At 34.4% G+C, this 72,089-nt stretch overlaps 1 protein-coding gene across 1 annotated transcript; it reads left to right on the top strand.

Moving 5' to 3' along the window:
- The first annotated feature begins 50,099 nt into the window (after positions 1 to 50,099).
- Positions 50,100 to 56,903, top strand: LOC146994019 (uncharacterized). The gene has a single exon (XM_085826733.1). It carries the CDS (start codon positions 53,485 to 53,487, stop codon positions 54,481 to 54,483), a length of 999 nt encoding a protein of 332 aa, XP_085682859.1. The 5' UTR covers positions 50,100 to 53,484; the 3' UTR covers positions 54,484 to 56,903.
- Positions 56,904 to 72,089: the final 15,186 nt, after the last annotated feature.

Raw genomic sequence — 72,089 nt, 5'->3', positions numbered from 1 at the left:
AAATTACGCAAATTTCAGGGTAGACGCACCTCACCGAATTATGCGAATGATGTGAAATGTGCAGCTCTCCAACGCACGTTGAAAAAGATATAAGGGAAGGAACCTGCAGAATGTTCAACTTTAGTGCCGTTATTTCTGCTAGGGAAATCATCGTACAAAATCTGTTCTTATCTTAGAGGACGCGTCTAATAGCAGGAAATGCCAGGCCGTCAACGGAGGCAGTTACAGCAGAATTTAAGAGGGGCATGGTGATCGGACTGAGAAAGGCAGGTTGGTCCATACGGCAAATCTCAGCTGACATACACCTTGATGCGTCCACAGTACCAGCTGTGGCAACGATGGTTGGAACAAGGAAATGTGCCAAGTTCGACGGGTGCCGGTGCAGCCAGAATGACGTCAGCACGTATGGACCGACGCATTCGACGACAGGAGGTGGTGCACTCGCAAGTCACTTCTACCTCCATTCTGCAGCATGTTCAAGACAACCTGCATGCTCCAATATCGACCAGAGCTATTTGCCGTCGATTGGTGGCTAGTGGCCTGCATTTGTGGCGTCCGCTAAGAAACTGCAATTGACCCCACATCATACACTCCAACGTCTGCAATGGTGCCGTGCTCGAGCGATGTGGACAACGGAATGGCACAAAGGTCGTGTTCTCAGGATGAGACAAGCTTCTGTTTCTCCAATGATAGTCTCCGCGTACGAGTGTGGCGTCGATGTGGAGACAGGTTCAATCCCGGCAGCAATTGTGGAACGCTCCACTGCGCGACATCATGGTTTGGGGGCAACTGCTTACGATTCCAGGTCACCTCTAGTTCGTATTCAAGGCACTATGACGGCCCAATGATACATGGATCATGTGCTGCGGCTGCTGACACTTCTGTACCTTCGGGGAGTGGCCAATGCCCTCTGTCAGCAGTACAACGCTCGACCACACACTGCTCGCATGAGCCAACGTATTCTGGAAGGTATCTTTTTGTTAGTCAAATTGCGCTTTGCGACGCTGCCAACGGGCTCACAGGCCACAGAACAACCCTCTTTTCGACCTGTGTTATTGAAGTAAATCCACTTTTCATCACAAGTGACGATCCGGTCCAGAATTTTGTCCTTGCGTTGATATTCGAGCAGATTAGTGCAGGCCCGAACACGTATATCCTTATCTTTTTTAGACAGTTCATGTGGCACCCAGCGATTGAACTTATACGTCAAGTTCATGCGACGTATAGCGCGGTTAATGGATATGAGACTAACGTCTAACTCCTTAGCAAGCTCTCGATGAGTTCTATACTGATTTTCTTCTACAAGTTCTCGCAAGCGGGCCTCATCAACGTCAGTAGGCCTGCCAGAGCGCTCTGCTTTTGAGCCCAGTCCTTCTTTTTGAACTTTCGGTTCCAAACCTTCACAGTGTCATATGTTACGACATTAGTACCTAAAGCTGTAGCACATGATTTGGTGACATTTTGTAGCTGATTTTTTGAAACAGAATTGGAAGTAAATGATGGTTCTAATATGGTAGCGTGATAGTTCTATTTCAGACACCTTGTACTTAATAGTAACGATAATTTTTTACAAATTTCACAACGCAGTGTATAAGCTAGTTCTCCTGCCTTATTAGCATGCATTCGCAGTTTAGTGGTCAGCACGCTGAACGTATTCCATAGGTCCGTGGTTCGATTACCGGCGAAGGTGTTGCTCATTTTTAACTTCTCTTGCTCCCAAAACATACCTAATATCTCTACAGTGGCGCCCGAACTAAAAGGGTGGTTGATGATGATTCTCCACACCCAGGATTTGGCGATTGGGTCCCCTAAAACCCCAGACGCCCTTTAAAAGGGAGAGTATATAAAGAATTTCTCCTGCCTTCGTAGTGTAGTGGTCAGCACACTCGGCGAGTATTCTAGAGGTCTGTAGTTTGATTCCCGGCCAAGGTGCTTGCTAATTTCTCCCTTGTTCTGCTTTCAAAAAATACCTAATATCTCTATGAGTGTTCTAAAACAAATCTCTTTTTTTCAAATGCCAAAAACCATTTGACAAAATATGATTAAACACGCCAGCGTATTATGTTTGCGAAGACGATATTTGCGGTGGTGGGAAAGTTTCGTTAAAACCCAATATATATGTATGTTATTATGATTCCCCTAAAAAAGTCGGGATCTGTCCATGGAATCAGCAATAATTCTTCTGCTTTACTCTACTATTTAGTTTTTATTTACACTGCTGTACCTTTATTTATAATCTGGTAGCTCATATTCAAATCTAAAAATGCTTTCTTAATTGCCAATTATTACCACAATAGCCCACTTTTGCATTCTAAATTTCATTTCGAATTTCCCAGGAGAAAATTTCCTTTATTTTGCTTTGTTATTCTCCCTCCTTTCAGCATGCCTTCGTGATGTAACGGTTAGCACACTCGTTTCGTATTCGAAAGGACGATGTTCGAGTCCTGACGAGGGTATTTCTCATTTCCCATATCCTCTTGCTCGAAAATAACCTAATGACTCTACAGTGGCCCCGACCTAAAAGATGGTGGATGATGATTCTTCGATCAGGATTTGGCGATTGGGTTCCCTAAGGTATTTTCCCCCCTCCTTTCTGCATGCTTTCGTGGTGTAATGGTAGTACACTCGGTGCGTATTCGAGAGGTCTAGGTTCGAGTCCCGGCGAAGGCATTGCTAATTTTTCACATCTCCCATATCAAAGAAATCCTGACAATCTACAACTGAATTGAATTATTTATATAAATATAAAAAAGAGGGATTGTCATTGATTAGAATGAAGACATAAAATTATTTCTGAAAACATTTTTTAGAAATTTGTTATTTAGCTTTAAATATAAGTAACCTAATCTGAAGAGAAGGTGAAAATGTAATAAATTGATAAAAGAACTAATTTTGTAGGGGGAGAATTCTCGTAGTAGAAATGAAAGAAGTAATATACGTTTTAATCTTACAACAACAACAAACAAAAAAACAAACAAACAAAAAAAAAAAAAAAAAAAAAAACTGAGATATGTCAATTTAACGAGTTATCTTTTGACTTTCATTTTCTAATCAGTGAAAAATTAACATTAATAAAATTTAAGCTATCCAAATGAAGAAGCTTATAATTTAGCATTTAAATACCTAAATGATATACAAATAAAAATTTCATCACAACTTTCTAGCTTTAAAAACCAGTTATTTGAACAGTAAGACTGCTTTAAACCTTTTGAAGATAATTCTCTAATTACAGCCTAGTTCAATCATAATGAAATTTGAAGCTGAAATAAGGCTAATATTCCCAGTTACTGTTGCTGATGGTAAGAGAAGCTTCTATAATCTTAAAATAATAAAAAATTATGAAACATCTTCATCTATTCTCTGTATAGAATATGAATTAAGCTATCAAATTCCTTCTGGAAAAAATATTGATGATTTTGTTCTATATAGGTAAGGAGAATTAAATTATATACAGTCAAAAGTCTTTAATCCAGACTCGTCGGGACTTCGGCGATTCCGGATTATCGATTTTTCCAGATTATAGATCATCAGTTTAAATCTGGTAAGATGGCATGCAGAAGTTATAAAATTAAAAATATGAAACCGTAATTTATGAAATAAAGAACAATTATGATCTAAAGGATATCAAAATTTACAAAAAAAAAAAAAAAAAGCTTAATATTTATTTGGTTTTTTTTTTATTAAACATTTCTTTCAATGTAAGTTGTTTAAGTTGCTTTGTTTTATGTGATAATACTTTCTCTTTAATTCTATAAACAGACATAATTTCTTCTTCAGTTACAAAGTTCCGCTGGTTAAGTCCTATAATTGCTGTGTCGAGAATACCGACTAATTTGTCAATCGAAATTTTTTCGTTTTCAATAACCTCTGTGTCACATTCTTCACTATCGGAAGCGAATTATAATGAAGAGGAATTTGATTTAAATCATATCAAAGACGGAGTACATCGAGATAAAATACTACATTTAGTAAGGAATTATAAGCCAAATAAAATAAAAACATCTGCCCTGAAGATAAGGATAGTGCTGACAGATCAACTTCAAATTCATTGCGCTGCGCGGCGGCGTTAAAGATAAACAAAGTTTACATAAACAAACGTTAAAGTTTAGGTAAACAAAGGATATGTCTTTATCCATTTTTTGCAGCAATTCCACTTTTTGTTTAATGGACTTCGAAACATACTTTCGCTTTGTAGATCTTTTACATATTAGTAAATATATATCAGAAATTGTATTTGACATAATCGGAAGTTCAAGCTTACTTTTATAAAATTGCTCTAACAGTCTGCAAAAAATAATAAGCCGGATCCAATTCGAAGATTAAGGACAGTACCTGAATTAGATAATTTCAACTTAGCTTATACCGTCCGTTATACATTAAACGCGCTTGCGTAAACGTATTATGCGCATGCGCACACGCATATTCGCAGCCGTAAAGGTCTTACGCGCATGCGTCAAAACGACACATGCGCAGAAAGTTTGTAGATTTGAGGTCCGGATTATAGGTCATTCCGGATTACGGGTGTCCGAATTAACGACTTTTGACTGTATATAAAATTACATAATTAGTACAACATTTTTTACATTGCTATCTGTTCTGTTTCTTTGATATTTGCTATTTTTTAAACATTTCTCAGTTTATAAATATGGATCATTAATTGTAACATAATTTTTCTGAATATATAAAGCTATGATTGAACATATTATAAGTGTTAGAATGTTGTGATTTGAAATATTTATCTTCAATGAATATGAAAGCGTATAAATATCATTAATTTCAATAAACATAGGGGTATGCCTCTGCTTAAGGCAAAAAAATATCTACGTAATGCTCTACTTAGTTAGAGTCAGCATTGCAATATATGTTTTAAAAATTCCTCAGTGTAACCTCAAAAATATGTATTGATATTTATAATTATAAAAACACATAATTTCTAGACCTTTCACCAGAAAACGTTGAGGCATTATTTCCAATTCAATCAGTTCTTATGATTCAGAGAACGTAAAGAGATAATACAAAAATCAGCTCTGTGCTTCAAATCCCTAATGCATTATTTATGGAACTCCTAAAAATATTCTTTTCATGTGGTATCTATTGTCATGACTTTGAGCACACATGTTTGGGACAAGAATATTTGCATCTGATAAATGTTTGTTAATATAAATATTCAGTTTAAATTGAATTTTCAGAATATATTTTCATATGTGAAATTTTCAGAAATTTTTATACATTGAACATACCTTCATCCACATTAAGAAACCTTATAATGTATTTTGCTTATATCATTTAATGACTATTATCTAAAAATATGTCGCATTACTTAGCATTCCTGACTGCATAACTTTTCTTCTGTTTTATCTTCTCAGAAACAAAATAAATCATTATATTTTAATGCTTTTCTGCATAAATTATTTTCTTTTATTTAGTCCCAGAAATAAAAAAAACCAACTTACTTTAATGTTTTTTTCTGAAATAATTTAAAGTAGTCTTTTAGATATTTTCAGTAACAATTTGGATATAAAAGTTCAGCTGAACTTTGGGAAGTGGCCATTACATGTTTTGCTATGCTTTTGTACACTAAAGCCTACTTTTAATAATTTTATTGCATCGAATCTACTGTCTCTCATTTTAGATTACAAGTGAATCATTTCTTATGGGATTCACGATTAGGCCTTTTCAACACTAGATTTTTTTTCCACTTGTTGTAATCTCAACTATTTCTAAATGTTAGGTTAGGTTATTTACTTATGGCAAAGCCTTGAGGGCTATCTGCCTAAGGGGAGGGATGCCTTTGTGGAGGACTTTCTAAGGGAAACTGGCTAATGTACACGTTACACATGGGTAAAACCACGAAAACGGCCATGCAGCCAACCCATTTGCGGGATTCGAACCTTGGACCGAACTACCAGTGTTCAGCGACTTTACCGCTCGGGCGCTGGTGGGCCCCTATTTCTAAATAATGTCATCTGGTGTGACCGCACAGATTCTAGTGCCAGCTCTCATGAGGTTTCAGGTGGTTTTTAGATGTCTTTTATTTCCTTTCAGAGGCAGATGTAAATGCTCCAAGTCCTTATATGCATCATAAGAGAGTGATTTTTTATTACTGAAAAACAGCTAAAACAGAAGCAAAATGCATGGCCTTTTTCTTCACTATGATTAATTAATTATGATCTCCATTGTTCAAGTCCCTGATGCAATGATTTGGTGAATATTTTCTAAAATAAAATAATTATCCCCTTTCTCTAGCAGATCTTTCAGTTCTTTAGCATCACTTACAGAAGGATTCTATCTTATCACATCAATGTTGAAGTACATTACTCAATTTCTTTTATGAAGAGAAAAATGCTAAAGCAATGCAATTATTGCTCTCATTATTACTAATGTCAAAATTACTAGGATAACACGTCCTGATTTTGGTGGGACAGTCCTGCTTTTTGGAGGACTATCCCGTGCCCCACAGATTTTTAAAAATGTCCCGCTTTTTTAGAAAACATCTGCATTTCTTATTTTAAATGTACTGTTAAAATATATTACCTATTATTTATTAATTATTATAGTAAATATAAAGAAATAAAAATACATAAATAAAAAAAACACATAAAATGTATGCAGAGTACACTAAAATAGGCGATGTAACGAGTTAGATTTACTCGGTGGTGTTCGATCATTGTCGTTACGTCTCGTCAAGGAATATCTATTGTTAATGGAGGAACAGCTAGCATTAGCTCAAGGGCTATTTGCTTTCCACACTATAAACCACAATCAAAGTTTCAGATCAATTGATTGTACATCGTAAATGATCAAAACATTGTACGACAAAAAATTTGCAGAAGCAACGACAAAAACTGAAGCAATTATTTGTAATGTTTTTTCACTATATTCGTTTTCACAATTGCAGAAACAATTAGATTTTAAATGCACATTTATATCCATATATTATGATGCTTCCAACCACAAAAATTTAAAATTATTTTCCACAATTGTTAAACTTTTTGATCTAGAAACAGAAATTAAAATTAGAATATTAGATTTTATTTCACTGCCGGGTGAAACTTCAGAAATAATTTTTGATTCAATAAGTACTATTTTAAAAAGTAATAATTTAAACTATAAAATCATTGCCTATTGTGAGGATAACACTAATGCAAATTTTGGTGGAAAAGCTAGAAGAAGCATCAATAACGTTTTTACGAACTTAACGAACATTTGAACCACAAAATTATTAGAGTAGCTTGTTGGAAAGAAGGAATAGAAGACACTCAGATGTATCCCCAGGGGTGTTCTCTATCAAAATTTGGATGGCTGCAGCATTAGCGCAGTGGAATTATACCTGTATGACCAACAGTTTAATTCGCATATTCCACCACATGATGAAATGATGCTTGGTACTGAATTTGGAAAGAAATGAAGGACAGAAGATATGCTTCTAGTTCCATATAATATTAGTCTAACACTGACATACAGTGTGTTCATTTTAAAGCAGGTAAGAAACAAAATCATTATTTCAGTCTTGTATCTCTATTATTACAGTTGTTTTAAAGGGAGAATCAAGTAATAGAAAATAAAATAAAAAATAGAAATGCAAAACTCAAATAATGATTTTTTTAAATGATCTGTCTTATAATAAATGCACTGTGTTATGAATAACACAACATATTGCATTACACTTTACTCATATCTCATCACAAGCAACTTCAGTCCCGTCTTCCCTAGGATATTATGTACAGCTGTTTCTTTGTAATATACATGTCAACAACCTTATATTTATGTTAGAAGATAGGGATGTAAATGTATTGATGTATGCTGAAAATTTGGTGACATGGTCTTCCATCCTCAAAAAAGGTACACAGAAATAGTTAATTAAATGATGTCATGAAGACTTGAGTACTTGGTGCCAATTAAATAATATGCAAAGAAACAGAAAAGCCTGCCTGTATAACTTTTGTATTGTGTCACAAGCCTTTTGACTTGGAGTTTTATATAAAAATATCCATGTACCTCAATACTAAACTTTTAACTAAATGGGAATTGTCTTAAATAGAAATTTGTCTTGGAATTAATGGATTGGAGGAATTATCATTGAAATAATTGTTTCTAAACTTTTAACTACATGGTAATTGTCTTAAATAGGAATTGGTCTTGGAATTAATGGGTGGAGGAACTAACGTTAAGGATAAATAATTTTTTCAATGTAATTAAACAACAGGAGTAAGGTGGGGATATGCAACTTCCACTTTATTTACAACTTACAAACCTACTTACTGTTATGAAATATTCCAGCACTCAATTAATAACTGCCTTTGAGGATTTGAAGAACAAATTGGAACAAATGCAAAATCAGATTCTTCGCCTTGACTGGCATTGAAAAAAACAACCCTAAGAGTTACTTTTATACTGAACTGGACAACTGTGCATGTCTCATGAGATACAAATTTCCAACTCAAGTTTCAACAACATTCTTAGACATTCATAGATGTCTCAGATAAACTTTGAGCCACGAAGCTTAAAATTCAGCAGGGTTTTGTTTAATTTACATTGAGGAAAAAACAAGGATTTTGATGATTTACTAGACTGGTGCCCTTGTGAAGATACAATAGTTGTGTTTTGATTAGCAGTGGAATATCATTGCTGGCCTGTCCACATGAGTAAGACTGGAATTTTTAATAGTCTTGATTATGTCTGCCATTCTGGCTTTATGGATAGTGATCACTTCCTTCTTTGTCCTGCTCTAACAAAGAATTCTCTACTTAAACATAATTGGGAAGCTCGCAATAACATGAGACTTTTTTCACACTATTTTAAACTTTAGTAATTTAAATTTAGCATTTTAAACTTTAGTAATTTAAATTTAGCATTTTAAACTTTAGTAATTTAAATTCTGACTTGGCTATTGAATTCTAATTTTATGCTTATATGCTATATTTTAATATTGTTTTATCACCTAAGGACAAATTTTCAAAGGTTTTTCTTTTTAAGTATATAGTTTACAAAATTTAACTCATAATATCCTAAAATATGATTTCAACTAACAAGCAATAAATAACATTTTGATGACTTGAGTATCAAGTATAATAACTGAAATTCAAATACAGTCAAAAGTCGTTAATTTGGACACCCATAATCCAGAATGATCTATAATCCAAACCTCAAAGCTAAAAATTTTCTGCGCATGCGCCGCGTTGACACATGCGCATAGGCGTTTATGCGTGCGCGTAAGACCTTTTACCACTGTGCATATGCGTGTGCGCAAGCACAGAATTCATTTTTGCGTGCACGTTTTATGTATAACGGACGACATAATCTAAAATTATCTAATTATCTATTTCAGTTAATGTTGATGATTGCGTTGTTCCTTAATCTTTGAATTGGATCCGGATTATTATTTTTTGCAGACTGTAAGAGCAATTTTATAAAAGTAAACTTGAACTTTCGATTATGTCAAATAGAATTTCCGATTCTGGAGCTCCCAAAGGATCGTACAAAACGAAAGTATGTTTCGATGTTCATCAAACAAAAAGTGGAATTGCTGCAAAAAATGGATAAAGGCATGTCCTTTGTTTCTCCAGCCATTCCGAAATCCGTTTATCAATTTCACGCTGCTCTGCTGGGAAGGGGAACGTCGCGGCACGCAATGAACTGGTAGTTGATCTCTTAGCTCTATCCTTATCTTCAGGGGAGATATTTTTATTCTATTTATGTCCATCAAACAAAAACTGAAATTGCTGCAAAAAATGGATAAAGACATGAAGAATGTGACAGAGAGGTTAGTGAAAACGAGAAAATTTCGATTGACAAGTTAGTCGGTATTCTTGACACAACAATTAACGGGACTTGAACAGCGGAACTTTGTAACTGAACAAGAAATTGTGTCTGTTTATAGAATTAAAGAGAAAGTATTATCACATAAAACGAAGCAACTTAAAACAACTTACATTGAAAGAAATGTTTAATAAAGTAAACAAATAAATATAAAGCTTTTTTTTGTAAATTTTGATACCCTTTAGATTATAATTGTTCTTTATTTCATAAATTAAGGTTTCATATTTTTAATTTTAGAATTCCTGCATGCCATCTTTTGAGATTTAAACTGATGATCTATAATCCGGAAAAATCGATAATCCGGAATCGCCGAAGTCCCGACAAGTCCGGATTAACGACTTTTGACTGTATTTCTTATTCGTAACATATTTTACTTGTATTCACTATCAAACATGCCAAACTTGAATAACACTGAATCTTGAAGGATCTTAATATCCAGTACTGTAAGCCTGAATACAGATGATACTGTAAGCAGCTTCTGTTTTATTACTCGATAAATACAAAGTTCTAAGATTAAAAACGAGGAAAAAAAAAAAAAAAAAAAAGGAAGATTAAAAACCTAGGAATTGAAATACCACAACATATAAGGTAGAGTTAAATAAGCACGTAACTTTAGTACTACTACTTTAATACATTTTATTACCTGTTACAACAAGTTTGATTGTTATGGCATTTGGATTTACAAAGTAGATCAGCTGATTTGCACAAACAGATGTTCGTAATACACTTTTTTTAACAGCTGCATTTTCTAAGTCCTTGTCCCCCAACTAAAGAAATTTTTTTTTTTTTTTTTTTTTTTTTTTTTTTTTACTATTTCACATACACTTACTTCTTCTATACCAACTTCTTCAATGTTCAAAAAATTTTTCTTTACAAAAAATAAACTGCTTTCCTGTTTACAACGATTTTAATTTACCGAACTTACTATCAAAAACATAAAAACTCATAATCTTAAATATCTCTAATAACGGTTATTATTGATTTTGGATCCATTTTTGATCTATCAATATCAGGTACTTTTATTTTAACATTTTTCCAAAAGTATTTGTCCAAATGTAGGTTTCGGAAAGTTTTTAGTAGACACAGTCTTCATCTTCTTTGCCTGCTTGTGAAGTCCTTCCTTAACTGTCTCTCGAAACACTTTCACATTTTGAGTTTTCTTGATAATTGCACCCGTTGTGTCAGAGCATATATCTGGTTCTTTCATTTCAGTTCAAACTTTAGTATCTGCTTCCATTGTTATGTCTGATTATTTTTCATATGAATTATTATTATCTTGCAATTCTAAATCAACTGTTGATTCGAGATTAGTTTTCCCGTTTTCTGTATTAACCACACATTCATTAGTAATACATACTTATAACTTTTTTCTAAATCCTGTTCAGTGGTCATGTTACTAATCAAATTATGTGGCAAAACTGAGTTAGCAAGTCCTAGCTTCATAAGACAACTTTGCAGGACATCACAGGATAGCTTCATTAAGATGAATATTTGAATCCCTCCTGATATGCTTTGTTTTTTTTATTTTTGAACAAATTTTAATCCTTCTGACCAATTTCCTAACTTATTTGTTTCCAACATGTTCTCAACATCTTAGTTCGACGACAGAACTTTGTGACTGACTGTGTCTCGGTTTTCAGTGAGCTATTTTTATATCACTCCACATTTCACATAAACTGTTTATGATTTGATTTGGTTGCAAAATTCCCTCCTATTATCAGAATGAAGAATGCTCAGAGCTTCAAAAGCTATGAAAATATCCAGAAAGTGATATGCTACTTCAACAATTCTTTTACTGTGTAAACTTCGGAGTAGGACAAATTATGTAAGATGATCTTGATGCACTTAAATGAATTTCATATCATGATCAGTATTGGACTGCATATCTATTAGGTTGACTTGGCATCGAGAATTCATTTCACTATGCACAACTGATTTTATTACAATCCCATCTTTCACAGTTTTTTGTTTCTTCTGACATGGTTCGCATAGTCTTAAATATGTGAAAATAGGTTCTACTGTTACATTCTTGTACTTACGATTCAGTTCTTTAATCATGCAAGTTCTTTCACCATGGCCAATTGCAATATGAGTGCTGTGTTGAAGACTTCATCAGTTGTAACATAATATCGGATTTTTGCAAATAGTGATATTATAAGTTTGTCCTTTCCTCCAATTAGAATACGACAGCGTTTCAACCTTCTGTAATGAACTGTTTCTTTCTCCATCACATATTTCTCACTTGATAAATAAAAGCAGTTATCAGGCTTATTTTTTACAAATTCAGACAAAATGTCATAATCTTTTTCTGCATAACATCACTCATTTCCCATCAGCAAAATAAAAAAAGCAAAGTATGTAAAAATGGAAACAAACTTCAGGGAAAGTGCAGAATCACCCCTGCTTAGCGCATTTCTCAAAATTGCCAACTTGAAAATAACAAGTCTAAGAATTGCACAAACTCAGTGTCCATGTACACAACGACCTATTTTTGCTTAAAATAACATCAGAGAATTACACAAACTTGGCACTACGCACTCCCTTGACTTTGTCCATGTGAACATCGATAAGAGGGCGATTCTGCACTTGCGCCCAAACTTCTTCTTTTTTAGATCGTAGCTGCTTACACTTGTTTAAATTATGTCCAAGTTAGACTGCGAATGGTGCAAATAAGGAGAGGCAGGAACAGAAAAGTGTCATGACGGAATTTGTGTGCGGAGGCTTATTCAAGGTTGATTTAAATCCCTTGTTTCAGGATTTTACCAGAAGGCATTGGTAACTCCTCGGTTTTACCTCAAAGGCTGAAGTGGAATCATATTAAAGCATACTTCGAGCTTTTAACAAGCTACTTTGGTAAAAGCTAGGTTTTACTGGTAAAAGCTAGGTTTTACTGGTAAAACCTAGGATTTACCAGACTTTAGGATCTTACAGTAACATATCTCCATTCATACTGCGTATAATATTTTACTCGTAAAATATATACGATTTTCTTATATTCTTATATATATATTGATTCAAATAATGAATAAAACTTAAATGCAATAATGAAAAACAAGTGCGAATGATTTTTTAAAAAGTACGTAGCTTTTTCATAATATTTATTAAATTATAAAATGAACAAATATAATTTTTTCACAATTTTTATTTATTAAATTATAAAATGAACAAATATCATTATTTCACAATTCACAAAATTACACATATATACAATAGTTAATATATATTATTAGTAATCTTCCTTTTACTTACTGTTTATTCCTAACCTACTTTTTTTTTTTCTTTATTACAGATACTTTAATAATCCCATTAAAATATTCTCGTGCTTTCATGAAAAGCAGTATTCAGCAGAATTACTAGATTTTATTTTAAATGATTTTATTTTAAATTAGATTTTATTTTAAATGATGTTATGATCATCAGTTATGTTATGATCATGTTATCAAAAACAGCAGTAATATTAAAGAATATGAAGATTTAAAAATTATTAGAACACTGCTCGTATTTTGTTATACTTCTAACTCGGAAAAAAAAATCTTCCGCATTCTACAATTCTGAAGTTTTAGTTACATGCTCCATTACATAACGCATTTGTAATCTATGTTTGTTTTATTTGGTTATTAATGCAGTTATATGTAATCGTGTCGAAACATTTATCAATACGTAATGGATGTAGTTACCAAATAATTTTTTGCCATCGGTGTTTGTTTACATCATGATATTAAGGATTTTCTATAAACTAAACTTCTCGAAATTCACATAAAAAAGTGGAAAACAGCCAATTATAGTAACCCAGACAAATAGTTTGTGACGTATTGTTGCCACCAGTCACGTGAGACCCGCTAACTTCCGTAAACCGTCAGCGTTTGTAGTCGCATAATTGTAACGGACTTTATCTGCATTGAGGTAAGAAAGCAGACGATTCACGCTTCTTTCAAGTTCAAGATTCACGTTGTATTTTCTGAGCTTTGTTATTTCAAGAGATTATTTAGTGCTGCCTTTTTTTAATCCGGATATTTTGTGGATAAGTTAAGAATATTTTAAATTTCAGCCCTTTTTAATACAATTACAGATAAAAAAACACACTCATGATTTTACTGCTTGCAACGTTGAAAAACGTAAACACGTTGCATTGACGGTAATGCAAAAAGTGCAAATTCTGCAAAAGATGGAGACAGGTGCATTTTATAGCAGAATCGTATGGAATTGCGATACGATTGTGTATGATATATGAAGAAATAAAGAAAAACTGTTGAAACTTTACAGCAACAGTGATTCTAACACTGGAATCCTTGCATGAGAAAATCTTTGTATGAGGCAAAATCGGCAAACGTCGATGCTGTGTATATATAATACAATGAATAATATAATCAATTTATATATGTAATAATAATTTAATGCATATAATAAGTTATTATTATAATGTATATCATAATTTAATTAAATGTATCTAATAGGCCTTATTTATTTTGCACTTTTAGTCTGAATATTATGATTTATCTTTTCTGTTCTGAAATCCGCAAAGTCCTAAAATTCACACTACCGTTGGTCCCAAGCTTTGCGGATTTCTGGATTTCTACTGTACTTTCTCTTTTATCTACACAGACATAATTTCTTCTTGAATCAAACACAGTTTTCGCCGTCGATTAATGTATCGATGATTGAAGCACTGCCACTGCAGTCAGAAACTTCTTCTATGGCCACTTTTTCACTTTTTTTACAAATCCATAAATTGGAAAATTTCACCCTTCGTTTGCGATATCCATAAACCTTAAAATTTTCAAAATCATTTTCACTAAAAAATATTGTGGCTGGCTATAAATTATGCCAAGTATTTTTAAATGTTTCTGAATACACATCCTTTCAGGACCTTGCGATGCTCCATCCAGTAGATTTTTTGCTGAAATATTTCGCATATTCTTGAATAGTCTTGCCATTATTCAAGAAATTAACCATGGGTTTAAAAATGCTTCTTTATACTTGCATTTCAGCTAACACATTATATCCATGTCTTTAAGCTGAATAATCGACGTACAATTTGGGGGATAGATTAATACTAAACCTTTAAGTGGAATATGAGCTGAGTAGTTGTCTACAATCAGGACAGTTTTTGCGTCATCAGGTAAACCAACTAAATTCAAATTTTGCCAAGCTACGGGTATGAAATGATTTTCAAAACAATCATTCATTAATGTGGATAAGGTTCGGAGAACAGCCTTGGTTGTGCTAACTTGGTTTCTTTAAAGATATGGGCGACATTTCATTATGCCAACGGAAGTAAATATCATGTGAGGAATAGGCGCTAGGGAGAAAAGGAAAATATATGGGGAAAAGTGGGATTAAGATGTGTTAATATTTGTATGGTATCTGATTGCTAATTTGGCTCTTATATTGATAGCTAAATTAGCATTAAAAGTCGAGTAATGTGCGTTTATTGAAAAAGAGCAGGGTAATTACTTTGATCTGATTTCATATATTTAATATATCACATTCTTGCTCATATGATCTACATATGTATCAGATAGCTAGCTACTTCTGACACTTATTTCTGGATGTGTATTATTTTACAACTTTATCTGCTTTGAAAACCCAAATATTGAAACATTATGCTTGCGAAATATTACTTCAGATATTCTCGTATAACTAATTATACTATAATCTCATATTATTCAGTTCTCATATAACTACAATTGAAATATGCTTTTTTTATTCACTTTAAAAATGCAGTATTTGATAGCCTTCGACATAGTAGCCATTTTAGAATTAGTTCTGTAATGTTATATAATGTTTATTAAATTGCCTTATGCATTATTTTGTCTAAATATTCATTTTCTTAAAGAGTATGTAATCAATGTAGAGAATGCGAGTTCAATATATTTTAAAGACAGAGATAATAAACAAAAAATAAAAGGAAGACTACACATGTGTGGCGTTCCGACAGATACTTCAACTTCTATTCATGAGATGGCGCCACGTGTAAATTCCAGTTCTTAATCGGAGCAGCAAAGCGACGTCATTACTCACTCAGACTTTTCGTCAGACAACTGTACGTGACGGTAGCATGAACTGTGTTCCGAGCTCTGCGTTGATCTCTGCAATGTAATTTAAATTGTAATTTAGTACTTAATATATTCTTTTGTTATAGGAGATTGTCAACTCTTATTTTCTTTAATTATATCATGCATTAAGCACACGACCACCAAAAGTGGTGACCTTTTGACTGAGCACGCTACTGACAATGGATTTTCAACGACCTACCTCAGCCCAAAACCATCTCTGAACTGAAGCGTTTTCTAGCAATGTTAAATTTCTACCGACGCTTTCTGCCAAATTCCGCAAAAACACAAGCCTGCCTACATGAGTTTCTGAAGAATAGCAAAAAAAAAAAGATGAACGAGCTGTCCCTTGGACTGAATCTGCATCTGCAGCATTCGTGCAATGCAAACACGATCTGGCAAATGCAGCCACGCTTTCTTATCACTCACCTAGTGATCAGCTCTTTATAATGGTAGATGCATCTGACACGGGCATAGGAGCAGTGCTTCAAGCCCATACCACTAAAGGACTTTCCCCAATGGCATTCTTCTCCAGAAAACTTACTACTGCAGAAAGGAAATACAGCACATATGACAGGGAGCTACTTGCTGTGTACTGTGCTATTAAATACTTCCGGCACAACTTGGAACGACACGACTTCATCATTTTCACCGATCATCGACCATTAACCTTCGCTTTTAGAAAAAAACTCTGACTCATGTTCTCCTCGTCAGCTTCGACATCTGGATTTCATCGCCCAGTTTAGTACAGATATCAGATATGTCTCTGGTACTGATAATTGTGTCGCTGGTGCCTTGTCTCGGGTAAACAATATCAACATCACTACCCCAGATTTCTCTGAATTTGCAAAAGCTCAATTGCATGATGAGGAACTCAAGAACCTAATCTCAAATCCACAAACCTCCCTTCAGTTACAACCGCTGCACATTGATCCAACGCTTAAAATTTACTGTGACATAGAGAACAATAGAATACGTCCCTATATTCCTGTCAATTTTAGACGTGAAGTGTTTAATGCCTTGCACAATTTGGCACATCCTGGAATCCGTGCCACCAAAAAGCTGATCGCAGACAGATTTGTCTGGCCAGCAATGAATCAAGACATCACAGAATGGACTCGTTCATGTATTAGATGTCAACGAATAAAGTATCCCGTCACACTCACAGCCCCATTCAACAATTTAACCTTCCAGCAAGACGCTTTGATCATGTGCACTTAGACTTGGTTGGCCCATTGCCTCCTTCAAATGGTTACACTTACCTCCTCACTTGTATTGATCGGTACACAAGATGGCCTGAAGCCATTCCATAATAGAAGCCATGCCATAATTTGAAAAAAAAAAATTCAATACACAAGAGCAGAAATAGTTATTATTAATTAATGTTTTCAAAAATTTATGCAAATATTAAATTTTGAGTTCCATGTTTCATTTTTGTTTACAATTAAAATTTGATTACATAACTGTTTTCTTTTTCCTCCCTCCCTAGAAGCTTTGCTAGGGGCTGCAAGAATATAACAATTTTTTAGAACTGCTAGACATGGAAAGGTTTGGGAACCTGTGTCATAGAAGATGATATTGTGAAGTTCAGTTTTGAACTAATAAAGAATACTGTATATGTACATATAAAAAAATCTAATATATATGTGAATATGTTTCAAACCTGTTTCTGAGTATATATCATATATATATATATATATATATACATAATACACTTAAAAAAGGGAAGAAAACTAATGATTTCATTTAATAAACTAAATATAGTTACATGCAGGATTAGTGTTTGAGCCCAGTACTGACATATGTATATATAGGAGTGAAATCATTAAGCACCTGGGAAACAAAATAATTTTGCTCTTTACAACATTCAATCTTTTTCATACATCTAAAGCATTCTTAATTATATTGCTGTCGTAAAATCTGGTCTAAATATTTGTGAAATGTAAGTTAGACAGTACATTGCTTATAACAGTTGTCCATCAGAACCTCTGTTTTTGCAATTATTGGTTGTATGCATATATTACAGTTTTAAAAAAAAGATTTAAATAAACATGTAACTTCAAGTTGCGTAAGTCAGGTATAACTTTACTTGATATAGCATTAAGACCAGGAAATAAGATAGATGCTTTTAAACATGGACTGTTTATTCTATGACATTCTAAAGGAGATGAAAAGGAGATTGTCATTTGCTGGAAAAGCAAGTCTGTTTTACTATCAATAAGTGTGCTGTTAAATTATTCCGAGTCTTTACATGCGGAAAGATCTTGAAAAACCATAATAGTGCAACTTTATTCCTGTTGCTTGTTGTGGGGTTTATGCTGCAGGAGTATTGGTAACTATTTCTTAGATTCGATACATAAAACCCGAAAAGACAGATTCCTGCGGTTTATACCATTTGTTTCCTTTCTACCATCCACATCAGAGCACTTTTGAACTGCCAGATTTCAAGTGTCCTTAATGTGCTTAAGCATAACAATAAAAAATAGATTGTTTGAAATTCGAATCTTGGCCCAAGTGAGTCGGTTCTTCTGAACCATATTGATTAAGTTGCTGCATAGCAATGAATTATCTAGCATTAATATTTCAGAAAGCAGAAACAGTTCATTGTTTCTGGAAACAAGAAGGGCATGCATGTTCACAAAATAAGCGAAATGTAATCACAGAAAAATGGAATGAAGTTCATTCACTATGACATAAATCAACAGTGCTATGTAGTAAATCAATGAAAAATGAACAATTAAAAAAAGACTGGAAAATATTAGATAGACTATATTGCTTAAAATGACTGACTCGTAAAATTTCTGGGCTGGAGTAAACATTTCATGAAATTTAGTGTTAGGACAATTAATGTGCAATTTGAGAATACAGTCATTGTGCGGGAGGGTGCAGAAAGAACGTCTATGCATACAACGTCGAATACATAATCTTTGTTTGATCAGTTGACTTATGCGAAAACCGGTTCTTTGGAGAAGTCAAACGAGAAACAGTGATTCAAACGGAATGTTTTCAGTTCAGTATCAAAATATCTCGGTAGCTAGGCGGGACGCAGTTTTCAACGAAACATGTTTTGGCTAGGAACACTTCAATAGTAACTGTTGGCCATTAAAATAGCATTACCATGAAGAAAAGCAAATACAAAAAAGATATTTATTGCACTTAAACAGTATAGCATGAAGATAAAATGATTGAACTTGTAAGCGATTTTGGGGTTTACGGAGGTGCAAAATTAGTAGAAACAGCTACCAACCCTGGCTGCTAAAACGAACGGCTCTTACCCGGTTACACATAAGGTCGAACTGGGATTGGATGACAGAAATGGGCAGCTCGCTCAATGCTGCTTCATATCTATGCCACACTTCATCATCATTAGCTGGAGAGGGGTGGCTGGGCAGTCTTTCATCAACCTATGACCAGATCAAGGAAGTTAATTTACGGAGTGCGCTAGGCTAGGCCTTTAACTCCACATCATCAGAGATAGAATAATTACATCAAAAGAGGGGTTCATCTAATAAGGGAAGATTTTGAAGCCTAATTATAAAAATAAAAGCTTTTCAGATAATGCCTTCCGCATGAGAAAAAAGGAAAACTCTTAGAAATTCTTTAAATTAAATTTTGTGTTTAAAAAGGGCCAGGAATAAATTTTGAGAGAGGAGTCAGCATTCAAAAAGTTTTGAAAAGAATAAAAAGGTGCAATACATTTCCTTGATTCTTGATATCAACAGCAAAATAAAATCCTTAGGACAAGCAATCCGGAGAGTTGGGCAAAAAGGGCTGGGGGCGAAACCCGTTGGGCGGGTTCTAGTAGCAGTTCAGTGTGATACACTGAAGGAGGAGAAGAAAATTATTGGTCGCTATTTAGTGCGACGTTAAAAGGTCCCCTTAGGGGGTCGAAAGCAACCCGTTTAGCGGGTGGAGAAGAAGCTTTTAAGAAGCTATTGAGAAATTAAGTGCAGTCGCGTGCGGCTGCGGAGATAGGTTGTCCCTTGTTAAAGAAACGTTAGAAGGCTCTTCTTAAAGAGTTAAAGAACAGGATTCCTCCGGTCAATGCCCTTACGCATTGTTAACGCGGGGGCGGTTGGGGTTTAGGAACGAGAGGTAAGCATCCACTTGGGCATCTGTATTCCAATACCGACGCCGTTTAAAAGGTAGTTGGTTGTAAGATTGCTCTGCGTCGCTTTTTAGAAGAGGCAACCGCAGGATCATATACCGGCAGGGTATGTAATACTGGATTTCCAACAAGATGGATGTTTTTGAAAAATCTTTCCGAAAGTCGCTGTATAAAGCGATTATTGGGCATAATTTTGAGGTCGTTATGAATGTCATCGTTCCTTATGAACCATGGAGAGTTTAATATCTGCCGTAAAAATTTTGATTGAAAAATTTGGACGTGTTTACGGTTAGTCAGAGCAGCTGAGCCCCAGATGGGACTCGCGTAAGTGAGAATAGGCCTTATGATAGATTTATAAAGCAAGATCTTGTTATCAAGTGACAGGTCGCTATTTTTAGCGAAAAAGGGGCGCAGGTTGGCTTTGACAGCTTCCGCATGTTTCCAATGGGTGACAGATCTGGAGATCGTGTTGGCCAGGGAATACCCTGTGTATCGAGGAAGGTCAGAACACGACGTGCGACATGTGGTTTTGCGTTAGCTTGTTGGAAGATAGCGTTTGGCAGGCCTGGAAGATAAGGCACAAGAAATAGTGGTGGTGTATTTAATTATGGCAACGCACACTAGGACTATCTGCCTAAGGGGAGGGATGCCTTCGTGGAGGACTTTTTAACCACAAGAAATGGACGTAAGATGCCAGAAATGTACCGATCTGCCTTCAAATTACCGTTGATCCGAACTAGGGATGTGCGTGTCTTGCACCCAGAGGCTGCCCAATTCATCACACCACGTGCAGGGTTCCTATCGAATGCAAGCAGGCGACGTTCAGTCTCCTCGCAGGCTCCAGACACGTATACACACGCATCAGAATATCACACGCTGAACAGGGACTCGTCTGAAAAGACGACATTGTGACATTCTTTTATCCAGCTTGGTCGTTTGGTGCACCACAATCACCGTCTCTCTCTATGCTGCATTTTCAAGGGAAGCCAAAATAGCGGTCGTCGTGCTGATAGTTCACTCTACTGCAGGGCTTAATTTCTGAAATTAGAAGTGCCGGAGCCTTATGGAAGACTGCCATCAAAGAGCAATAAGAGTAAATAAATAAATAAAATGACTATTAAACTCATTAATAATTTTAAAATTAAGTAGTTAATTATTATCAAATTAATTAAGAGCTATTTAATTAATGTTTATAGATTTATTAGATTAATAATTATTATATAATTAATTATAATTTAATTAATAATTATTAGATAATTAATTAATTATTATTGATTGAAATAATTATAACTAACTTAAATGTAAAGCGACAAATTAAAATGTCATAAGCGATTTTTATTATAATTTTATTGCTAAAAATAAAATTTTCAAGTTAAGATTTCTACGGAAATTGTTATTCAGTTACATAAAAGAATTGCCGCAGCCTTCTTATTTAGGGCTTCGATGCATATCGGCTAGAATTGTAATTTATCTTAAAAATTGAGAAGTACCGGAGCTGAGCTCCGGTGCAATTTAAACACTGCTCTGTTGAATCGTCGACTCACCGTACGAGTGGATACTGGGCGTACTGGAAACATACCCATTTCCTGACTAATGGTTCGTTATGTGTTTGTGCGCTTTTTTCAAGGCTAACCTCACAATATGTCTGTCCTCTCGGGCGGTAGTCAGGAGACGGCGTTGAGCTCCTGCATGCCGTTCAGTATGACCCTCAGAAACCCATTGATTATACACTGACTACCAAGAAGTATTTGGACACCTGTGATAGAAAAGAAAAACTAACTATTCAAAATCAATAGTTGGTAGAGCCTCCACGAGAGGTAATTACAGCGTGGACCCTCCGGACATACTTTCCACAAGTCTTTGTATGACAGCTAGTGGTATTTTCTTCCACTCGGCTTGGAGAAGACATAGAAGTTCCTTCACCGATTTTGCACGGGTAGTGCACCCCTGAATTCGGTGATGCAACTCGTCCCAGAGGTTCTCGATAGGGTTCAGGTCTGGACTCTGGGCAGGCCAGTCCATTCGATGAACTCCATTGGCACCATACCAAGCCTTGGTTAACTTCGAAACATGACAACTGGCATTGTTGTCCTGAAAGTAACAGGGGTCCAACCCGTAAAACTGCCACAAAGTAGGAAGCACATTTTCATCCAAAATAGTGCAGTAGGTATCGGAGTTGAGCTTACCATGAATGGGGAACAAGGGTCCCAGCCCATACCAGGAGAAACACCCCCAGACCGTAATTCCACCTCCGCCGAACTTGACTGTTGGCATAATGAATTCTGGCAGGAGACGTTCTCCAGATAGACGCCAGACTTAGACCCTGCCATCCGAACGGTAAAGGGTGAACCTTGATTCGTCACTCCAAAGAACCGGTTTCCACTTATCTACGGTCCAATTTCGATGTGTTGCACCACATTAACCGAGCAGCGCGGTTGGACTTTGTGATCAAAGGCTTATGGGCAGCAGCACGACCATGAAATGTGCTTCCTTACGTATGGTATTCATTGAAACAATACTCCCGGAGGCCTGTTGAAATTCCTTGCGGATGAGGGCCATCGGTTGGTTGCGGTTCTTCCGAATTTCTCTGGGCAGCACTCGTCGGTCTCTATCTCTCAGTTTTGTTGGTCTGCCGATTCGGGGAACATTCCGACAATCACCGCTCACCTTCCATTTCTTAATCACATAGGCCACTGTTGATTTTGGGTACTTCAGATCGCTAGATATATCCCTTAAGGATCGGCCACATTTGTGATACCCGATAATTGTACCTTTCTCGAAATCAGAGAGCTCCGAACTGCGAGGCATCTTGCATGCGACTAAAGCCGATGCTGTTTCCTACACGATATATACCGGCGGAGTCCGTGACGTACCTTAGGACAGCATATATCGTCATGCATAGGTGTCCAAATACTTATTGGTAGTCAGTGTATATTCGCATGACAGTGATTGCATGTGGACCAGTGCGACGGGCGATATCACGGAACTATAATCCACACTCTCTATGGGATTCAAAATTCAAAATTTTGAGTTAGTTGAACTTCTTGCAAAGGGTACTATTTTTTTCCTATTTATCCTAAATTCATAGAAGTTGTTCTAACTTCTCAGAAGATTCTAATCGATTGAAACTTGGAATGTTAACAAGTTTGTAGAAGTCTTCGATAAAAAGTGAACTTCCCATATTCGTCCTGACAAGCAACTTAAATATTGTAACACGAATAGAAGCCTGTATCTCAAAAATCCTCCACAAAAGCATCCCTTCCCTTAGCAGATGTCCCTTACACACTTTAAGTTAAATGAAACATAATCTACCTTGGTATGTAATTTAAGTTTTTCGAAGGCAATGTTTTATCAATATTCAAATTTTTTAAACATACCAGCAATATTTTTAATAAATATTTAGAGATATCATGTATCATACAGCATTATTTATTATGAAATAACACAATTCTTGGTTTAAGGATACTAGCATATGAAAACACTGCAGGTTGTTTTCCTTGATCAATGCTATATCTTTTGTTGTTACCTCTAAATTTTAATAGTAAATTATTAGTGCTATGTAACTCTTGGTCATCTTGGCATTAATTAAATAACACTGTTTCCTTTGCTTGTTCCTAATACTTATATAATGTGCCATATATGCTTCAGAAAAAAATTTAAACTGTTGTCAAACTGAAATGAGAAGCAATGATATAAGAAGCATGATTGCCAGTGCCTTACTTAGCTTAAATGGGGACCGGGCCAAAATCTTTTTTGGGGCCCCCCCTATGCTTCACTACTTCAGTAATAAACAAGCGAGCGTTTTAGAGATATTTAAATTTTTATAATAATAAATATTCTATTCAATTTGGAGGCCCTTCTTTGATGTGGGGGTCTGGGTCAACTGCCTCGTATGCCCCTGCTTTAGTCAAGCTCTGCTGATTGCATAACCTACAAAGTACATTTTTGAGGACTATATTTCCCACCTATTTGAGTCTCTACTGTCATAGTTTGCTTTCTTCCTTTAAATTGGTATTATACTGCTAGCTGCTAAACTTGCTATACCTTGACGGCGGGATGCAACAAATGTCAAATTTGCCTGAAGTACTAGATGGTGGGATGTGTAAATAGTTAATGATCAGAATTCTACCGCATGCCCACAAAGCAGGTAAGAATAACATCTGCATTGTGTATAAATGTAAAGCCACACCGGGATTTTCATTTAGAAATCGCACTGAACATAGGTCGTTTGAGTATTACACCTACGAATATATCATAAGCAAGTCATATTACGCCTACGTATTATGAACGAAAATTTCCTACCAGCACCTGTCAGAATTCGACTGCTCCCGGATTGGAGAGTTTATTGGCCCACTAGCGCCCAGAGGACTGCCATATCGTCTCGGCTTTTGCGCGATTGTACAATCACTTCACGTGCCCTGAGTCAGGAATTTGGCTCCTCATGTTCAGAACGACAAGTGTCTACACAGACCGCGTCATGACGTCTGAAGCACCACGGACTATTAGGACTGCGACCGTTATTGCGGTTTTTATTGATGACGCAGCAGAGACAGGCGTATGTACCAGTAGATTGACGAACGACGATATTGCACACAAGAATGCCACCACATCCTCTTTTTGGAGGTTCTGCGTCAGCCATCATGATGGACGTATCCATATGTGCAGGTGTAGCAATTTTAGCGTCCAAAAGCAGAGTACTTCAACCATCAGCTGTGTGCATTTAGAAAAATTATATCATTATCATGAAACATGCAAGAGCAATGACAATACAGAAATGAAAATATCATGGAAGCCTATGAGTCTATGCTTAGTCACCATGCATTAGTCACCATTGGTCTCAAATTGATTGAAGATAATACTTCGGAACACAAATTGCACTTTTTTGCAAAACATCAAAGCACCATGAAGGAAGGGGTTGTTTTTGATGAAATTGAATATGTGTATAACTCCTACACAGATAATAAACTGATTAAAAGGTCAAGGTACCTGTTCACGGCTCAAAATCAACCATTGAGTGTTCAAATTAGTAGTTGGTGGAACCGCCTCCGGCGTCAATGCATGCTTGAATTCGTCAATGCAAGGAGTGGTAGAGGTTCCTAATGTAATCCTGCGACACATTCTGCCAGGCATTCTTCAGTTATCGCTCCAGATCTGCGATATTTTGTTGTGCCCGAATCTGGCGGCCTACCATGCCATAAAGATTTAAAAAGTTCCGACTAGGCAATAAGCCATACAGTATTGAATGCTGTGACGTCAAAGGGAGTCTAAAAACTATTTAGCGATCACTCACCCCGAGTCAGACCTTGGTAGTATCATTACGAATACCTACCGCGCCTGAGCGCGCACTGAACAGAACGGTGCTTCTAGTCCTGTGAAGGCCGCTAATTTTCCCCATATTCCACTCCCAACGTATGCCCAGAATAAGTGAGCAGCTAGGGCAGGTCAGGCCTGATTAACCGCATAGACCAGCCAACTCATGCATACCTCCTCTTCCCTAGTCGACGAAGGACCCACGGAGAGGTACTGATAAACATGACCCAAGAGCACTAAAACTGAACTCCTGACTGTTGAAAAAAGACAACTGATAAAAAGACAACTATTCACTGCCGAGAATGAAATTATGCTCTGGGAAATATTTCTCTGCAGTACAGTGTTTTCATTGATAAGTCTGAAAACAGTTATTTGCACTACAGCTTACCACAATATCGCTGCCGATCAGATTCACTAAGGACCAGGGTCGGAGCCTGTGCAGCCGTACCGAGCGGTAAAACTTAGGGAAGACAAATTTTTTAGAATTTAGGGAGGCACTGCGTGGCAGAAGTTAAGACAGCAAAGATTACACCGTGCGGCAAAGAACTTACCATTGGCCCTGCATACACTCTTTTATAGATGCTATTTCACCAGATGCTAATGTTAACTTTCAAGAGAACGATAGTCAGCTTGCGTAATTGATCTCATATTGGCTGAAGAGCATATTGCGGAGCACAAATAGTTTTCAACTCAATTCTTTGGTTTCAATCCTATCAGCACTTGAGAAACAAAAGTGAAACATAACTTCCAAACTTCCTGACAAGAGTTTTTAATTGTTTCTGCGCGTTGATAAATGGTTGTAACTGTCGTCCTAACAGGGCTCATGCATAAAACTTTTGGGGAAAATCCGAAGATCTGGTAAGCAAAAGGGAGGTTATAATATTAAACAGACATTCCTTGGAGACGTTGGCCACATGCAGCTGGCTATTATCTTGCCCAAGGATGATCGCTGACGAATGTCATAGTTTTGGCAATACAGATGTTGGCAGGATCTTGTCCATAAATCATTGGGCCCTTAAAGTGCTGCGAAAGATCAGTAAAAATTTGGTTATTATACACTTAATGGCTGCCTAGATAATAATACTAGCATAACAGACGTATGGTTGTTTTACGTTGACAAAGGATAGACAGCTCAGTGGGACTTCTATGCTGAATTAAGGTAAGCCAATCTTCTTCCACATATGTATCCCAAGCTAACGAAAATCATAATTCATCGCAGAACATGATCCAATTCTAACCCGATACATTCGAAAATTATCAGCCTCAACGCCTCAATAAACGTTGCTCTCAATGCCAACTCCCCGGGGATCGACGTCGTAAAATCGAGAAGCTACTGTCTAAGATCTATATATGCTATAATCAGTCTTTACAGTCTTCTGTTATGCTATAATCAGTCTTTACAGGACTAGAACCTCCGTTGATTCAGAGGATGTTTCAGGCTCTGCAGGGACAATATGGCACTGTCTTGTCTGCCTCTTGACTATAGGTCGCAACATGATTAGATATGAGGCGTTTTCATTGGGTCATTGGCTGCATTCGGTCCTCTGCTGGACTTAGTAGATGAAACACCACATCAAATATAATCGTTGCAACCGGAGGGGTACCCAGTTTTAAAGCTGACTTCGTACTTTTATTGACAGAGTACGAAGTATATTTATCTTTCGTCCAATGCCATATATACACTGGTGTGCAAAAGCAACAATGTAAATTTTAATCAGATATCCATGAAATTGTAGAAAAGAGGTTCTTGCGTTCAGTACAATGAATACGCGATTCAGTAGAAAGGTCATGCGTATGCAAATGCAAGAAAAAACGTCACAGGCTACGTGAGCGTACATAAAAAGCTTACGGTCGGCGCGCTCAACTCGTGATTACCATAAAAGGAAGGATGGAGAATCAATTAAAGACATTCGTTGCAAGTGCAAGGAGTTCTTTCGTGAAATAATGGCTAGAAGAAATGATCTGTATGACACGTGGAAGAATGATCTAAAATCTGGAGTAGGGGCGAAGTGCGACCAGTATAGCTGAACAGTTCGGAATCAACAAAACTGGCGTTTCGCGCGTTTAGAAAGCCTACCATACCATAGGTACAGCTATTAGAAAGGTTGGTGGTGGCCGTCCCAGGAAAACAACTTCAGCAAATAATCGATATATAGTCCTGCAGACGAAAAGAGTCCGAAACCAGACAGTAAGCGCCACAGCTCAACAACTGTGAACAGCAACGGGCGACAATTGTCGTGGTTTACTGTGTCCAAACACCTTCACAAAGGTGGCCTATACGCCTGCCGTCCTGAACGCTGCATCCCTTTGAAAGTTGGCCATCGGCGTCACCATTTACAGTGGTGCAAGGAGCGCAAAAACTGGGCATCTCATCAATGGAGTCGTATCCTCCTTACGGATGAGAATCGTTTCAGTGCCACAAGCGATTCTCAACACGAATTGGTTTGGACAGAGGTCGGGACACGGTTTAATCTCAGTAACATTTCGCAAAGAGACCGTGACGGTGTCCTGAAAATCTCGTCTGGAGAGGCATTGTGCTGAACGGGCGGACGGAGCTCCACGTTTTCGACAGAAGTTCTGTAACCGGAGATCGCTATCGTCAGGAGGTGATCCTTCCCTATGTGCGTCTGTTCCGAGGTGCCATTGGAGCAGACTTTGTTTTTATGGATGATAATGCACGGTCACACCGGACTCTTGCTGTTCAGAAGGACTGAAAAGTGAAGAAATCACTCTAATGGATTGGCCAACGTGCTCCCTTGATTTAAACCCCATAGAACATGTGTGGGATGCTTTGTGGAGACGCTTGTGACACGATTACATCCTCCGGGGAACCCCCAGCAACTGAAGCAGATGCTGATTGAGGAATCGGCACTCTTACCTCAAGATCTGTTGGACAATCTGGTGCTGGGTATGGAGAGACCGTTCGAAGCAACCATTGCAGTAAGGGGAGGGCATATCCCATACTAAGGAACACCTGCTTGTTGTTCTTCCTCTTGTACAGACAATCATGTGTAACGATACTACGAGTTCAATAAAGCCTGTTTTTGTTTGATTCCATACTGTATGCATTGTATTCATTTTTAGAGCAATTACGCTTTCGTCATCGTTTAAATACAAAATGCTGTCTTTTAATTCTGAATTTTATGTCTATCAGATGATTTTTCGTGGAGTTATGCCAAAAGGAACCCCTGTTGCTTAAGTTTTGCACACTAGTGTGTAAAGCCCGGAAGAGACTGCGGGAGTTACGTCAGCTTGAATGGTCTCCTGGTGATCTGACGATTTTTCCTGAAAATTAATCCAGGGCAGGAGTTCTTCTCCAGTCTTCTGTTCTGCTCTTAATGCCTAGGAATTATGGATATTGCAACAGACGCCGAAAATTAAAACCACCTTTCCTAGTAACACTTTTTTTAAACTACAGGTCTACAGAATGTAGGTGAGTGATGCTGAATGGTAGAAACTTTCAACTAATTTGCAGTAACTCTTGCTATCCCACGATCTTTCCCAGAAACTGCCATTGTAGCTATGTCCTTTTGGTTATTCTGAATGCCTTATTGTAATGCTCAGTAACAATATACTTCTAACTGTATTACACTCTTGTCAGAATTCTGATTCTCAGGTCAGACGATTCATCAGTAAGATCAGTCCGTTCCCATAAAAGTGGTAATGCAGTCACTGTCGAATTTATTCATTTGGATTATCATTTATTGAGTATTCGGATACATTCTCATTAGCTAATGCAAACAACACTGTGAAATAGGTATTCAAAGTTATAGAACGTTGACACGTTTGTTGTGTAGCAAATTTTTATATAATTAAATGAATCACAGAAATCAAAGTTTTAATGTGTAAATATTCAAAATTTTAGCTACAAAACAAGTTTGGATATATTAATTTATTTGGCTGTTATTATGTACTGCAATCAATTTGGGTTATTTGGTTTTACGCGAACAGCGTCTTCAAACTTGTACACTCAGACAATGGATATAGGTGGATTTTTACGTAATAAACTCAGTTTTTCATGATAAAAATTATGTTAAACTCTTTGTATTTAATATCAATAGTTGCCGAAAAATTAGCTCCTTAGTTTGAGACTATTTTCTTAATCCCAGCCTTCATCAATTTTTAGTTATAGCCTTTTAATTATTGAAACTTCCTAAGTTTTTTCTTCTAACAAAAAAGGGGGGAAGAAGAGTTTCGAAAGTTCACTCTCAACGGAAAAATGTGCGTTCTTTGGACTTGGAAAAGCCATTTCCTGTCAGGGTTGCCACGTTACACAAGTGCAGGTGTTTAGGCGTGGCCTCATCTCGGCACGATTTCTGGCGAGTTGGGAGATCCGTTAAAAATTCAAACTGGTTGGGTTTGGTAAAATTTTGCATTTCTTAAGGCGGGAGTTTTTGGTAACTGGGTTTTTCACCTTTTCGGGCTGGGGTTTAGCCAAGCTGGCTGCACTGTCTTGTCTAAAAGGGGTTGTTTTTCGCGGGAAGCTCACTTTGCGCTTCTCTTCTCTGCTCACCCCTGACACCAGCTTTTGCAGTTGCGGTGTTGCTGTTTTTTTTACCAGTTTTTGACGATGAGCGTCTCTTTCCTTTCTCGGAGCCTTTGGGCCCGAGAGAATTCAATGCGTCGATTCTCATAAAATCAGGTCTACGGTAAAAGTACTTTTAGTCAACTTAAAAAAAAGGAAAGAAAAGGAAAATGACATCTTGAAAAGGAAATAATAGTCCTATTGCATTCACCTGATCCATTTCACCTCAATGGAACCTCAGTTATGAAATTTATGGATCCAGTTTACCAGTTTTAAATTGCCTCTCTTCCGTTCTGAATCCTGATGGACAGTCAACTGTATCCACTGTCCTGAATTAGCTGTTACATGTTCCTGGTTATTTCATTAAATTCAGATATTTCTTAATCTTAAAATCTGCAAGATCTCGCGGAGTTGTTATAGGTGAGGGTGAGGTTAGTTGTTAAAAGAAGAAAAGGGTTGCTTTTCCAATTAAATTAGAAAAAAAAATGAGTTTTGCATAAAGTGAATTTTTTTTGTTTGGAATTATTAATGTTAATAATATCCCAGTAGTTTTCCTAAAAAAAAGAGAAGTAAAATTAATTTGGTTCGTTATCATTATCTTTATTATTAGAGTTATCTGAAAAAAAAATATTACAAAGTTCTAAAAGCTCATTCTTAAAGAAATTACCTTGTTTTATTGTCACTATTATTATTATTTGAAGAACTGTAAAAGTAAACTGAATTATTCAGCTAAAATTAATAGTTAAGGTTGAGAATGTGAAAAAGTTATATGTAGTTCTGCAGTAAAGGAGTGTTCTCTGAAACCTAAATTAGTGCTAATAGTCTGTACATTAAGACATTACTCTAGTATAAATTCTGTGGAATATAATTCCTCCTGGAAATTTTTGTTAAGGTTGCTCTCCTTTTGGAAAACTGATTTTATGTGTGTGCAATAAGGGTGTAAATTCAATTATATCTTAAAAATTTTGAAAATTGTTCTATAGAAAACCCGTTAAGCAAAAGTCTAGAAATATGTTACACTTAATAGAATTAATAATGGCATTAAATTTTTATGTGCAATATTGAGATATAAGTCTATTAAAAAAAGTAAAGCCTTTTTGTATTAAGGATGAATTTTTACAAATTAGAGATTACCTTATGTTGAGTATTTTTAGATATATCCCGGGAATATCTGTAATAACTGTAATATCTATTTTATCTTTTATATTGATTCTATCATATGATATTTTAAATTGAAGGATGTTCTTTTCCAATAAACAAATTTGTTTTCATTGAAATATTTAAGTGTATTTTTTTATTTACTCATGTCATTTTACCAGGTCACCAAAAAGGAATTAAGGGTTAATCCGATTACACAACGCAATGTTATGGCTTATTGGGATTAGTATATATATAACTGTTAGAAAAATTTAAGCGTTACTTGTCACCTTAGTAGGCAACCTTTTAGGTGCCACTCAAAGTACATAACATTTTTGGTGCCGTGACTTATCGAACCACATAACATTTCTGGTGCCGTGACTTTCGTACCACTTTTGGTTTACACTTTTAATTGATTTTGAATACTTAATTTTGAATTGTGACTGGTGATTGTCATGTGTAGTATTGCATATATATGTGAAATTTTTCTTCCTCTTGTCTAGGCATTTTACTGAAACCCTACTCGTTAGTGGATTACAGTGACAGGCCTATACAGTGGTCGTATTTTGTGCCTTATTTTATACATATTACTTGAGGGTGCATACTAGATATGTACTACTGATACACATTTGGACTTTGAAACTCTATTGTATCCAAATGCAAACATTTTCATGCAGTTGCCTTAATTGGCTTAGTTAAGTATTTTCTTTATGTGCAAAATTTTGAATTACACTTTTACATATTGAGTATGCTGTTTTTCCACTTGTGGCAGAATAACTACTTATTCCCATTTTCCAACTGTATGTTTGCAACATAAGTTTAAAATGCACACTTGTTAATCGCACATTGGAATACATCCCTACTTTTGTGTACTCGCAATTACTGGTAGCAGTTTTAAAATGCCAAAGAAAGTGTCAAAATGAGCAGCCCGAGCGACTAGTAATAGTATGTTAGATTGGGAGGAGAGTCAAGAAGTCATGGCTCTATCAGTTTTGGTTCTGATCCTCTGGATTCTGTCCCTCTTTTCTCGGGTGCAGACAAGCGAATTAGTCTAAATGATTTCTTAGATAGGATAGATCTCATTGCCACTCATGTGGGTTGGTCAGATGAAGACAAGTTAACGGTGATCAGAGTCAAGGTGGCAGGTGAGGCTGCTGAATTAATTAGGAATAATCCTAGGTTAAAAAAAGAAGCCAGTCTTGAATATGTCGTGAAAGCACTGAAGGAGAAGTTCAGTTCAGTGCACAATTTGTACTCTAACATCCGTGCTCTTATCCAGGCTTTTCAGAAACCACACGAGTCAGTGCGCCAATTTGCAGCACGTATAGAGGCTCTTTCGTACAAAACTGTACCAGTGGAAAGAAGCAGTGACCCTGCAGCAGAAGCACAGAGGCAGGATTTACTTCTGACAGTATTTATCGAAGGATTGCAATTGCATTTGCGACGCTTATTGCTGCCACAGAATCACAAAACATTTACATCTGCTAAACAGCATGCAATTATTGAAGAAGACATGTGGGCTAAGAGCCATGCTAGTAGTGATTTTGCAACCGCTGAGGTTAGAGCGGTGAATGCTGCTAAGCCAGCAATCGAAAAGTCAGTTACAACACCATCGGTATCCAACTCAGAGCTCACTACAGCTATTAAAATGCAACAAGAAAATATAGCTCAGCTTATTAAAATGATGGGTTCTCTTCAAACACAGGTGCAGAGTTTTAAATCACAAAGTACTCGTTCAAGACCCATACAGCCTCGTTGTTATAGATGCAACAGAATAGGGCATGTTAGAAGGGACTGCTATGCAAATATTGTGCCTAATGAGCACTCTAGACAGGGTCAACAGAGATTTAGAAGTAACCAAACAGCCAGGAGACATCCTAATACCACCACACCAGCTGTTGCGGGTACTCCAAATAACACAAGTATGGCTACTAATGCTTTGAATCCCTAAGCACCAAGTTTTAATTTAAACTAATTCAGGATGGGGAGAAACCAGTCTCCGTTTCGTCTCCTAAAACCCTTTTGGAGGTGCCATCAGTTTTTACTGTATCCACTAGTGAGGCTTCTTTGCCTATTGTAGAGGGATCTATTTTGGGGAATAAAGTTAAGTTTTTATTGGACTCTGGTGCAACCGTAAACATCATAGAAGCTAAATAACTTGATTGCTTTAGAGGTAAAATCTCATTGGACACATGTAATGTGTTTTTAAAGGGTATAGCTGCAGAAAAAGTAAAAATAACTAAGAAGATCAATTTAGTGGTAGAATTCCAACAACAATATTTTGAAACAGAATTTTTGATTACTGACACACCTCTTTCATCTCAGTATGGTGCTTTATTAGGAACTAAATTTCTTGTAGACAATAACATGCATTTAGATTTCTCCACTTCTCAACTGTTAGGATCAAATGTAATTCTTAAATGGAATCTCATTCAGCCTAGTGCTGTGAATAGTAATGTTTTATCTAGTTCAGCTTCTCAGTCATTTTGTTACTCTGTAACCAAACATAAATTACCACCTTTTTCAGAAAATATCATTAAGCTCACTACTCGTTCTGCAAATTTTACTTCTAATACTGTTTTGACTGAACCTTTAATAGAAAATGATCAAAGTAAATTTTCCATAGCCAGGTCAGTTAACCAAACTTCTCCATCTCAGGAATTTTATGTCAAAATAGCAAATTTTTCACCTAATACTCTACATCTCAATAAAGGAATGAAATTGGCCAGCGCACAACCTGTGAATATCATCGCACATAACTCTGAACTTGTAAGCAGTACCACCATAGAAACAGGTGAGGATTTCGATTCTTGGGGTGGTGACTTTGATCTTACACATTTACCTGAGCAGCAACAATTATCACACCTTCTCAATCAGTATAGTAACAACTTTGCTGCCTCAGTCACTGAATTAACAGGGTGTGACACCATCTTACACAACATCAACTTGCGTGACAATATTCCTGTTAGGCAAAAGCCTTATAAAGTACCTTACCATCTCAGGGATGAACTAGATAGACAGGTGGCAGAGCTGCTTGAAGCTAACATCATTCAGGAAAGTGACAGCCCTTACAATGCTCCTGTTTTATTTGTGAAGAAAGCGCATAACACCTACCGTTTAGTCAGACTTCCGCAAGTTGAATGAGAAAACTATCGAAGACAGTTTTCCTCTGCCTTCCATGATATTGAGTTGATAGAGCATTTGGGAGATTCGAATTACTTTTCTACACTTGATTTAACTTCAGGGTTTTTTCAGATGAAAATTCATCCTGATGACACCTTCAAAAGTGGTTTCTCGACTCCTTCTGGGCACTATAAGTGGTTACGAACAACTTTTGGCATGCGAAATGCTCCTAGTTCCTTTCAAAGGCTGATGTCTATAGTTTTTGGCCAATCTTTCACCATTAAAAATAGGGATTTACATTGATGATATTGTCATTGCTTTTAAAACTTTCGAGGAACATTTGCAAAAATTGAAGTTAATTTTTGATAGACTAAAACAGCATAATTTAAAACTAAGCCTTCAAAATGTCATTTTCTGAAAGAACAAATTTCGAATTTGGGATACAAAGTTGCCAAAGGTATTAAATAGCCTGACGATAAAAATTTAAAGATCATTCAGAGTTTTATTGCACCTAAAAATAGGAAGGAAGTTAGGCGATTTTTAGGCCTTATTGGCTTTTCCAGAAGGTTCATTCCAAATTTTGCCCAAAAGGCACTTCCTTTAACTCAGCTAACTAAAGATAAAGTTCCATTTTATTGGTCTCACGAAGCTCAGCATGCGTTTGATATTCTAAAAGCTGAACTTCTGAATGAACCTATTTTGGCTTTACCTGATTTTCATAAATCTTTTTCCTTGTGTACTGATGCTTCTAATTATGCACTGGGTGCTGTCTTATGTCAGGAAGATTCTAATGAATTCCAACACCCAATTTGTTATGCTAGTAGAAAATTAAAAGGTCCTGAAACACGTTACAATACTGTAGAGAGGGAAATTTTGGCAGTTGTTTGGGCCACTGCACATTTTAGACAATATTTTCTTGGTAAACCTTTTACAGTTTATTCTGATCAAGGTTCATTATCACAGGTTTTAAAACTTAAGAATGCCACTTCTAGAATTGCACGTTGGATTATGGGTTTATCCCAGTTTGATTATAAGATTGTTCACAAACCTGGTAGATTAAATTTAACAGCAGATTATTTATCTAGGGCAGTAAATGTTACACAGTTGATTCAAACTTCCATTACTCCAGAATTGTTAGAATTATTCAAAAATGAACAAGCTCCTGATCCTTCTTGCCAGCAGATTTTAAATGATCTTAAGAATAATAAGTCTCCTACACCTAATTCTCAGATATTTTTTGTAAAGGAAGATATTTTATATAGCAAATACAAGAAACCCAAGTCACGTTGGCAGAAACAAGATAGGCTAGTTGTTCCTAAAACACTACTATTAAGAATTTTGCAGGAACATCATGATTCTCCTACTGCTGCACACTCAGGCTATCACAGGACACTTCATAGGGTTCAAAAGTCTTTTTTCTGGAAGGGTATGCATAAGCAGGTACACAATTACATCAAGTCCTGTCACTCCTGTATCCAGAGGAGGGGTCATAGACCTGCTCATAAGGCTCCTCTTATGAGAATGCCTATGGATACCCGTCCCATTGAGCGAATTGCGATGGATATAGTGGGTCCCCTTCCAGTTACTTTGGCAGGCAATAGATATATTTTGGTCGTAACTGACTATTTTTTACGATGGCCTGAGGCTTATCCTTTGCAGGACACCACATCCAGATCCATAATTGAGAAATTAAAGCAATTTATTTCAACTCATGGAATACCTCAGCACATTGTTACAGATAAAGGTACTAATTTTATTTCTCAAGCTATAATGGAAGTTTATAAGAAATTGGGGGGGTTACCAAACATGCTACTACGAGTTATCATCCACAGTCTGATGGTGTAGTTGAAAGATTAAATGCCACTTTAATTAATTCACTTAGCCACTTAGTTTCTCAAACTCAGGAGGATTGGGATAGACATCTGCCTTTTGCCTTATTGGCACACAGAACTGGTCGTCATAGTGCACTTCAGGAATGTCCAGATTTTATTTTATATGGCAGGGATTTATGTTTACCAATTGATTTATTATTGCAAACCAATTTTAGAACTTATGATGACACAAACAACTATTCTAAATATTTGGTTTTGAGATTACAAAAGGCTTTTAAATTAGTCAATCAGAATTTAACGGAGGCTGCGGATAAGCAGGAAAATTCACGTGGAAAGATTTCTCATGATAAGGAAATAAAAGTGGGAGATGTGGTGTATTTATACACTCCAGTAGTTCAGCCAGGTATGGCTAGAAAAGTTGAATCAGGGACCATTCAGAGTTATTGAATAAGTGACCAAAGTCAACTATAAAATTGCTTCAATTACTAATCCTGATCGGAATCAGACGATACACGTGGACAGACTCACGAAAGTACCAGAGAGAATTACTTTTCCCACACTTCAAAAAGATGACATAATTTTGGCAGATAATGTACAGAACTTGTCACACGATTCAGATTACCATCTAAGACCTAGAGATGCACATGGTTTTGTGTCTAAAAAGTGAATTGAAATATTTTGGATTATATAATTTGATTTCTATACAATTTGGTTAACTTATTATTTGTTTTATTGGTAATTGTATTCTATGTGGCTAAATTTGTAATCAATTAGCTTAGTTGTGTAGTCTTCTTGGCTTATCCTTGGTCGAGTGCTGCATTTGGATTTTGCATGTTTTGGCATGTGAAGTAGTGATCAAGTTGTCTTGGTTTGGAACTTTCTGGTCTCAATAGCTTGGTTTGTTTGTTTGTTTCTTTGTTTTTTTGAGGTTTTGCTGGGCTGGTCCTCGCCTTTTATCTCCACTTCCTTAACTTCAAAATTTTTTTTTTCTTCTTGAAATCCCTTAGCCATGGTAGTCGGGATTTGTTTCGGTTAGAATTTGACTAGATAATTCTCTTGCCAACACTTCATGGGGATTGTCTTCTGTTCATAATGATGCAACTCACTTTAATTTCTTTTGCCAGGGATTTATTAGTAGTTTAGTTTGCACTGTACAGTTGCGGTGTTTACTCTTATGCCCTCTCGTATTGGTGTAGTGTCAGTGCTGAGGGAAATGAAATTATGTGTGTTAGGGAAAATTCATGATTTAAACAATAGACATTTCCTTAAACTTACTTTTGTGTTTGTAGTTTCACTTAAATTGGTGATTGCAGGAACTTAGTTTCTTTACATTTTTGTTGTGTGTCAAGCGCCATTAGCTCTTGAATTGTTTTGCTTTTGAACACTCGTATACTCAGTGGTGTTTGTTTATTTACACTTATTTTGTTTATTTACACACATTTTGTTTGTTTACACACTTTTTTTTTCACTTTGGTTTGCCTTTGGGGGTATCGTGAACTTACATTTTATTTTACACTTTTATCTTGGGGTGTGTCACGCGTTGTTTGACAACACTTTTATTTTTGTTTTGATGTATACTTAGTTGTGTGCCAGGAACACTTCTTGACCCTCTTGCTCGGTTCATAATGGAATGTTTGCTAACCATCGATTATGGTAGGATTTGGATTTGCTAATCATAGAATTATGGTAGGATTTATATATGTGACTAACCATAACCATGACTCATGGTAGGACTTATATATGTGCTAACCATAACCATGACTCATGGTAGGATTAATTGTAAATAAGTACATGTATCCTTTTTTGCGATTAACATGTGGTTGTACCAACACTTACTATGATTTTTTTCTTCTTAATTGGTTCCTTATGTAAACCTTTTCCATTGTCTGTGGGTCCTAAAATTTTTGGCTTGCAGCCAAAAATTCCCCGATCATGGGAGGATATGTTGTGTAGCAAATTTTAATAAAATTAAATGAATCACAGAAATCAAAATTTTAATGTGTAAATATTCAAAATTTTAGCTACACAACAAGTTTGGATATACTAATTTATTTGGCTATTATTATGTGCTGCAATCAATTTGGGTTATTTGGTTTTACGCGAATAGCGTCTTCAAACTTGGATATAAAGGGATTTTTACGTAATAAACTCAGTTTTTCATGATAAAAATTAAGTTAAACTCTCAGTATTTAATATCAATAGTTGCAGAAAAATTAGCTCCTTAGTTTGAGACTATTTTCTTAATCCCAGCCTTAATCAATTTTTAGTTACAGCCTTTTAATTATTGAAATTTCCTAAGTTTTTCTTCTAACAAAAAAGGGGGAAGAAGAGTTTCGAAAGTTCACTCTCAACGAAAAAATGTGCGTTCTTTGGACTTGGAAAAGCCATTTTCCTCTCAAGGTTGGGCCCACCAGCGGCCGAGCGGTAAAATCACTGAACACTGGTAGTTCGGTCCGAGGTTCGAATCCCGCGAACGGACTGGCTGCATGGGCGTTTTCGTGGTTTTCCCCATGTGTAACGTGTATACGAGCCGGTTTCCCTTAGAAAGTCCTCCACGAAGGCATCCATCCTCTTAGGCAGATAGCCCTCGAGGCTTTGCCATATTCACACACACACGCCTGTCAGGGTTGCCATGTTTTACATGCGCAGGTGTTTAGGCGTGGCCTCATCTCAGCACGATTTCTGGTGAGTTGGGACATCCGTTAAAAATTCAAACTGGTTGGGTTTGGTAAAATTTTGCATTTCTTAAGGCGGGAGTTTTTGGTAACTGGGTTTTTCACTTTTTCGGGCGGGGTTTAGCCAAGCTGGCTGCACCGTCTTGTCTAAACGGGGTTGTTTTTCGCAGGAAGCTCACTTTGCGCTTCTCTTCTCTGCTCACCCCTGACACCAGCTCTTGGAGTTGCGGTGCTGCTGCTTTTTTTACGCAGTTTTTGACGAAGAGCGTCTCTCCTAATGCTAAATACGAAGAAGAAACACTATGTCACCTTTGCATCGGGGCACCACTCCCTCAGCATCAGTTAATTTGTGCTCGGTGCTTTGCCTTACTCTGTCAGTCCCCGTCACTCAGACTATGAGGGCTAAACCCTCATCGAAGAATCCCGCTTACATCTACATATCTGCTCCACAACAGCCGAAGGAACGGACACGACAGCACCAGTACGGTCCCTGCCAAGAACGAACCTACCTGAGGCACTTCTTTTATGAACGGAATAACAATTTCCGTAGAAATTTTAACTCGAAAATTTTATTTTCAGCAATAAAATTATATTAAAATTCGCTTATTAGATTTTAATTTGTCGCTTTACATTTTATTTAATTTTAATGTTTTCAATAAATAATAATTAATTAACTATAAAATAATTATTGATCAAATGAATCTATAAAAATTAATTAAATAGTTCTTAACTAATTCGATAATAATTAACTACTTAATTTAAAAATTATTAATGAGTTTAATAGTCATTTTATTTATTTATTTACTCTTATTGCTCTTTGCTGGCGGTGTTCCATAGGGCTCCGGCACTTCTAATTTTAGAGATTAAGCCCTGCAGCAGAGTGAACTATCAGCACGACGACCACTACTTTGGCTTCCCTTGAAAATGCAGCATAGAGAAAGACGGCGATTCTGGTGAACCGAACGACAAAACTGGATACAAGAGTGTCGTCGTTTCAGATGAGTCCCTGTTCAACGTGCAATAATCTGAAGGCCGTATACGTGTCTGGAGGCTGCGAGAAGACCGCACGTCGACTGCTTGCTTTCGATACCGGCATAGGGACCCTGCACTTGGTGTGACAGATTGGGCAGCCTCTGGATACATGACATGCACATCTCTAATTCGGATCGACGGTAATTTGAACGCAGATCGGTACATTTCTGACATCTTACGTCCATTTTTGTGGCTTATCTTCCAGGCCTGCCAAACGCTATCTTCCAACAAGATAATGCAAGACCACATGCCGCACGTCGTGTTCTGATACACAGGGTATTTGATTGCTGCCCTGGCCAGCACGGTCCCCAGATCTGTCACCCATTCGAAACATCTGGTCATAGGTTGCTGAGAGACTGTCCCGCAACCTCTCTCCAGCTAATGATGATGACGTGGGGCATAGACTTGAAGCAGCATGGAGCGAGCTGCCCGTTTCTGTCATCCAATCCCAGTTCGACTTCATGCCTAACCGGGTAAGAGCCTTTTGTTTTAGCAACCAGGGGGTAGCTGTTTGTACTAATTTTGCCCCTTCGTAAACCCCCAAACTGCTGAAAGTTTAATCATTTTGTCTTCATGCTATACTGTTTAAGTGCAATAAATATCTTTTTTGTATTTGCTTTTCTTCATGATGTTGCTATTTTAATGGCCAACAGTTACTATTGAACTGTTGCTAGCCGAAACATGTTTCGTTGAAAACTGCGTCCCGCCTAGCTACCGAGATATTTTGATACTGAACTGAAAACATTCCGTTTGAATCACTGTTTCTCGTTTGACTTCTCCAAAGAATCGGTTTTCGCATAAGTCAACTGATCAAACAAAGATTATGTATTCGACGTTGTATGCATAGACGTTCTTTCTGCACCTTCCCGCACAATGACTGTATTCTCAAATTGCACATTAATTCTCCTAACACTAAATTTCATGAAATGTTAATGTTTATTTACAGTTACATGTTTATTTAAATAATTTTTAAACTCCAATATATGCACACAACCAATGATTGCAAAACCAGAGGTTGCATAAGAACTCTGATGAACAAGTGGTATAAGCACTGTACTGTCTAACTTACATTTCACAAAAATTTAGACCAGATTTTATGACAGCAATATAACTAAGAATGCTTTAATGTTGTAAAGAGTAAAATTATTTTGTGTCCCAGTTGTTTAATGATTTCACTCGTGTATATACATATGCCAGTACTGGGCTCAAACACTATTCCTTCATGTAACAAATATTTAGTTTATTAAATGAAAACTTTAGCTATCTTCTCGTTTTTAAGTTTATTATGTAAATATAAATATATATATATTCAGAAACAGGTTTGAAACATATTCACATAGATATTAGATTTATTAGTTCAAAACTGAACTTTACAATATCATCTTCTAAGGCACAGGTTCCCAAACTTTTCCATGTCTAGCAGTTCTAAAAAATTGTTATATTCTTGCAGCCCCTAACAAAGTTTCTAGGGGGGAGGAAAAAGAAAACAGTTATGTAATCAAATTTTAATAATAAACGAAAATGAAACATGGAACTAAAAAAATATTACAAATTTTAATATTTGCATAAATTTTTCAAAACAATAATTAATAAATATTTCTGTTCGTGTGTATTGGATATATTTTTTTTTTTTTTTTTTTCAAATTGTGGCACTTTACTGTTAATAGCAATTCTTATATCTGATTGTGCATCCAAGCGATTTCTGAATTTTATTTTGATTGACAAAATAGCATTAAGTCATACTTCTCAAAGAAGTCCTTCACATACAGAAAGGCATATTTTTCTTTTGTGATTGTTTTCTATGCAGTAGCACCCAGACAGGATGGTAGTTTTTGACGCTGCCTACCATACCAAAAGGTTCGAATTGAAATCCCAAAGAAGGCATGGATGTTGTAATGTAAGTGTGTAATTGTTGTTTAGCAAGGAGCACTAAAAGCAGAAGGTGAGGCGAAATACTTGAGAGGCTGTTGGTAGGAGACTTTCCGACCACATTCAGAGCATTCTTCCTGAAAATTCCATCTGGGTGGAAGCTTAGTACTTAACAAGGCCCAGCAATACCTAAAGTACCAACATAGATATAAAGGTGCTAGTTTTCCTTCAATCTGTCCAGTACTAAAACAAGCTCATTTTCGTTGCCCATCAGTTATTATAAAGGGACAAACAAACATAAACTTGATTTAGGTAATTCTGATTATAGATACTAAAATATACATTATGATTATAAACTCTTTAGAACAAAACAATTTCAATAAATACCTATTTGATTATATTCAAACATTGTACAAACTAATATTTTCAGATTTTTTACCATATAATGTTTACAAGAGAAGGATTTGGGAGACAATTACATATTATTATTATTATTTTACATTTAATTATTATTATTTATAATTATTATTATTATTTCTGGGAGCTTTTTATCAGTTTTGAAAATTATTTGAATGAAACAAATTTGAATTTACTTAAAAGAGACTAAAACACCTTAATACTCATTTCACAAAGCCAGGGAAACTTTTTTTAAACACGTGGAAATATTTCATTTACACAATAAGGAACAATTATGTTATACCATGTGATATGATGATAAAGAATGAAACAAACTTTTCGATAAAAGCTCAACCTCAATCAAAGATTTTCTAGTATATATTTGATAGTAATTGACCTAAATCTTCCCTATGTTTTCTTTGCATATGCGAATGACTTTGGTAAAAATTTAGTCCAATGTCTTCTCCTCTTTACTGTGTATAAGTGCACATTTTTGGTAAAAAATTTGCATAAATCTTCAGTTACCTTTTTGACTGCATTTTTCGTAAAATGTACTTATTTTGATCTCATATGTTTTATATAAATCTATGCAAAAACTTTTTGCCTGCTATGATTAAGAGGTAAAATGTCATTTTTATATCAAATTCTTACATATCCACCTTTTAGGTATGTTCAGCAATATGGAATATATATAACTGGAAAATTTAAATGCAAAAAAATTAATTTCTATTCAAAAATTACGTAACACTTAAAGGCTGAAAATCACTTAATATTTCATTTCAAAGTGACTACAAAATAGGCAATAAATTTTGTAAGCATCAATTCTAGGTTTTAAATCAATTAATGCTATCGTTTATTTACATTTTTGTTTACTAAATTCATTTCATAAATTTAAATTTATTGAAATATTATTGAAATTATTACTAAATAACACTTTAAATAAATTATTTGCTTTTCCTAAGGACATTTTCTTATGCCATGTAAATGAACGATAGCATTGATTTAAAACATAGAACTCAGGTTTACAAAATTCATTGCATATTTTGTAGTCACTTTGAAATGAAATATTAAGTGATTTTCAGCCTTTAAGTGTTACGTAATTTTTGAATAGAAATTAATTTTTTTGCATTTAAATTTTCCAGTTATATATATTCCATATTGCTGTAGGTGGTGCTGTAGGTGGCTAAAAGGTGGATATGTAAAAATTTGATATCAAATTAACATTTTATCTTTTAATCATAATATATAGAACATTTTTGCTTAGATTTATATAAAAAATATGAGATTAAAATAAGCATATTTTACGAAAAACGCAGTAAATTGGAGATTTATGCAAATTTTTTACCAAAAATGTGCACTTATACACAGTAAAGAGGAGAAGACATCGGACTAAATTTTTACCAAAGTCATTCGCATATGCAAAGAAAACTGGGAAGATTTAGGTCAATTATTATCAAATATACAAGTTTTCGTACCGTAAAATACGGGAAATATCTACGTTAATTTCTAGCTAAAGTACAATATAGTTAATTACCATATTCAGTAAACGACTGTAGCGCAAAAGAAAACATCATACATTTAGATTATTTGAATGAGTGTGCTTAATTTTAAAATTGTTAAATATAGACCAGGAAATTGTACAAAACTTACCTTTTCCAATAGTTACGAAGTTGACTTTTTGTTATTTTCCTTGAAGATGAATGTTTAATGTCACAAATATTGCATTCATATCTTCAGATAATACACAAATATATACGTATTTATTAAAATTAAGTTTATCCAAAACATGTTAAAGAAAATATTAATTTGCATGTAAGTTAATCGAGTAACTTCTGTTTTAATTACACACATAATTATGATATGTAAAAATTTTACATTTATCAGTCAATCTTGCAATGTATTGCAATCTATTATTTCTCAGTTTAAAATCTTATAAATATATTAGATCAGTACTAAAAATTCACCTCTACAAAAAAAAAAATGCTTTATCGAGGCATTTTTAAAAAGTTCCCTTTTACAATGTAACTGTTAATTTCATAAAATTATGCAAATTCAAAATTACCTAAATATGTTCTTTATTTTATCTTATATATCAGATAAATTTTAAAAAGTTAATTTGTTTAGGAATATTGAAGTTTTTAAATATTTATCTCATGTGACTTTTTCTATAACATCATTATAAATGTACATGTTGATGTGGACATACCAATTACTTTTTTTCATCAAATAGCTTTATAGTATTAAATGATTTAAAAGGAGACAACTGGACAAAAGAAATCAATTAGAAGTTGGCTAATGTTTTATTAATTTGTTGTCAAATGCTGTGCATTTTAGATTATGCTCATATGATGACAATGAGTTATTTAAATTATAAAATTATTATGAACATATCCCACATAAATTAACAAGTATCAAATTTCAAGTTGTTTGAAGTATTATGAACTGTAATACTTACAAAAGAAATACACATGAAATTAATTTAAGAATTAGGTTTATTTTACAGGTATTCGAAAACAGCAATTACTGTTAAACAATAAAAACTAACATTAAATCTGAAGAGCATAATTTTTTTCAACAATAAAATTCAACATAGATTTAATTCAGCTTCGCCATATTTGTTCGATAGTTCGATGTCTTTAATATCCTGCTCGAACTAAACTAAATAAGAATGCAAGTACTCAAGCAGCATAAAATTTTAAAGAATATTTTGAACAGTCAACATTTGAAAAATAAATTTACTCTTCTGTTATTAGGACCAGATTCAGAAATGTATGGATGTATGTGTTCATGTACTCCATATGTATATGTGTGTACACATGTATGTGTATACATTTCTGAATCAGATTCCGATAACAGAAGACTACTATAAAACATTCCCTGTATGTGTGAACATATGTATGTGTATACATTTCTGAATCAGATACCGATAACAGAAGACTACCATAAAACATTCCTTAAATTTATGCTTTTAATATATACACATGTACTTTGTTATGTAGTTAAATACATATTACAATGCACATACATACAAATGCTAATACAACTACATAAAAATGAAAGTGAATGAAAATAAAATATTAAAAATTAAAGCATTTAGAAAAAGATCTTGAAATATCTATCTACAATCATTTGCAATGAAATTCTGTCCTAAAAATTATATGGAAAGTCTTAAGTACGTTTCATGAATTATAAACTATCCACATTTTATTTGTAAAACATTGGATGTATATGTGCACATATTTAAACTTAAAAAAGAAATAACTCTTACCTCTAATGCCAGTTCACGCATTAAATTTTCATAGCAGCCCAGCGTTTTACGTCTCAACAGCCATTGTCTTGCCCATGTTTTTCTTTTAGCCTTTCTTTTTTTTCTTGATGAGGAAAGCAGCTGCAAATATATACGCTCCTAAAATGAAACGTTCTTTTGAATTCGACATGAATAGCGTTTGATGGCCGTATTTACTTCGCTCCCAGAATTGCTTCTATCTGTGTATTGTCACAGAATCATAAGCAGACGATTTAATTAATGTGTCGCCAACTACGCTAAAAATAACTAATTTTGGTAACCTTCGTGTTTGTAGTAGAGAACCAGTTTTTCCGTTACATGTTAACCCCAAAGTGATCTACGGTGATCGGCTGTTGTATATCACGTGACAAAGCAGAAAAATTGTTCCAAACAGTAGTCCTTCCCAGGGATAAATAGAAGGGCTAGGTCATTCCTTTGTTCGACTCCTCGCCGACGCGAGCCTCATGGAGGGGGGGGGGGGAAACAGGAAGTAATCTGACGTATCTCTGTTGCACCTGCTCTGATTTCGCGCCTTTAAAACTGTAGTTTCATTCATTTGCGAGACGATTTTCTGGAGATCGCATATCCCAAATTAATTTTAATCATACATATTTGTTTTCTAATAATGCAAATATTTAAAATAATTTGTGTGTATATATATATATATATATATATATATAATTTTAGTCATTTTTCTTTTTAAATTCTATATTTAAAGTATCCTTTATGTAATATGGCTTCTTGTGCTGTAGCAACGTGCCGTAACACTTATAGAAATACGAAAGGAAGAGATATTGTATTTCATGCCAAAGGATAATTTGCTTTTGACGAAAGAATGGATACATAAATGTCGAAGACGAAATTCTATTAATGTGAAAAACGCAAGAATTTGCAGCGAACGTTTTCTGTGCAGTGATTATGAAGATGACATGAGAAATTGCTTGTTTGGATTGCCCCAAAAGAAACTGTTGAAATGCAATGCTGTGCCGAAAGTAAATTTATCATGTGCAGTAAACCAAATAACACAAAGAAATCGGAGACATTTGAAAAGAAAACTAATGCAGAGTGCTTTTGAAAGATTACACGAATTAAGCCCAAAGAAAATTTATTTTGAGGCCGAGAACGAAACTGAAGCTGACAATAATAAATCAAATGTGAATGATTTTGAAATAAAACTCACAAGTGACAATGCCCTATGTGACAATATCCCTGAGTGCCCTAAGTGTAAAGATAAACAAGAATGTATTGATAATTTGAAGAACAAAATAATATCCTTAGAAAATTGTAATAAAATATTGAAAAATAGAGAAAAGAAAAATTTTAGAATGTTTGCTCAGCGACAAAGAAGGTGGACGACAAGGAAGGAAGGAAGGTAAAGAAATTTGTATCGGAAATTCAGAAATTAAAATCCCAAACAGCGAAATTTATGAAAAAACAGAACAGATCGGAGAATTTGGAAAAACGTCTAAAGCATATTTTTACAAAGACGCAGATTAACGCATTGCTAGAAAAGAAGGAAAAAATCAGGTGGACTTGTGAAGATATTTCACGTTGCATTGTCATAAGAGCTCTGTCATCTAAAAGCTACGATTTTTGGAAAAAAAAAATGGGAATTCCTTTACCTAGCACTAGCACATTAAAGAGATGGTGTGCTAAATTTTCATGTAGTCCAGGAATTCAGAGTGATGTTCTTGCTGTAATGAAGGAAAGATGCCAATATTTGAATTCTGTAGAAAAAATATGCGTTCTCAGTTTCGACGAAATGCACATAGATTCTAAACTCTGCTATGACTTTAAACTGGACCAAATTCTCGGTCCTTTTCAAAAAGTGCAGTTTGTTTTAATCAGAGGTCTCATTTCGCAGTGGAAACAACCAATATTTTTTGATTTTAACACTCCAATGAAGAAAGAACTTCTTTTTTCACTCATAAGACATATTCAATCATCTGGAGTAGAAGTGAAAGCAATAGTGTCTGATTTAGGAGGATCTACTACTTTGTGGAAAGAGTTACAGATTTCGATTAATAGTTCTCAGTTTCCAAATCCAGTATTCCAAACGAAAAAAATATGGGTTTTTGCAGATTTAGCGCACTGCCTCAAATTACTGAGAAACCACTTTTTAGATAAAGGATTGTAGTTGCATTTAGATAAAGGATTTTTAGATAAAGGATTGTAGTTGCAACTTGTAGTTGCATTGCTATTGTACAAGTAAGCATATATAATATGTTTTGATTTGAAAGGATTTGTTTTAGAAGATTGAACTGTTTTAAATGTTGATATAATTAAAGAGGTTTTAAATAAAGATTCAGGAGAAATTAAATTGTGTCACAAACTAAAACCAAATTATTTAATGGTCAACGGAAACGAGAGACAAAAAGTCGCTCCAGCGAAAACATTATTTTCAAGAACTACAGCAAAAGGTATACTTCACCTCACAGGAAATAAAAAGCATCCGACTTCTTTGAGTTAATCGACAATTTTTTCGATATTATGAATAAACATAACACACCCTACTTCAGATAAAATACTTAAAGCAGCATTTGGATTAAATGAACATCGTGAAAAACAAATTCAAGTTTTGGAATTAATGAAGAAAGTCATTGGTGGATTAAGAGTTCAGGGAAAAAGCCAACTTACTGCCTTTCCAAAAAGGAATAATAATTTCAATAAATTCTCTTTTTGGCTTACACCAGGATTTGAAATCATCGTATGATGCTAAATATATTTTAACCTCTAGATTAACTCAGGATGCACTTGAAAGTCTCTTTAGTCAGATTCGATGGCTTGGTAGGTTTAATGACCATCCATCACCTAGTGAAGTGATACGCCGCTTAAAGCAATTAATACTCTCTAATAAGCTGCCAAATTTATTTTCAAAAGTATGCATGACTAAAGAAAGCAGAAATATTGATTCATATTTAACATCCGAAATACTTGAAAGGGCTTTGAAAACTGAGGAGGAAGATGCTTTTCCATTAAACACTATTGATGATTTGGATTCGGATTTCATAGAAGAACCTTCTCCTATGGCTTGGGAATTAGAATTGAATTCCGACAGACAATTTTCGACAGCCGAAAAAGAAGCATTAACATATGTTGCAGGTTATATTGCCTATCGTGTGCGAGACAAAGACCCATCATTGGGAACAATATCTAAAAATAGTGCTGATGAACCAATATTTAATTCAGAATGGATTAAATTATTGTCCTTAGGAGGTTTGACTATACCTTCTCATTCATGGATGAATACAGTTTATGAGTTCGAAAACATATTTTGTGCAGTTCATGGTACAACTTACTATAAAGGGAAGCATGTAATTGGCTCTTTAATTAATAAACTGGAGAAATATTATCCTGAAGTTAACAGAGAAGCAATTCGTTTATTTTGCAGAGTGAGAACTTTTATTAGAATACGTTTCTTAAATAGAAATGCATATGTTTTTTCCCAAAGAAAAGCAACCCAAAAGGCAAAAAAATGGATTGCTTCGAATGTGGCAGCCAATAAATAATGTTTCAACAACTTGTAGTTGCATTGCTACTGTACAAGTAAGCATATATAATATGTTTTGATTTGAAATATTTCTAGATGGCATTTTAGAAGTTAATAGCGTAAAGCATATTTCAAATGAGAACTAATTCTGTTAAGTTATTGTTACAGTTATTTTTATTGTATCCTCTGTTATTATTTATTCGATTTTGTGTTAGCTTAGCATTCTAGATAAAATATATATAAAGTATAATATTAAAGTAATTGGCATAAGAAGACCTGCCCCCTAACCCCCACTTTTGAAAAATTAAATAATTATTTTAGGTACTGTGAGTAAAGTTGTTTTGTCTAAATTAAAATAAGAATCTTACATGTATTTATTTAAATGAAATATTGTTGTAAGCCTAAGTTACAAAATTATTTTAAAAAAATATATGTTATTATATTGAATCGGGAGAAAAATATGCCAATGTAAAATTTACAATTAGGCTGAAACTTAAACTTAGATTAGCAGAAATTTTGCCATATATAACCATACATGTTTAAAACTATGCCAATTTAAGGTTCTTTTTTGATTAATTTTAAATAGCTGTTATTATAGTTATCTTAGAAGCAGTAGTACAGTTCTCTTAGTTAACATGCAGATAAAGAAATGATTAGAAACAAACAGGCATTTAAAGAAAAAAAAATCCCTGCAAATAAAAAAAGGAACTTTATGCTAAGAGTAGCGCACTTTATCTATTATTTTAAAATTGAGTAAGTACTATTAAATTTTGTAATGTTCAGTGTAAAATGCATACTGCAGTAACATTGTCTCTTCCAAATTATAGTTATCTTTCACACACAGCTCATTTTAAACGCTGGTTCTTCAAATTTAAAACGCTAATTTCTATGTTGTCAATTGCATCTCCGCGCTCAGTGGCATCATTGCTACGTCATCACTCCTCACTGCCTGTTTCAGGGGGAAACGCTCTATGAGCTAGCCCTTCTCTTTAGTCCTGAGTAAGGATATAGGAGTCCTTCCGAAACAAACCGGCGTGTGATAGCCGCCTAAGTTGCTACAGCGATTTCGAAAGGCATCGTGGGAAAAAGTACACATTTTCGGCAAACTTCTGGTATCAGGGGCTCAGATCAAAGCCAACTAGATATCTACAGGCCTGCTCCAAGCTGATGATCACATGATCTGACGTTATAATCTTAGGCTTTCAATTTTGTTCGCCGTAGAAGATTTTGTTAAAAGAAAATAATATAAAAAAACTGTATTAAAAATTATCTGTAATTAATAAATGTACATTTTCTTTCTATTCATACTTTTTTACTCAAACTTACAAATAGCGTCAAAACTTACGAATAGCGTCAACCTGGTTGCGATAATACGTAAGTACCAAAGTAACTTAAGATATTAGATTGAATGTTGAAACGTCATTATGAGAAAGAAAAAAATTTGGCTTTTGCTTCAGTAGGATTGCATGTAAAATCATAAATGTAAATCAAAATTTTATTAAAATTAATATGTTTATGAATTTTGTTATGAAATATCACATATCTTTTTAATATTTAAGCAGTATACATCAATCTAATTAATTTAAGCAATACAAATTAATGTAGTAGTATGTGGTGTACAAAAAGTTTAAATATTTTTAAAAGAAAAAAAAAAGAAGAAGAATGTCTAAATTAATTGAATACTAAGCATCTGTAAACTATATCCATGTTGGCATATAGAATGATATAGATGATATATTGTAATATCAGTGAGTCGTAGAAACTTATTCAAGTTTGAAGTTTATTTTTGTGGACCTCACATCAGAGTCTACAATAATAATGTTCCATTATTAATATTTAAAAAATTCAAATGACAACTTATTGCAGATGTGAAATGATAATTTCAACTGGCTAATCAGTATCTTATACTATCATAATGACTCTCAGGATTTTTCATTGCTTAATATTGTGATTTTTAATGAGATGTATTAAGAGTGTATTTTTAATCAGATTTTCTTTCATACGAATTTTTTGGAGCATGATATGATGCTCATTGGGATTGATTGCATAGTTATGATCTTGCTTTTTTTAAGAGAATTTGAAATATATTTTTGAATATTCTGTGTAATGTTTTTGCTATAAAACATCTTTAGAATGAACCTTTTTTTCAATATGTAGACTAAACTTCAGATATACTTTTAATATATTAATGTATTAATAAGATTTATGTATTTCACTTAATGTCCACATGTGTATTTATTATTAAAAAGCATCTTAGGATCTCTGATTGAATCTTGAAAAATCTTTATGGGAATGAAGAAAAGAGAGTTCATTTTGCTTCAATATCATTGCACCGAAAAATTATTATAAAGCAATATTATATTATATTAGAATTAATGAATTGATATTAATTTTATTATGAAATACTATATATGTTTGTTTAGTATTCAAGCAGTATAAATTAGTCTTCATAATTTAAGCAATATAAAATCATCTGAGAGCCTTAACATATTTTTTCTTTTTATTACAAAATGAAAACATCTCATGTTTAGTTCATTACATATGTTATATTTTCATTGATATTAACATACCGTATAATTTTTATAAATAATTTTGTGTCCATTTTATTTCTGTATAAAAGTTCAGATATGTTTCAGTTTATTTAAATCAGCTCTGCTATACTTACAATATCACTCGAATCTTATTTTTATTTTCTGTTTGATAAATCGGTAGAACGGTATTTAGTATTTAAATATCCATCATTACGATGTAACATAGTACGTTATTATTCCTAAAATTCGAAATATTAGTTGTAAAAATTAATTTAACTTGACTTGAGTTTGAAATAAAACGCTGCGTACTACATAAATGAATCAGTCGGCTGCGTCTACCGAGGAACGATCGCCTTCGATTGTGACGTCACAAATCGGTGGAGCAGGCCTGTAGATATCTAGTAAGGCTACTATAAAGGGCCTTCTAGTAGCTCTAATATCTAGTTGGCCTTGCTCAGATATCTGTAAAATTCCGTAAAGTATCCGTTATGGATATTTGAAGAGTACTTCTGCGGTTTATTTCATTCGTTAGGATATACATATATTTTATAATACTAACTTAAATTGAGACAGTGGCGATTTTACGTTCTAATTATAACTCGTTATCAAACACATTTTTTTTTAAATTTATCATCAACGCAACGTTTATAATCAAACATTTAAAATATATTAATAATATAACAAACGTTTATAATCAAAAGGCAAAATCGCCACTTTTGGTTATAATTCATAATCAAAAAGTCGAAGGAGATTGATAATACATTATTTATATTAATCTTTATGGGTTTGTATTATAAATTTCCTTGCTCATGAGCAAGCCTCGGTTAGATTTTGCTAGTATAGTTTAGTAATTTGTGCTTGGCAATAATGATAGATGTTCAAGTTTCTTGTTTGCGACACATTAAAAGTTTTTTTTTTCCTTGATGCAAATATTTATTTTCTTTGAAACCGATTTTATTATTTGAATATTTACTGCAGTTTAGTTTTTTTAATGAAAGTGGCTGTTTTAAAACTATGATGTGTGACTTTATTAAAACTATGAAGTTGACATTATGCTGTAGTGTGATTCATACTTTTTAGCATTCAAAGCTTGAAAAGCCGATTACTTTTTTCGTATAATATATATCGTTATTACTAAATTTCTAACGTTAACATGTAACTTCTTCAAGCTATAAATCATTGGCTAGCAACTACAGAAAAATTTATCGAAGTCGTAACATACCATATGTGACCCAGTTTTATAAATTCCTGTTAAAACATGTTTATATGATCAAGCAGGAAGTCTTATTTTTCTGCACTATCAGAAATTAATTTCAGTGAAACATTATAGGGAAGCAAGGTATTATAATAGCAAGCAGCTGATACGTCACATAAATAAATTGTGTTGAATCTTTTATGAAAAAAATCACGCATATTTACATGAGACATGAAATGGTAGAGTGAATCATCTTAAAACTACTTTTACCGAAATTTCTATGAAGCAATCCGTTTTACATTTCTTCAGAGGTTGAAATTCATCACAAGATATGTAGCAAAATATATTAAGAATGTCAGTTACCGTTATCAATATTCTGCAGAAATGGCATGTTCTAGGAGGAGGATGTTCTGTGTTCATTTTCTGAAATTACATGTTCTAGGAAGAGGGTGTTCTAGCTTCATGGTTAGCTACAATCTAACAAATCATTTTCAAGAATTAATATTAAAAACACCACATGCATATTCATACTGAACACAAACCTCATGCCCATGAAATTTGTATGATGTCATTTAGTCAAAAACGTACTTTAAAGATGCATATGCTAATTCACATTGGAGAGAATGCTGTTATATGTGGGGTATGTACATATTTATTTAAAAGATTAATTCAGAAAGTCATCTGCTTGTTCACACAGGAGAAAAACCTCATGTGTGTGAAGTATTTAATGAATCATTAAGTCAAACGTTCAGTGTAAACATGCATGGGCCTACTCATGCAGGAGAGAAAACTTATATATGTGAAATATGTAAGAAGACATTTTGCAAGAAGAGTAATTTAAACATTCATATGCGTATTCACACACGAGAAAAACCTTATGTGTGTAAAGTATGTGAGAAGTCATTTAGTCAGAAGTGTGCTTTAAACAGGCATATGCTTATTCACACACAGGAGAGAAACCTCATGTGTGTGAAGTATGTAAGAAGGCATTTAGATGGACGTCTAATTTAAACAGGCATATTATTATTCACACAAGAGAGAAATCTCATGTATGTAAAGTATGTAAGAAGTCGTTTAGACAGAAGTGTGCTTTAAACAGCCATATGTTTAATCATACAGGAGAGAAACCTCATGTGTGTGAAGTATGTAACAAGTCATTTAATCGGGTGAGTGTTTTAAAATGCCATATGCTTATACACACAGGAGAGAAACCTCATGTGTGTGAAGTATGTGTAAAGTCATTTACTCACAAGTGTGCTTTAAATACACATATGCGTATTCACACAGGAGAGAAACCTCATGTGTGTGAAGTATGTATAAAGTCATTTCGTCAAAAAAGTACTTTAAATACTCATATGCTTATTCACACAGGAGAAAAACCTCATGTGTGTGAAGTATTTAATGAATCATTAAGTCAAACGTTCAGTATAAACATGCATGGGCCTACTCATGCAGGAGAGGAAACTTCTATATGTGAAATATGTAAGAAGACATTTTGCAAGAAGAGTAATTTAAACATTCATATGCGTATTCACACACGAGAAAAACCTTATGTGTGTAAAGTATGTGAGAAGTCATTTAGTCAGAAGTGTGCTTTAAACAGGCATATGCTTATTCACACAGGAGAGAAACCTCATGTGTGTGAAGTATGTAAGAAAGCATTTAGATGGACGTCTAATTTAAACAGCCATATGCTTCTTCACACAGGAGAGAAACCTCATGTGTGTGAAGTATGTGAGAAGTCATTTAGTGAGAAGTCTGCTTTAAACAGCCATATTCTTATTCACACAAGAGAGAAACCTCATGTATGTAATGTATGTAAGAAGTCGTTTAGACAGAAGTGTGCTTTAAACAGCCATATGCTTAATCATACAGGAGAGAAACCTCATGTGTGTGAAGTATGTAACAAGTCATTTAATCGGGAGAGTGTTTTAAAATGCCATATGCTTATACACACAGGAGAGAAACCTCATGTGTGTGAAGTATGTATAAAGTCATTTAATCACAAGTGTGCTTTAAATACACATATGCGTATTCACACAGGAGAGAAACTTCATGTGTGTGAAGTACGTATAAGTCATTTCGTCAGAAAAGTACTTTAAATAGTCATATGCTTATTCACACAGGAGAGAAACCTCGTGTGTGAAGTATGTAAGAAGAATGTAAGAAGTATTATCAGAAGGGTGCTTTAAACAAGCATATACTTATTCACACAGAAGAGAAACCTTATACGTGTGAAGTATGTAAGAAGGCATTTCGCGAGAAGAGGAAATTAAACATCCACATGCAAGTTCATGCTGCAGAAAAATTATATATGTGTGAAGTATGTAAGAAGTCATTTAATCAGAAGCGAGATTTAAACAAGCATATGGTTAGTCACACACAAGGGAAACCTTTATATATGTAAAGTATGTAAGAAGTTGTTTAGTGAGAAGTCTCATTTAAACGTACATATACTTATTCACATGGAAGAGAAACCTCATGTGTGTGCAGTATGTGAGAGTTCATTTACACAGAAGACTCATTGAAACAATCATATGCTTATTCACACAGGAGAGAAATCTCATGTATGTGAAGTATGTAAGAAGGCATTTAGTCGGAAGTCTGGTTTAAGCAGCCATATGCTTACTCACAGAGAAAAGAAACCTTATGTGTGTGAAGTATGTAAGAAGTCATTTAGACGCAAGGGTGATTTAAACAGGCATGTATGTATTCACACAGGAGATAAACCTCATGTTTGTGAAGTACGTCAACAGTTTCTATGTGCATTTAGTCAGAAGTCTACTTTAAACAGCCATATTCTTCTTCACACAGGAGAGAAACTTTATTTGTGTGTAGTATGTAAGCAGTCCTTTAGTCAGAAGTCTAATTTAAGCAGATACGCTTATTCACACAAGAGAGAAACCTTAGGTATAGGAAGTATGTAAAAAGTCATTTAAACAAAAGTGTTATTTACGCAAGCATATGCTTATTCACACAGAAGAGAAGTCATGTGTGTGAAGTATTTAAGAAGTCATTTAAACACAAGAGTGCTTTAAACAGGCATACGCTTATTCTTACAGGAGAGAAACCCCATGTGTGTGAAGTATGTAAGAACTCATTTAAGCACAATGGGTCTTTAAATAGGCATATGCTTATTCACACACGAGAGAAACATTATATTTGTGAAGGGTGTAATAAGTCCTTTAGTCAAAATTCTTCTTTAAACAGCCATATGCTTATTCACACAGGAGAGAGAAGCCTCATGTGTGTGAAGTATGTAAGAAGTCATTTAAACGAAAGGTGCATTTAAACAAGCACATGCTTAATCACACAGGGGATAAGCTTTATGTGTGTGAAGTATGTAAAAAGTCATTTAAATAAAAGTGTTTTAAGCATATGCGTAGTCACACGCAAGAGAAACCTCATGTGTATGTAATATTTAAGAAGTAATTTAGTGTGAAGCGTAATTTAAACACTCGTGCATGTATTCACGCAGGAGAGAAACCTCGTGTGTATAAGAAGGAATTTAGTGTGAAGAGTAATTTAAACACTCGTAAACGTATTCGCACAGGAGGGAACACTTGTGTGTAAAGTATTTCAAATTTAATGAAGAGTTATTAAGATATGTATATCCACGGAATAGAGAAATATGTTGCGTATGTAAGAATTTGTTTGGACATTAGAATAATGTGAGTAAACATATGTAGATCTAAGCATAAGCCAGAACTTCTGTCTTTTGAAGAGTTGTTAAATTAGTATCAACATTTATTTATCAGTGCAGCAGTTGCATATGGATTTATCAGATTTGTGTACGCAGCAAAGAAACCTCATTTTTTGCAGTCAAGCGAGTTTGAATCACAACAGTTGCCAGTATTAAGTGGTAGGAAAATTCTTGGTAAATAAGAGAGACACTCAGTGGTAGAATTTCAGATTTAAATGTATTATACCGGGTGCTATAAAACGTGAGGTTTTTGAATTATCATTTGATACAAATAAATCTTAATCCAATTATTTCTTTCTAAAAAGCAAGGAACTACATTTATGCATGTTGTATCTCACTTCATTTTTAACTAAATCTGACTTGAAGCTATATTTGCTTATCTATCCTATCTAAAGAGTCTAAAGCTGCTTCACCTGGATTGAAAAGGCTTGCATTATTGCTCTTATTCAGAGTCTGTCATGATGTATTTTGTGTTTCTTCCGCCTTTTCCAAAATTTGAATTTTTGACACGATATAATTTTTCACAGATTTTTGTATAACTTTTATTGTGTTACATCTGTTACCTACCAAAATGCACTGAGATGATCATATGCTTGTTATCACTTTCACATACTTCTGAGATGCAGTTCTGGAGCAGTGCTAAATGTTTCATCCCATATGTGTACTGTACCTTGTATGTTCTTTGTGATTAACAATCTGTGTTTTGCTTACAAACGTTTCTATGTGCTATTGAATTAATGATAAAGATGTGTTTCTTTTACCTGTAATGAAATAATATATTATGTGATTTGTTTAATATGATAAAATACTAAAGATGTGTTTCTTGTACCTGTAATGAAATAATATATTAGGTGATTTGTTTACTGTGGTAAAATACTAAAGATCTGCAGAAAAATTACATAGTTCTATTTTTTTTTTTGTGTACTTTTTATCTAATTAAATCTATTATTAGCTTGTATTCCCAGTATGACTATAACTATCTACCTGCAATATCAAATATTTCCACAGTATAGCATTCAAAAAACCAGTATACGCTTATCACATATTTTACTGATAAAGGGAAATAAACTAAGATAAATTCTTTCAAATCCTGAACCTACCAAGTAGAGCAGCACCATGTGTGTAAAGTACCTAAGAAGACATTTGAAAAAATGAATCAGTATGGCAATATTATTTCTATGCAAGTAAGGAACTCAAATATAGTACATATGGTTAAAGTTTAGAATTGTGTGCCCCCCCCCTTTTTTTTTTTTTTTTTTGTTTTGTTTTGGCGATTCGTTAATTCGGACCTCAAAGCTACAAACTTTCTGCATCGAGTTGACGCATGTGCATAGGCGGTTATGCGTGTGCGTAAGTCCTTTACGGCTTCGAATATGAGTGTGCGCATGCGCATAATACGTTTACGCATGCGTGTTTAATGTATAACGGACAATATAAGCTAAGCTAAAATTATCTAATTCAGTTATTGTTGCAGATTGCTTTGTGCCTTAATCTTCGAATTGGATCCGGCTTATTATTTTTTGCAGACTGTTAGAGCAATTTTATAAAAGTAAGCTTGAACTTTCGATTATGTCAAATAGAGTTTCTGATATATATTTACTAATATGTAAAGGATCTACAAAGCGAAAGTGTGTTTTGAAATCCGAAATCTGTTTATCAATTTCACGCTGCTCTGTGGCTGGGGGGGGGGGGAATGAATTGGAAGTTTTTCTGTCAGCATTATGCTTATCTTCAGGGCAGATTTTTTTTTTTTTTTATTTGGCTTATAACTCCTTAATAAAGGAAATATTTCATCTCGATGTACTCCATCTTTGATAAGATTTAAATCAAGTTCCTCGTCATTATAATTCGCTAGGACTTGAACAGCGGAACTTTGTAACTAAACAAGAAATTATGTCTGTTTAATAGAATTAAAGAGAAAGTATTATCACATGAAACGAAACAACTTACATTGAAAGAAATGTTTAATAAGGTAAACAAATAAATATTAAGCTTTTTCTTTTTGTAAATTTTGATACCCTTTAGATCATAATTGTTCTTTATTTCATAAATTATGGTTTCATATTTTTAATTTTGTAATTTCTGCATGCCATCTTACCAGATTTAAACTGATGATCTATAATCCGGAATCGCCGAAGTCCCGACGAGTCCGGATTAACGACTTTTGACTGTATACGCTTATGACATATTATACTGATAAAGGGAAACAAGATGGTCTAAGATAAATTCTTTCAAATCCTGGACATACAAAGTAGAGCAGCACCATGTGTATAAAGTACCTAAGAAGACATTTGAAAAAATGAATCAGTATGGCAGTATTATTTCTATGTAGGTAAGGAACTCAAATATACTACATATGGATAACTAAAGTAACTACCATCTCCCGCCAGTAATGCAAGTTTTTAAAAATTTTTCTTATTGTAAATGCATTTTGCAACTTCGTACTGTACAGTCGTTACACTTTTTTTTTCATAGTTAAATAGTTTAATTTCATAGTTTAAAGTTTAGAATTGGGTGCCCCTTGTCTTTTTTTTTTTTTTTTTTTCGGTTCCTTTTTGATGCTAAGATTGGTGCCAGGAAGGCACAATTTCAAGATGGCTGCTGTAGAAAACCAAAATAAGAAGTCAAAGAATTGCACAAACTTGGTGTCCATGAACACATTGATCTTTTTTCTCTTAAAGAATATCGGTGAATTGTACAGACTAGGCATTTCGCACTGTCTTAACTTTGTCCATGTACACACCTGTTTTGACTTACAAAATATCAGGAAGTTAAAATATGATTTTAACCAGAAATGAGGTTTCATCCCCAAAACTGAATAAAATTTGTCGCTAATCCCAAAGCCACCCATTTCTACACTACAGCCAAAAACGGTTCTATGTTTTTTATCCAGTGTTGAAAGAAACTTAATTTTTAATTTGCAAGGATGCATACTTTATAAACAGGAACATCTGTGTACCAAAAAATTTGGTACTTTTTCCGTTTTGCTGGCACAGGCGATGAAATCGCCAATAATGGTACTACTAATGACAAACGGAATATCCTCACTGGTAACCTTTGCAATGTTTCCAGATATTAGATCATCAGATCAAATAATAAAGCATTTATGATCTAAAATAGGTGTCTTCAACCTTTCATGCCTAGAGCCACATCAATAAATTCACAAAGATCCGCGGGCAACATGTCTGTCAAAAAAATAGTGTAGTCAGAAAATTTATATAAAAAAGGAGAGGTTTGTTTTTCAAGACTTCAATTGATTCTAGGCGAATAGATAGTCTTACAGATTTGTATATGTATAAATTGGCTTCAAAAAGTCAGACGGAAATCAAATTAAAATGTTTTGCAACTTTTTTAACTATGAAAAAAAAAAGTGTAACGACTGTACAGTACGAAGTTGCAAAATGCATTTACAATAAGAAAAATTTTTAAAAACTTGCATTACTGGCGGGAGATGGTAGTTACTTTAGTTTCAATGTGAAATTTGACATTGTTTTTGCTTGATTAAAGCTTCAATATCCGGTTTAATTTGTGTTGTTACAGTTCATAAAATTTTCCTCCAATTATCTGTCTGTCAGCCATTTTTATTTTAGGATTTTCATTTTACTAAAACGCTGTTCACATATGTAGGCACTGCCGAAGATAGAAGACATGAAGAGTGCATGTTTACGATTTCCTGGATACATGTCTTCTGTCACATATTCGAATAAAAATCAATTAATGTAGCACTATTTTCAAGAAACTTGCATTTTACAGTAGTCCCACTGTAAATCTATAAATTCTAATTGAAGTTCAGATGGAACACATATTACATAAGATAAAATGAAATTTTTGAAAAATTCGTCATTTTCAGAAAATTTTATCCCAGATAATAACAGGCATGTCAGTAAAATGTTTCAAATATCAATAATAAGAGAAAAAAAAAATTACGACAAAAAGTTCATAAGGCAATTTTTCTTCAAATTCAAATGTGAGACAACTTAACCCTAATCAAAAGGGTATAAATATTTACAAAATAAAGCTTAATATTTATTTGTTTACTTCATCATATCTTTCAATGTGAGTTGGTTTGTTAATGGGAAAAATATATTTCAGGGCCCAACTTGACAGAAGTATCGATTTTTTTTTTTGTGTGCCATTTTTGTTTATGTGCAGTGCTCTCCGAAGTAAAATGGCATCCTAAACATAATGCAATAAAACGTAAAATAAGAAATTATAATCTAAATAATCTAAAAAAGCTGCATTTTAAATCAAAATAAAACACAGAAATACACATTATTTAATCTGGGCAGTACAAAAAGGAAATATTAACTTCTTTATTTAGAAATTGTGTCTTCGGAGTGTTTTGTGCAGAATTCCTTAACAGCATCTAAAAACTGTTTAAAATTATCTGAACTAGAATCTGCATACTGCTGTCGCCACTTAAATTCACAAAAGTAAGAACAAAAATATCCTCCATAGTGTCGGACTGTTGGTGACATTTCTTTTAAAAATCTCTTTTTATTACACCCCATACCTCAATGGTGTTGATATGAGCTCTGCTTTCCGAATCCTTAAATGTCGCTTCTTAATTTACTGAGAGGTTAATGAAGCCATTTATCAGAAAGACAATTGCATGACTTCCAGCAGTTGGATATGATCCTTGTTCCAGGCAAGATATTCCATTAAATTACCAATTAAACTTTCATTTGCACACCAGTCAATCAATACTTTCTTTCCATTCCCTCTAAATCGAACAGAAATTTCAGGTTAATCTTACCGCTTGCAGCTATCTAATCGTATAAAGAACAAAATAAGCAAGGTATTTCCTAACCGATATCCAACACAGAAATAAGCCCTTGGAAATAGTTTTAATCTCAATTCTACGATTAAAATCAGCATGATCGTGCATTACAACCCGTTAAGTCATACCTGAAATTATTCAGGTTATCATGAATGAAACAACAACTTTGCGATAATCCAAGGCGTATCCCAAAATATATAGGTTTGCTAATACAGTCAAATACCGAAAATCTGCTGACCTGAAATCCACGTTGCCCCTCAAAATATAAACATTCAATTTATAGGTTCCGGAAACCGCAACATTGAGTACGAAATATAGAAGAAAAAAATACTTACCGAATGAGTCATAATGGAAATGCCAAATTATTGACATCGCGATAAAAGTTTTTTCCTCTCTATCTGCATTAACCGCCAAAACTACAAGGAATGTTTCTTTTCTCATGAAAATAATAAAAAATATTAAATTAAGCATTTATAACATAAATTTACATTGAAAATTAAAAAAATGCTCTTACCTGTAGAAAAAGCGAGTGTTGAGTTCGCGCAAGGTCAGCGGAATAAGACTACGGATGTTTAGTGAGTAGGATTGTACTCGTGTGATGTTTCTTTCGAGTGGAGCGCAGGATTACTTTTTAGCTGTATAACGTTTTATAAATCTACATATCACTTTACTTGTAATTATTTTAATATTAAAATATATGTTGTATTTCTTTTACAAATACAGATTATTTCATTTGAAAGATTCAAACATGAAAAGCTTGATTACAATCATGATGTAAAGCTACATTACATACTTTGCATCTATAAACAGTCTGGCTATGGTACTCTTTATAACACTTTTGTTATCAACGGACTTTACAATAAAATGTCTACCATCTCCATGCAATGGTTTTTGAATGCTGAATTTACTAGGTCTTCGTCTTGCTGGTCTATTTCTGGCTCTCAATAGGAGTTTGCAAAAGGAATAATGCATTCTCGCGTCTGAAATCTAAAAGAGACTTTATATTTCCAGTAGTAAAAAGTAGTGATATTTAGTAAGTTTAGATACGGTCTCACCTCATATAATTTATCAGTATTGTCAATTTGACTATTGTCAAATGCAAATTTTGCTTCATATTCCTGTACTGCAAACGTGATATCAATTCTCGTACAACAGGAACAGAAATGTCCTTATCAAAAGACCAATACATTTTTTCTTGAGGTAAAGAATGATATCCTGTAAGCAATAATATTCCAATAAATCTTCTCATATAGGCTTCAGATTCAATAAATTCTGGGCTTTTTTTTTTTTTTTTTTCTTTTTTGCTGAGCGTATGTATTTGTCTGTTCAACCAGAAGAGAGTAAATGTATAAACCAAAAGACTATAACTGCTTTTAGAAGGCTGAAACTTACTTCTCACATGAATTTCAACTTTCCCAGCGGTATCATTTGGTAAAATATTATTATCATTATTTAAAACATTACCATTCCTTTCTTCTTCAACATTAGCCTCTGCAATTTCTGGGGGAACAACAACAATATCAGTTTCATTCTGGTCATTATTAACATTATCATCATCTGTTTCTTCATCAAAAAATCTTAGAAGGGCTTCTTCTAATATAAGATACCTTGTTCTAGGCATTTTTAAACAACCAGAACATCGAAAAGAATGAGTGAAAAAGGAGATTGACTACCCGTTTCCTGCTGACATTGCGTCAACGCAACACCTGTTTTCCCTTTCTTCCCAACACAAATATAAACATCTGACTGATGTAATGTTCTGATAAACAGTGACCTTGACTATAAATAGATCACTCGTAAAGACGGCGATTCTTTCGTTAAATATTTTCAGCAAAAATACCCAGTCGAAAATTTTGCTTAAAGTATGAGATTAATTATTATAAACAAAATAATTGTTGAAGGCAAATATTTTTTTACAGAAATAATCTTCATAATATTCCCTACACAAAATCATCTGCTGGTACAAAATATCTTAGGTAGTTATATTTATATACGCATTTATTTTGACCGTTGCGTCAATGCAACACCAGCGGCTAATGGGTTAAGGTAAGAAAGCAGACGATTCACTCTTCTTTCAAGTTCACGATTCACGTTGTAGTATTTTCTGAGCTTTTTTATTTCACGAGATTATTTAGTGCTGCCTTTTTTTAATCTGGATGTTTTGTGGATAAGTTAAGAATATTTTAAATTTCAGCCCTTTTTAATACAATTACGGATAAGAAACACACTCATGATTTTACTGCTTGCAAAGTTGAAAAATGTAAACACATTGGTTTACATGGTAATGCAAAAAGTGCAAATTCTGCAAAAGATGGAGACAGGTGCATTTTATAGCAGAATTGTATGGAATTGTGATACGATTGGGTATGATATACGAAAAAATAAAGAAAAACTGTCGAAATTTTACAGCAACAGTGATTCTAATGCTGGAATCCGAAACCAGAAATCTTTGCATGAGGCAAAATCGGCAAACCTCGATGCTGTGTATGCATAATACAATGAACAATATAATCAATTTATATATGTAATAATAATTTAATGCATATAATAAGTTATTATTATAATGTATCTAATAGGCCTTATTTATTTTGCACTTTTCGTCTGAATATTAGGATTTATCTTTTCTGTCCTGAAATCCACAAAATCCTAAAATTCACACTACCGTTGGTCCCAAGCTTTGCGGATTTCTGGATTTCTACTGTACTTTCTCTTTTATCTACACAGACATAATTTCTTCTTGAATCAAACACAGATTCTGCCATCGATTAATGTATGGATGATTGAAGCACTGCCATTGCAGTCAGAAACTTCTTTATATCATCTTCATTTATTACAACTTTTTTTTACAAATCCATAAATTGGAAAATTTCACCCTTCATTTACGATAGCCATAAACCTTAAAATTTGCAAAATCATCTTCACTAAGAAATATTGTGGCTGGCTATAAATTATGCCAAGTATTTTTAAATATTTCTGAAGACACATTCTCTCATGACCTTGTGATGCTCCATCCAGTAGATTTTATGCTGAAATATGTTGCATATTCTTGAATAGTTCTGCCATTATTCAAGAAATTTACCATAGGTTTAAAAATGCTTCTTTATACTTGCATTTCAGCACACACACTATACCCATGTCCTTAAGCTGAATAATGGACGTACAATTTGTAAGATAGATTAATACTAAAACTTTAAGTGGAATATGAGCTGAGTAGTTGTCTACAATCAGGACAATTTTTGCGCCATCAGGTTAACAAACCAAATTCAAATGTTGCCAAGCTATGGGTATGAAATGATTTTCAAACTAATCATTCATTAATGTGGATAAGGTTCGGAGAACAGCCTTGGTTGCACAAACTTGGCTCCTTTAAAGATATGGGCGACATTTCATTATGCGAACGGAAGTAAATATCATGCCAAGAATAGGCGCTAGGGAGAAAAGGAAAATAATATATGGGAAAAAGTGGGATTAAGATGAGTTAATATTTGTATGGTATCTGATTGCTAATTTAGCTCTGTTATATTGATAGCTGCAATGTAATTACTTTTCGATCTGATTTCATATATTTAATATATCACATTCCTCCTCATATGATCTATATACGAGGGCCATCCAGGAAGTAGATTACGTTTCCGTCTGTGTCCGCTAGGGGCGGGGCTAGCGCGGCCATCTTGGGGTCAGAGCGTTGCGCAGCTCAGTCTGCATCTAGCCGTGCTAGTGAGAGGTTCATGCTGTGCTCCGTTCAGATACTGTGACGGTGTGAAATGTCTGCGTTAATTGAAAATCCTGCGAGGTGCGCTCAGTAATAAGGTTTCTGACTGCAAAAAACTGTAAACCGATAGAAATCTATCGGCAGCTTCGTGAAGTGTATGGGGACAACATTATCACTGAAGGTGGAGTGCGTCAGTGGGTCATAAGATTTCAAAATGGCCGAACCAATGTTCACGACGAAGATCGAAGTGGGAGACCCAGCATAGTGACCGCCGAACTTCTCGAAAAAGTCGATGCTAAAGTCCGTGAAAATCGAAATTTCACAATAACGGAACTTTCTTTGAGTTTTCCACAAATTTCGCGAAGTTTGTTGCACGAAATCATCAGCGAAAAGCTTGGTTACCACAAGTTTTGTGCAAGATGGATTCCAAAAATCTTGACAGAGGACCACAAAAATCAGCGAATGGCTGCAGCGTTGAACTTTTTGGACGCTTACCATAAGGATGGTGACTCTTTACTCGATCGCATCGTTACTGGTGACGAAACATGGGTGAAACATGTGAACTGTGAAACGAAATTGCAATCAATGCAGTGGGGGCACACAAGTTCTCCCCAAAAACCCAAGAAATGCATGCAAACAATGTCGGCAAGGAAGATGATGGCGACTGTTTTTTGGGACAGAAAAGGTGTAATTTTGGTGGACTTCCTGGAAAGAGGCACTACAATAAACTCTCAAAGGTATTGCCAAACTCTCCAAAAACTCAGAAGAGCAATTCAAAACAAGCGCAGAGGAATGTTGAGCTCTAAGATCTTGTTGATTCACGACAACGCCCGGCCCCACATGGCAAATGTCACTCGTAAAGTTCTTGAATCTTTTAAGTGGGAGTTGTTTCCTCATCCGCCGTACAGTCCCGACCTGGCACCGAGCGACTTCCACCTATTCCCAGCAATGAAGAAGTGGCTGGCTATGCAGCGTTTTGATGACGACGCACAGCTGCAAGAAGAGGTAACGAAGTGGTTGAAGGCGCAGGCGGCCGAATTTTTCGACGAAGGAATTTCGAAGCTCGTACATCGCTACGATAAATGCCTTAATTTGTATGGTGACTATGTAGAAAAGTAGTATTTGAGTGTGGCTTTCATATGTATATAATAAAATTTGTTTCCTATACTTTGTTTATTTTTTTATTCCAAAACGTAATCTACTTTCTGGATAGCCCTCGTATGTATCAGATAGCTAGCTACTTCTGACACTCATTTCTGGATGTGTATTATTTTACAACTTTATCTGCTTTGAAAACCCAAATATTGAAACATTATGTGTATGCTTGCAAAATATTATTTCAGATATTCTCATATAACTAACTATATTATAATCTCATATTATTCAGTTCTCATATAACTATGATAGAAATATGCTTCTATTATTTACTTTAAAAATGCAGTATTTGATAGCCTTCCACATAGCCATTCTAGAATTAGTTCTGTAATGTTATATACTGTTCATTAAATTGTCTTATGCATTATTTTGTCTAAATATTCATTTTCTTAAAGAGTATATAATCAGTGTAGAGAATGCGAGTTCAATATATTTTAAAGACAGAGATAATAAACAAAAAATAAAAGGAAGACTACACATGCAACCAGATAATAGTGACCATATTCTAAAGAAAGTTAATAAACTCAAAATGATGTGAAAGCATAGCCCATGCCACAAAATTCGCTCAAGTATAAATAAAATCTGTTATTAGTTGCTGATGAAAAAGTAAGAAAACAATTTTTATGGATAGAAATTTATGTAGCTGAGTATTGAAAGTCTGATACTTCACCGAGACTGAAATAGCAATTTATATATTTTACGAAAGTAAATAAAACATGTTATTTTTAAAAAATTTCAAAAATCTGAATAATTTTCAGAATGTATTCTTAAAACAAATTAAGAATATACTGTTTCTTAGAAGTTATTTTTTTATAATTATATGCCATATTACCTTATGTACAGATCAAGCATGGCCAAACTGAGACTCGGAATTCATAATTTATTTACATTGTGTTCATAATTTAATCACATAATAAACAACTCAAGTTTTTTTTGCTTTTGAAACATAATTGTCATTTGAAACAGAATTTGTGTGATGTTTTTTTAATAATTATTAATTTAATTTTTTGAAATCGCATTGTGTTAATAATAATAATTTCAAACTATGCTTTATTTACTTATCTCTGATAAGTAAAAACAAATCAAATAGTGCTATATCTGTACTTAACATGTTGATATTACACTTCAAATGTGTAGTGGTCATCATCGTAGCAGAAAAGATAAATGTTTTATATCCTGGTAACACCTGCATTCATAATGTATGTCAAATCGTACTGAATGTCCTATAGATATCTGTACTGTGATTTGCATTAGGAAAAACAAAACATATCTAATGATCCAAATTTCCAACGAATTAGTTCTTGTGTGATGCAGTAGTGAGGTTTGATTCCTATACTGCCCCTGAAGTGGCCTGAAGACCCACGTAATAGAAAAAACTAGCTATACTTTTCCATAACCCCAATAGTTTGACAGCTTACGCTGTCATTCCTCCCTTTTTCCATGCTTTTTACCATTACCATGAGGAGATTGTATTTATTAAGCGTAGAGCAAAAATCCATAGTTCTGTGTTTTCAAATTACTACTTTATTTTTACATTATTGTAAACATAAGTATTGCTTGTTTTATTTTCAGTTTACTGCTATTTAAATCTGCTTTTAACTATAACCAAAAAAGAAAAATTGAAAATCTGAAGGAGAAGCTTTATTTATTAGTTTTAAAATGTAAAATATAGAAAGGTTTACAATGTGTATATCCAAGGAATATGCTGCCTTGGTTACTGAGCAAAAGCAGTTACAGTTATTTTGGTACTGTTCTGTTATCAGGACTGGATTCAGAAATGTACGAATGTGTGTTGTGTGTATGTGCTCATATGTGTATTTGTATGCACACATATATTTGTATTAATGAATACAATGAACACATATGTGCATACATAAACACATACATACATTTCTGAACCCAATCCCGATAACAGAACAGTACCACCATTTCTTTATTCTTGTAGTTAAGCATTATTGTTGAAATAAGATACCCTTGGCAATTTACTTAAAATATTTCTTTTTTATTGAAAAGCTTTGCTAATTTTCAAACGTGATAAACACATAATTGTGTTACTTGAATATTTCTAAATTGCAACATGGAGTTCTTACTGACATGATGTCTAATGACTTTGAAACAGAATTAGCTAATACAGGAATCTAATTGCCTAAGCAAATATTCTTAAATCTTTGTGAAATTTGTCCAGTCTTTATGAACCAGCATGTGTAAAAGACCAATAAACACTAAAAGGTGGTTTCTGAAGTTGGTTGCATAGTACAATTTTTACTGTTTCCAACTCTTCTTAATTTTTAGTATCTACTCAACATTTTGTGAACTTATAAGTTCTGCACAATAAAACATTTGTGAATTTATTTTGCTTTTTAGTCAAACTAAAGTTGTGACCTGGAAAATGATAATACAGTGCACAGGTTTTGAGAACATAAATGTTACATTAGCATGACTAATCTGAGAATGCAAAGGAAGGACAGTACTTTAGGACTTTGTTTTACTTTCCTTTCCACAAAAAACAATTCTTCCTACATACACATTTTAGATGAATATTTGTAATGGTAATGTGTATTTGAATGAAGATTAAAAGGATATTACTTTGATTCATCAATTATAAAAGTATTTCAAAGGCATGGCTTTAGTTATAATAAATGCTATAACATAGATGTATTAAAAATAGTAAAACAACCTATTCTGCCCCATGCATCTCTTTTGACATTGCTAGAAAATTCTTCCCCCTTCTCCAGCTCTTGAAAAATGCATATACATTTATTTAGATTCAGACTATGTTTCAAATTGTTATATAAATTAAACAACAGATGTGTAGAAAATGTTGGTAAGTGCCAAAACTTGAACCAAGGTAGATTTTGATATTCATGAACTAAAACTAAATACTTAACATATAAATAAAAGGCTGACCATGGTCTTTTCCCTGAAGACCCCTTGGTTGAAAATCCCTGTTGTAGAAGATATATCAAGAAAGGAGAGGAAAGAAAATTTTTAAAAAAGTAAAATTTTTTAAATCAAGTCGAATGTTTACCTCACAAAAGCATTCAAGGGATGGCTGCTATGAAATATATAAATGCTAAAGGGTTTTTTCTAAGGATTATTAATATGTATTTATGTTAATTTTTTCGCCACTGGGAAGTGAATGTTTTATCAAGTGAAGTATATTTTGAAAAATATTTTAGCTAATGGAGATCAGTTTCATAATATATTTAGAAAGTCTCAATTAGGCATTAGCAGTTGTTACCTGTTGTATACAGTGATGAAATTATATTACTGGATATTCAGTAATGATTATTAACTTGTTTAATTATGAGTACACATTCAATGTATGTGACACCATAAATACTGGATCAAAGTACCACTAATAACAATCATGGTAAAACAGTGAATTTTAACTTCCATTGAAATTAGTAATCTATATTTGTAACATGTAATACATTGTAACATTTAATGGTGTTAAAATTAACCAGCTCTATTTTCTAAGTATAATGATGTTGGTACCATTATAAAGGACTCGATTTAAAATATTGGAGGCCATCTGATGTTTTGAATGTGGCAGATGTCACTAATGCATGTTAATGATATTATTCATGTAAATAATGTACAGTACATTCGCATATAAAGTATTTTGTGAAATAGTCCTACATTATTAAAAAATTTTAATTTGTTGTTATTTAAAGGAAAAAATGTCACATTTTTGAATGTTTTGTTTTTATGGTTTCAGTTTATTATCTACTGTATTAAATATAAACTTACACATTTTTAACACAATTTTTTTTTTTCTTTTTTTTTTTTTTTTTTTATATGAAAGAAACAGAAAATGTGAAGTACTTTAAAATACATACTGAATTTGTGCTACACTTTTATCAAGTTACAGATATGTGACAGTTTAATGCAATTGAATTGTTTATCAATTCAACAATGAAGTCTGAATAAAATATAAAATTAAAAAACTTTTTTTCTTTCAACTGTGAAAGAAATAATTTGGTCTAATGAATCTTCCTTTGGTATTTATATATTAAAACCATCTTAAAAATTAATTTTGAATTGTTTAAGAAATCTTTATTTTTGCTCTTCATAATTTATTATATAAAAGTTTAAATAAAGAAGATGGCAGTTCTTTTTATATTTTATATCTCTATAATTAAATAATCATCAATTAAAATTTTTAAAATGCCTCAGTAAATAGAATATTTTAACAAAAATGGTCAGTTGAAAAAGGGACATTGATATAGTTTTGATTATAGTCTTTATTCAAAAATATCACTGCCCTGCAAGAGTACGAGAAAAAATACAAATGCTGATAAAAAGCTGAAATACAAATTTTGACATTTTGTACCTACTTCTTGTAGTTTTTCTAAGCAACCCACCAGCGACCAAGTGAATAAAAAAACTGAATATTGTTAGTTTGAAACACTCATGCAGTCAGCCAATGAGCAGGCTGATTGCATGAGTGTTTGGATAGACTTTCCATATCAAACATAAATACAAACCAGATTCCTCTAGACAATCCTCCACGAAGATATATTTCTCCTTGAGCAGATAGTCTCATGTGTTTTGCTTTAATAAATTAATCTGACCTAACCCTGATTATCAGTATACCCCTATAGAGACTGAAATCTCAAGCATACCTGAATTCTGTGGATGTTTGTGTCTTCCATACTATAAACAAACATCCACCAGTGGCGAAATCCCTAAATAGGATGCTTCAAATCCTTGTAAATGGGCTGGCTGCATAAGAGTTTTTGTGGTTTTGAACATGTTTAACATAATACAAGCCAGCTCTCCTTAAGAAAGTTCTCCCCAAACAGTGGAGTAGCGAGGGGGTGTATGATGCCCCGGCCGCCGCTCACAGAGGGGCGCCAAATGGTCTCCAAACAAGGTTTTCATCATATCACTGTTTTTTTTTTCCGGGGAAGGGGGCGCCAGCTATGCTCGCTTCTCCACTGTCCACAAAAGTACCCCCCCTCTTCTGCAGATAACCCTCATGTGCTGTGCAATATAAATAATCTAACCTAATTTAGTAAAAAAATATCTACTATAACAACAGTTTTGCCAAATAACTGTGGCTCAAGTCTATGGTATTAATAAGAAATTATCACCTATTTTTCTTTTAGAATTAAAAGTATTATGCCTCTTTTAACTATTGCCTGTATGTGTGCGTGTGTCATGCCTTCAGACATACACTGGTATGCAAAAATTAAGGACGAGACGGTTTTTTCAATATGACTTTGTACAAAAGCTTTCCAAATCAACACATTTAATACCGTAAGATCCCTAATACGTAAGGACATGAGTAATGTAAGCAACACTTACTAAAAGAGAAATAAAAAAGGGATAGAAAGAAGCTTTATTGAAAAAGTAGCATGGAGCGCAATGCGACTGAAGGCCGAAACATCCCTGTGATGGGTGTCCAGCAAGAAACATCTGGTCTTTAATAGGGGATATGATCTCCCCTGACTGCTAGGCAGGTTTCACAGCGTCTGCACATGCTGAGAATGAGGGTGTCAATGAGTTGTTGAGGCATTGCTGCCCATTCGTCTTGCAGCGCCAATCGAAGCTCCAGATTCGTTACTGGTGGTAAGGTACGAGCTGCCAAGTGTCTGCCTAGAAAATCCCATACATGCTCGATGGGATTGAGATCCGGAGATCGTGCCGGCCAATCCATACTTTCAATATCCTCACTTTCTAAGAGCTGTTCGGCAGCTACTGTGCCATACATGGTGCATTGTCGTCCATGAAAAGGAACTGCGGACCCATAGCGCCTCTAAAAAGACGCACAAATGGAAGAAGAATCTCGTTACAATAACGGGTCCCGTTGACTGTAAGGCAATATACCGGTCATCTGCGGGTGTGGTTCCTCGTGGACGACCACTACTAAACCCCCGGATAGCTGTTCCTGTAGTTTGAAATTGTCTCCAGAGTCGTGAAACGATGCTGTGAGCAATTCCGAACTCTGCAGCCACACTTGTCACACTGCGGCTTTCCTCCAACTTCCCAATGATTCGACCTCGGGTAAAAGCATCCAGATGTCGTCTAACAGATTGATTATTCGCCATTTCTCGCTGAGGCAGCAACTCGGTGTGATTTTAACTGCTATACGGCGTGCAATCTCTTTGCCAGAAATACTGATCTTACACCGACAACATGCTTTATACTACTCAGACACTCCCCCATTACGTCTACCTGCATATCTGCGCATGTGCTACCGTACATCACCTTACTTAATTTCCTGATTAGTCTTTCTATCCGCTCTGCCTCTTCTTTCAGCAGATATGCTAATTTTTCGACTTCGTTCTTAATTTTTGCACACCAAGTTACATGAACATTTTGATTTTGTATCCTATCACGTGCAGGAAAA

This window comes from Stegodyphus dumicola, chromosome 11, assembly GCF_044657685.1.
Source record: "Stegodyphus dumicola isolate Sdum_Otavi_A_Nest chromosome 11, ASM4465768v1".
Taxonomy (NCBI): domain Eukaryota; kingdom Metazoa; phylum Arthropoda; class Arachnida; order Araneae; family Eresidae; genus Stegodyphus; species Stegodyphus dumicola.
The sequence above is the reverse complement of the archived record's forward strand: the minus strand, read 5'-3'. Positions and strand labels throughout refer to the sequence as shown.

What these genes read in the sequence shown, in the direction of transcription:
- LOC146994019 (XM_085826733.1), top strand. Translation starts at nt 53,485, where the DNA reads ATGTTTAATCATACAGGAGAGAAACCTCATGTGTGTGAAGTATGTAAC.